The 63,632-nt window shown below is 34.4% G+C and overlaps 3 protein-coding genes and 1 pseudogene across 3 annotated transcripts in view; 3 read left to right on the plus strand and 1 right to left on the minus strand.

Moving 5' to 3' along the window:
* LOC115979129 (exosome complex component CSL4-like) overlaps positions 1 to 767 on the plus strand; it is a 9,181-nt gene extending 8,414 nt beyond the window's left edge. Inside the window, exon 6 of the mRNA XM_031101093.1 lies at positions 360 to 767. Within this exon, the coding sequence (XP_030956953.1) occupies positions 360 to 451 (92 nt within the window). The 3' untranslated portion in view covers positions 452 to 767. The remainder of the gene's footprint in view (positions 1 to 359) is intronic.
* A 9,347-nt stretch (positions 768 to 10,114) lies between these two features.
* Positions 10,115 to 40,081, plus strand: LOC115980758 (disease resistance protein At4g27190-like). Its single transcript, XM_031102978.1, has 8 exons — positions 10,115 to 10,213; positions 10,486 to 10,560; positions 29,367 to 29,445; positions 29,580 to 32,349; positions 32,856 to 33,350; positions 34,643 to 35,137; positions 39,768 to 40,000; positions 40,051 to 40,081. The coding sequence occupies exons 4-8, from the start codon at positions 29,599 to 29,601 to the stop codon at positions 40,079 to 40,081; spliced, it is 4,005 nt and encodes a 1,334-aa protein (XP_030958838.1). The 5' UTR covers positions 10,115 to 10,213; positions 10,486 to 10,560; positions 29,367 to 29,445; positions 29,580 to 29,598.
* LOC115979609 lies at positions 40,017 to 42,341 on the plus strand. The gene is made up of 2 exons (XM_031101661.1): positions 40,017 to 40,448; positions 42,050 to 42,341. The coding sequence occupies exons 1-2, from the start codon at positions 40,101 to 40,103 to the stop codon at positions 42,137 to 42,139; spliced, it is 438 nt and encodes a 145-aa protein (XP_030957521.1). The 5' UTR covers positions 40,017 to 40,100; the 3' UTR covers positions 42,140 to 42,341.
* Positions 42,342 to 51,049: 8,708 nt separating this feature from the next.
* On the minus strand, positions 51,050 to 52,397 carry LOC115980759 (annotated as a pseudogene).
* Between the last annotated feature and the right edge of the window lie 11,235 nt (positions 52,398 to 63,632).

Genomic DNA, 63,632 nt, shown 5'->3' on the forward strand with positions numbered 1-63,632 from the left:
ATAATGTTAAGTTTGAGTAGTCATCTTGTGATTCTTTTCTTAACTAATCTCTTTATGGAACTCAAAATCAATTTTTGCTTCTTTTTGTGATCTTTTCAATTATATATCTCATTTTTTTCTTGTCCAATTTAATTATCTATGAATCCTACTACAGCTCACTTGGATAAATCTTAGCTGTTGATTAACTTGCTTCTGTTTGGATGCCAAATTGTATGAGATTGCTAAGGAAGAAAATTAAGCCTGGTTCAAAAGTATTGTTTGTATTTATGCTTTGATCCATAAGATGAAATATAACACTTAATGAAACATCTATGATTATGCCTCAACTTTTGATTTTTTTTTTTTTTTTTTTGGGGTAGGTGAAACAATGGTTCCAATAAGTTGGACCGAGATGCAGTGCCCATTAACTGGTCAAATTGAGCAAAGAAAGGTTGCTAAGGTTGGAGGTTGACATGAAAATAATCAGACTAATCTACAGTGTCTCCAATCTGCATTTCGTTTCCCTAATTTCTGATGGGGAAAGTATAGGAATGTATCATTTTTGTCAGAATATGATTATATTTTGTTACAGGTTTCAGTAGTGCCTTTCTATGATTATGTTTGTTAGGCGGTATCTTACATTACTAAGTTCTCCCAAGCACTATGTACATGTAGCATAGACTTAGGGTTTACAAATTGGACATAGAAAATCTACTTCTCAGACTACAATCTGTGCATCATTTTAACTTTATAAAAGCATTTGTTCCGGATGAAAATTTTACTTTTGAGTATGATGTGCATTCATCATAGAATAATTAGGAATATGACATTATTTGGAAGCTTTGTGAAAACATTGCTAATAAAAACTACTTGTAAAACTAGATGTTCTTAAACTATTTGGGAACCTATATCACTTATAAAATCTTGCTTGGTTCTTCCATCTTTATTCTGTTGATGTTTGACGTGACCAATTTTTAAAAATTTGTTATATGTATTGAAATCCTTTAGTACTAAATTATATTTACAATAAGTTCAGAAATACGGTATTTCTTACGATTTTTTTCATGGTTGTTGATTTGACATGTGATCGATGCTAAGATGTTAGTATGTTATCCACGTTAACAATTGTAAAAAAACAAGGAAAAAAAAAGTTTTACCCTAACAAGCCCAGAAAAGTGAAAAGTATGCATTATGTAACCATGTCATTGATTGTCCATCTCTGTGAAACCCATTTTAAACCTTCATTCTACACTCTCTGGGGTTGCCTAGGAACATTGGAAGTTCAAGCTCACTGGAAACACAACTTTGGGGGTCTCAGTGACGGATGATTAATACCTTTCTCTCAGCCTTACTATCCAAAAAAGACCGTTTATATATCTTCCTTATGTAGTGTCCTAATATGAAGTTTTCTACCCCAACAATTTGCTAAGGCCCATTAACACTCTCCAAGGAAAGAAAATTATATGGTCATCAGGTATGGGCCCAATCCATTAGCCTCCTTAGGCTTAAGAGTTCAGGGCTTAGAGCCAGGTCGGGGCCCATATCAAGTCGGAGTCTAGTATAAAGTCGACATCTAGCCCATCAGTCCTCATAAGGTCACAAAGTCAGGGACCCAATGCCAAGTCGGGGCTTGAACAGAGAAGAACGATAATGCTTTGAGGGAAATCGCTTGCCGAGCACCATTTGGTGATGGGTGCAAGTTTCAAGAGAATCGTGTCAGTTACGAGAAGTGGGTCCATCTACTCAAGAATTTGTCCCATAGGGACCCACCAACATAGAAAACCACTCCCTCATCATGACAATCCCACAAGAGAAGTCTATAAATAGAGGCTAATAGTTAGAGGGAGGGGGCTGGCAATTTTTGGGAGAGATAATCGAGAGAAAAGAGAGGAACCATAAAAAAAGGGGTAGGTTCAGCACTACTAAGCTTGAGTCTTCTCGAGAAGCACACATACAAGGTAAGAAAATACAGATTGGGCTTGAAGTACCTTTTCTTGGGCCGTTGGGTTGGCTTTAAGAGGTTTTTTCATTGTAGGAAATTCTACATCCATAAAAAACAAGTAAATTGGGAGCTTAACTAAAAAATTCATCTGGAACTTTAGGCCAGGTACCACAAAATCATTGCCCCAAAATTAGATGTAGGTTAATTATTGGCAAATATTTAGGTTGTCAATTATCCTAGTATTTGTTCTATTAGGCTAATTTTTTTTTTTTTTAAATAAAAAAAATTACTTTTCTTTTTCTTTTAATTTAAGGAATCTTACTATTATGCTAATTCAAATATGATTCAAATTCGAATGGTAATTTCTGTGACTAGTACAATTTTTCTAATTCAAATTTGATTCAGATTCAACTATTACTATTTTTCTATTCGATACTATTCTATTAACAAGGATGAAGCATTGGCTGCTGCCAAGACACTCCAGTTTGCCGCGGATATAGGTATCAACCAAGTTGTTTTGGAGGGGGACTCCCAAGTTCTAATGCGAGCTTTGATAGACATTGAATCCCTATGGTTTGTCGATTGAAGATGTGAAACTTTATTCTAGGATTTTTAATCAATTACATTACTCTCATACTAAGAGAGAAAGTACCCATTTAACCAAATATGACCCAAATACCCTCTTGACCTCCAAAATTAGCAAAATACCATTAAATACCGAAAATGACGCAAATACCCCCTACACTTCCAAAATTACCAATATACCCTTGGACATCCAATATTATCTCCAAAATCTCTAAAATGAGCAAAATGCCCATGAAACCTCTAAAATAACTAAAATACTCCCGATATCTCTAAAATTACCAAATACGCTCAAAAACCACTAAAATGACCAAAATATCTCCAAAATCTCTAAAATAAGCAATATACCCATAAAACCTCTAAAATGACTAAAATACCCCCCGATATCTCTAAAATTACCATATATGCTTAAAAACCACTAAAATGACCAAAATACACCTGAAACCAAAAAAATGATTGAAATACCCTTGAAACCTAAAAATTACCAAAATACCCCCAAAACCTAAAAATGACCAAAATACCCTCGAAACTTAAAAATGATCAAAATACCCTTGAAACCTAAAAATGACCAAAGTACCCCCAAAACCCAAAAAATTATCAAAATACCCCCAAAACCTAAAAAATGACCAAAATACCCCCGAAACCTAAAAATGACCAAAATACCCTCCGAAACCCAAAAAATGACCAAAATACCCCTCGAAACTCAAAAAATGACCAAAATACCATCGAAACCTAAAAATGACCAAAATACCCCCGAAACCTAGAAAATTACCAAAATACCCCAAACCCTAAAAATTACCAAAATACTTTTGAACCCTAAAAATTTACCGAAATAACCAAAAAATCTAAAAATTATTGAAATAACCCTAAAACCTAAGAGATGATAGAAATGCCCTTGTAACCTAAAAAATGACTAAAATACCCTTAGAATCTAAAAAATGATCAAAAGAAACCCCGAGACCTAAAAAATTACCGAAATTCCCTCGAAACCTAAAATATTACTGAAATTCCCTCGAAACCTATAAAATGACTGAAATACTCTTAGAACCTTTAATTTGTCGAAAATATCTTCGAAACATCCAAAATACCCTAGACCTCTATTTTGGTAATTTTAGATGTTTCAGGTGTATCTTGGTCATCTTACATGTTTAGGGGTATTTTGGTCATAATTTAGGTTTCAGTGGTTTTTATCGATCATTTTTTTTAGATTTTGGGGTTATTTTGGTCATTTTTTAGGTTTTGGGGTATTTCGATCATTTTTAGGTTTCAGGGTATTTTGGTATTTTTTTTAGGTTTTGGGGGTATTTCAATTATTTTTCAGGTTTTGTAGGTATTTTGGTCATTTTTTAGGTTTAGGGAGTATTTTGGTAATTTTTTAGGTTTAGGGTGTATTTTGGTAATTTTTAGGTTTTGGGGGTATTTTGGTCATTTTCTAGAAATTTAGATTTTATGTTGTTTATTTAAATTTTAGATGGGTTTTAGTGGGTATTAGTGGGTTTATCCATTAAGACTCATATAACTAAATAACCTAATGGGTCTTTACCCATTTAACCCAAATATTCAAATGGGTTGGGTTAAGACTTATCCAAATTAGGTGGGTAATGGGTGGGTTTATGGATATGGATAAAAATTGCCACCCCTAGTGGCATTTATATATGGTTTACCGTTTAGCTGGCACATGTAAAGTTCCATTTTTAAAAATATATGTACTACTCAAAGTTTATGATCAACTAAAAAGCAACATGAATTACACACACACACACATATTCATTCAATTTACACCCGCATTTAGGCTATGTTTGGTTGGGGTCACATGTTGGAGAGAAAAGTGGGGTGATTGCTGATTACTTATTTGTAAGGTGAGAAAATAGTTGAGGTGTGTGTTTGGTTGGAGAGGATGATTTTGTGAAGGTTTTGTTTTCTTACCAAATTGGGGAGAAAGTGGACTTAAGATGAGAAACTATCCATTTGCCCCTCTCCACCTTCACATCAGTTTAGCCTTTTTCTCCCCCCCCCCCCTTTTTTGTCTTTTTCAAGCATAAATATTTTTTTTTCAACATTTGTTTCTTTTCCTTATAAACTAGGTAAAAATACTATTTTCGTGCCTACATCTAGAGGTTTCAATTAATTTAGTCCCTACATTTTAATAGCAGTCAAATTGGTCCCTGTTATTTTCAACTTAGAGTCAATTTTGTCCCTACCGTTAAATTATTAACAGAAAATGTCTATATGGCAAACTATGTGCATTGTTAGCACACTTAAAGCTAACGTGGCATAGAAAATAATATTAAAAAAATTAACCAACATAAAAAATACCACGTCACCTAAAAATATTTTAAAATCAGAAAAATACAAAAACAAAATTAATTAGGCTGAAAATATTCACTTCATCCCAGAAGAAATCCGTTAACACGGTCTCATAACACAACAACATCATCAATTGCAATTCGTTCGCTATATCAAAATTTATTAGTGTCTGAGGGTTGATTGGGGTCTAGATGAGTTCTTGAAGATTTTCATGGTAAGCTACTGTTTCTAAGTTGTTAGACATGCCATTTGGGTAATTTGCAAGGGGCAGAGTTTCTTGGAGCAGAGCAGTGAATGGATTGGGGGGCATAAGTGGGTCTGTTACGAACACATAATTAAGCAATAAAAATGTCATCAATCAAATCTAAGATTTAGCAATAGCATCAATCCATTAAGCCTTCTATCGGCCACCAAACCCATTTATATATATATATATATATATATATGCACAAACATGGCTAGTCATGGCAATGTCATCCCAGTTTTGCGCAATAAACACACTTAGATTTGATGAGCTTGAAACACAACCTCTCTCATTGTTGCATTGTTGGTTGCTTTGGGTCTCAAAATTTTGCTTTAAGTTGATCTGGTTTTGTTGCTATAGATGGGTTGGATTGATTTGAGGTTTCTAGCATGGGTTCATTTGGGTTTTGTTGTTGTGGTGTGACTAGGTTTTAGTGGGTGTCGATGATTAGTGGTTGTTGACAGCTGTTCTTGGGGAATTTGATATTTAGATGGGTTTCGGTGTTTGGTTACTAGGAAAGTGGAAGAAAAGAAGAGAAAATGAATTAGAGATGATTTTGTTTTGGATGTATTTGTGTGATCAATTGGCAAGAAAGTGAAAGAAAAAAAAAATTTATGCGGATTTTTTTTTCTTTTTTTGATTTAATTGAGGAATTAATTTTGTTTTGTTTTTGTGTTTTTCTAATTTATATATATATTTTTTAGGCAAGGTGGCATTTTTTTTTTTGTTTATTATAATTTTTTAATACTATTTATAAGCCACATCAGCCCTAAGTAGGGATGGTAATGGGGCGGGATGGGGCTGAAGAATGGAGTCTTCGTCCCCGCCCCGTATGGTTTTGTCTTACCCCATCCCCGCCTTGCCCTGCATGATGGAGAAATCTTTCTCACCCTATTCCCACCCCTTGGGGCCCTGCAAAACCCTGCCCCACCTCGTAAAACTCTACTTTTTGTTAATTTGCTTTACAACTAGTACAATTTTTTTAATGAAACTTATTTCATTAATAAAAATATGCTTGAAATTATAACTAAATTTATGCCATCAATTAAAAAATTTTTAGAAAAAATTGTATAATATATTCAAGCGTTTAACAAGATAATCAAAAAAAAAAAAAAAAAAATCTCATAGTATAACACATAACAAAATAAAGGCAGCAAACCACATTGAGTAGAATAAAATAAACTAATATTGATATGTTTGTTTAAATAGTAGAGTTTTAGGATATAAAAAATTTACAAATATAACCCTTAGCAACGCGGGGTGGGGAGAGGAACGGGGAGGTGTGGGGTGGGGTAGGTCTAAAAAGTCTAAACCCATCCCCGTGGTGCGGGGCTAAAATCTTACCCCAATCCTGCCTCGCCCCGTGGTGCGGGACTAAAATCTGTGCGGGGCGAAGTGGGGAGGGGCGGGTTAAGCGGGGCGGGGCAAAATTGCCATCCCTAGCCCTAAGTGTGTCAATAATACACACTTTTTGTCATGTAGACATTTTCCGTTAGTGATTTAATGGTAAAGACCACATTGACTTTATGATGAAAATAACAAGGATCAAATTAACTGCTACCAAAATATAGGAACCAAATTGACTATGGTCCCAAAATGTAAGGACCAAAATAGTATTTTGGGATGTTCTAAAATGAAATCTTCTTTCCAAAATTAATAAATAAAATTTATATTTTACCTTTACTTTATTTAAAAATTCAATGTCATTCTTTTTTCATAGTTTAAATTAAGAGAAATGCGATATCTACAATATTTTCATAATACTTTCACAATAAATCTTCAGTGGTAGGTTATTATAGGTTAATATTGGTGGGCAAAAAAGCATATCATTGGTGAATTCAAATTCGAACCAGTAACAATTTATCACTTATGATTTGTTGTGAAAATATTGTGGATGTAGTGCTTCTCTTAAATTAATGAGTGTGGTTTTGGAAATTTGCACCTTTTTAATTTGCACCTTCTCTTAAACTTATCAGTTTCTTAAATGATGTTATCTTAAAAAGTTGAATTTTCTTTATAGGACCAACATTTTGGGATGAAGAGAGTAATTTGTTTTATGTAATAGAGGCACGAGAGTAAATTTATACAAACACTATTGTAAACACTTCATTTTGTATCCATTATAACTCAAGCCCTTGTTCCCTAATGACGATATCACTTAGACGCCTAGGGCTAGTTTAGGGCCCAATCTTGTAAGTCTTTAGCTTAAAGGATGTTCTAGTGAAAGAAAAACATATAGAAACCCTAAATATGCATGCGCATGTTGTAAGCTTGCGTACGTGTACTTCGAGTTTGCTCCAACTCCCACTAAAAAATATAACTTTTCTACATATTTTGAAAATTTAATTATTGGATTACATGTTCTTTATATTCTCAACAAGCATGTCAAATTTCTTGTCAATCAGAAATCATTTATTATTTGATCCATAAATTTATTTTTAATACATAATTTTAGACTACAAAAACTTGAAATATAAATATTTGATTGATGACATAAATATTAATTTTTTACATTTTAAAAATCTTGCAAATATGGAAGATATAAGAAGAAAATATTATTCCATGATAAATTTATCAAAATTCACATCTAAATTTAAATATATTGTGTGAAATTGTAGCCACACATTGTCCATTTTGTTAGGGACAAACATTGTCCATTTTAAACACACACCGACACACGTAATACTTAAAGCATGCCTTTAATAATATATATTTCATATATAAGAAAATTTCATGAAGTCAGTTTTATATAATTCAAAATAAATATTTTATTTTATTAAGCAATGTGTAATTATCCATTAAATTACAGTAATCACAATTGTTCTTTTTGAAAACATGTTAAATGAAGTTTTTTTTTTTTGTTAAACAAATTAAGTTACATGTCTAAGAGTACTAATAGTTTTGAAAAATATAAAATGTATAAAAATCAATTAAATTTAGATAAATTAAAAAAAGTAAATGTTAACTTTATATACCTTAACCAATAATGCAATAAAGGGTGGGGAAGAATTTCAAAAGTATGGAGGGTCATAGCCCCTGCCGGCCCGCTCGTCCCTCTGCCCAATGTTATCTTGTTGTCTTGAACATCGAAGATGCTTTGTTTTTTTTTTTTTTTTTTTTTTTTATGAGACGAAGATGCTTTGTTAGTTGTTCCTTTTTTGATTTGTTGGTAAGAGATTAATTCTTTGCTTATTGCCAGAGTAATGCCTTTAATCTGTGAGTGATGTACAAGATTGCAAAAAACTTGCCTAAATGTTAAATATAATAAAGAAGAGGGAGAGACAGAAAATAGAGTTCTTACAAAACGTGTATTTGTGGTGTTGGAAATATTACCTGAAGCTTAGGCATTCTCTGGCGGCTTGTCCTAGTAGAAGGTGTTAAGGTTGTACTGCCTTGTGTGTTTTTTTATTTTTTATTTTTATCCTTGTTCTACACCAAATCAGAGAGACTAAGAGGATGATGACTGCTTGCGTTGCGTTTCCATTGGGTTGATGAGAGTTTAGCGTAGAGTGAAGGTAATGAAATAATGAGAGAGCAAGAAGAAGAGAGAGCAAAGAGAAAGAGAGAAAAGGAAGAGAGAGAAGAATCAGAGATAATATAATAATAATTTTTAATTATACAATTTTGCTACAGTACAATCCTAGAAATAGGATGGCGTTGTAGCAGTATTGTAAAATTTTTTGCAATTGGCACATTTTGCAAGTCGGACTGGAGCAACATTTGAAGGCTATGATGGTAAAATATATCAATATATACAATATACCATTTGGGCTGCGGATGCTCTTAACCAATAATGCAATAAAGGAGGGGGTAAGAATTTCAAAAGTTCGGAGGGTCATGGCCCTCCGCTGGCCCACTCGTCCCTCTGCCCAATGTTATCCTGTTGTCGTGGACATCGAAGATGCTTGGTCAGTTGTTCCTTTTTTGATTTGTTGGTAAGAGAATAATTCTTTGCTTATTGCTAGAGTAATGCCTTTTATTTGTGAGTGATATACAAGATTGCAAAAATCTTGCCTAAATGTTATATATAATAAAGAAGGAGGAGAGACAGAAAATAGAGTTCTTACCAAACGTGTATTTGTGGTGTTGGAAATATAACCTGAAGCTTAGGCATTCTCTGGCGGCTTGTCCTAGTAGAAGGTGTAAAGGTTGTACTGCCTTGCGTGTTTTTTATTTTTATTTTTTTATCTTTGTTTTTTTTAATAGTGGATTAATAGGATTGTGATTGTTTACTTTCTATTGTTTTATTTGACAAAAAAAAAAACCTATATTGATACTCTTTGAATGAATGGTGTAATTATAAGTTCTACACCAAATCCTAATGGAATTTTAATTTTGTTGAGTGATTGTTGGCGTTAATTTTATTTCTCCTGTTTTTCTGTACGAGGATACACACAGTCAGATCTGCTTCAATTCAGATCATAATCTGTTTATCGTTTTGAGCATGTGACTGTCCATTTTCATTCGCATGTGGAGATCAGTACTGCATTAATTCCTTTGACCTGTGTGAGTAATCTTTGTTTTGCAGATTAAGCGGAGGGTCAGAAATTAATACAAATTCAACATCATTTTATTCAAACTTTTGCTGCAGTTTGTGTGTTGTGTCTTCCTCTCATTTTTTTTTCTTTACTTAAAAAAAAAAAAAAACAAAAAAAAGGTCAGGTCAGATACTTGGGTCATAGTTTTTTTCTTTTCTTTTCTTTTTCTGATTAAAAGATAGATATTTACTTTCACCTTATTATATTGAAAATAAAAAGTTTTATCTTAATTTTCGTTGCAAGTTGTCGTTCCCTCAATTTGATTTTACATTAAAAAAAAAAGAAAAAGAAAAGTCAGATACGTCCAACTTTTCGTCTTATTTATAACAGAGAAAAAAAAAATCACATAAAAAAAAAAATCATTTTAGTCTTCATTGCGGGTTCCTCAATTTGGTTTTACATTTAAAAAAAAAGAAAAAAAAAAGTCATATACTTAGTACTTCCAACTTTTCATCTTAGTTTTTGTTGAGTTATCATTTTGCTCAATTTGGTCTTACGTTACTCCATTTCTAAATACAGAAAAAAAGATACTTCCTACTCTTTACCACATTTCAACTTAAAGTCTGATTCCCATTAGCGAGCAGAAAAACAACTGGCAACGTTGTGGCGCGTAGGAGACGGGTACTTTGTCTAGTTGCTCTATTCTTTCTTTTTAAGTGAGTTGTGGACGAGGGGAAAAATTCGAGCCTTGGTATAATAGTAAGTGTCTTTCACCAAGGGTGATGTGAAGACCTTACACCAAGTCGAGCCTTGTTGATGCTTTTGCATTTTCAATATGGCTATTTATTTCCTCTACTTTAAAAAGCAAGAAAACAGAGAGAAAAGATCTAGATATTATTTGCCCTTCACGTTTATTCATTTACCAAATTGACTGTCCTTGCTCAATTGCTCAGCATTCTGAAAGGAGGTATACGCAGCGGAAAGCAGCCAGTTCTTGCTTCATTGATAATTTGGTATCCTGAACAAAGGTACGTAGCTTCTATATTTCCTTCTCTCTCTTTTTTTTTTTTTTTGGTTGTTGTTGTTGTTGTTTGATTTAATTCTTGTGTACTTTGCTTGTAGCATTGTAATTGTTAAAAGCTGAAAGACTTTGAATTGAATTGTATAAAATAAAGTACAAGGTTTATCTTTTATATTAATAAACAATGTGTGTTAACCCAGGGGGTTGGCCGAGTTAGTTGGGCTCTTGGTCTCAAGGTGCTTGTATTGGGCTTGACTGGGTGTGCTCCCCAGTTTGAGTCCTGATACCTGCACTTTGAAAAGAATTTCCTGAGCTAGCGCTTTACCTCTTCGTGGGCCCACCCGACACGAACAGTTAGAAAAAACCTAGAATATTAGTGATAGAGTTGGGTGTGATAGAGGAATTGGGCTAAGGTACAGATAGAGATAGCTTAGTAGAAGGAAGGAAGAAGTGCTGACTTGTTGCTGAGATAGGTAGATCAACCCACCGTTGATAAGTGTCTAAGGTGGATGAAGTAGATTTTGTGGCTTCAAATGGAAAGGTGGACTCGTGAAAACCACATGTCGTGAAGTGTAAATTTTGGATCCAAACAATGGTATCCATTGGAAAGGGTACTAGAGCCCAAGAATATGCACGGAATTAATTTGGGGCTTAGTTAAGCATGCTAAATGTTAAATTTATAGCATTTAGTACACCAAACACCAAAAACCATTCTTCATCAAGTGTACCAAAAGCCAAAAATATTTGGCATGAGCTACAGTACTCTTCTATCAATAGAAGGGTATAGAAGAAAATACACAAATTTTTGAATTTTTTTTTATTCAACTTTCTCTCTCATAATAATAAAGTATTCATTCATTTGTCCCTCACCCATTCATTCTCTCTAATCTTCTTCTCTTCTACCTCTTCTCTTACCCACTCTTTAATCATTCGGTTTGTCTCTTCTTCTCTTCTCTGTCTCTCTCAATCAAAAGCTTGGGTATTGCTCTCTCTCTCTCTCTCTCTCTCACATTTATCTTGGGTTGTGGTCACGGTGAATGTGAAGTTTGGGTTGATTTTGGGTTTTGCTTTATTTGTTGATTGGTCTGTGTTGATCATGGTGGTGTTGGGTTACAAATTTGGTGGTTGCAGTGATGGTGATTTTTTATTTATTTATTTATTTATTTTATTTACTGGGATAGGAGCGTGAGAGAGAGGAAGTGAGACAGAGAGGAAGAGAGAGACAGAGAAACAAAGCTTTAGATTTGAGAGTTCAAACTTAGAGAGAGAAAATAAATGAGTGAGTATTTTTGTTGGGTTATTTATATTATTTTAATAGGTTGGTTATACTATTTTAATATGATGAATGTTAAAATAGAAGATGTGATGTAGGGTGTATTGTAAAGTAGTGTGTTAAAATAGATAAAGTAACTTTTTTGTGTTTCAAAATAACATAATTATAGTGTGTTAAAATAGATAAAATAACTTTTTTGTACTTCAAAATAACATATTTATAGAACAACTGATGCCAGTGCTCTTATGTGGCCCAAAATAAGGATAGCAGTTAGCAGGTACATCCGAAGGTGCTAGGGTGGTAGTAGTTTGGGCATGTATTAAACAGAATCTTGTAAGGAGATTTGAAGTTTAAAGTCAGTGTGGGTAACCCATTTAAAAGGGAAAAAGTTCAAGCTCCTTATTAACGCCGGGTACCAAAGATTTTTATCTGGTGTTAAATGGGTGTCTACAACTAGCTTCACTCTTAAGTTATCTAGTAGGTCTAGGGGTTTATTCTACTTTTTACCCTTCCAAACTTTGAGAAATTGTCTATATTTCATGGCAACAAATGCCATGTTCTCATCATTTAAAGAATTAAGGAACACTCTTCTGAACCTTCCAGTAGGCATAGTAAACTCCCTCAAGGTAAGGGGAAACACTAAGAAACTGAGATTTATTCATGCCAATAGGGGCTAGGGATCAAACTTAGGAAACTAAACCCTTACAAAGTATACCTTTGCTCAAATACAACTTAAAAAACTTGTTAAAAAACGTGAGTTTAAATGGCAAACTAACAGCTACCTCTATTTGGAAGCTGTGTGAAGTTTAAGGAGAAAATTTGCTAAAATAAAAGTTGAGGGGGGTGTCTTGGCCACTTACCCATTGTTCAAGAGGTGTATTGGTATTTTTCCCTAAAGTTATCAATGCAAATAAACAAACCAACCATAGTAATCAAGTACCATTTCTAAAAGCAACGTATTGAAAGAGAACAACCCAAGACACAAGATCTGGTATTGAATTGGACAACCAAATAAGAATATCTTCAATGGAAAATACACGTCAAAGGACCCAATTCCTTAGAAAACATCACTACAGGAAAAGTATTTACAAAAATACTTACAAAATCTTTGTACAGCTAGACTCTTTGCTATAATATCTACAAATTTCAAGCTTGCATTCTTATTGCAATAACTCCAAGACCTCTGGATTCTCTCTAATTGAATTTTTTCCATGAACTCTCCATCCACATGAATATGAACATTTGGCACTCTAAGGAACCTTCTTGAAAATTTTTATGTAGTGAACCTCATTTGGAAGCGTTAGTTAATCACTCCCATACATACATACATATATATATATATATATATATATATTGTGGGTTTTTTTTTTATTTTTTATTTTTTTTTTATAGTACCTAAGCTCATGTAGAAACAAAGATCCTGGGCCTTATACTTGTTTGGTGGACTGGGTTTGGTTCACTGCAGCTGTGTTGGGCTAATTATGAACTAAGTTGTGCACAAAACATGGATCCTACAACACATACACATTCATACATATAAAATATAAACGTATTGTACAGTAAATGGCTGGGGAATAGTAAAGGAATAAAAAAAAAGGTAAATAAGACGTCAGGGATCCTCAGAGAAATAAATGATATTTCGTTATTTTTTAATTTCGGTACACTTGGGCCTTCTTCCATTGGGATATGTTATAAGGTCCAAATAAGCTCAAAAGTCACAGATTTAGATAACTCTTTGTAGGCATCTAAGACGTGTAAGTTTTGAATTCCTTTGAATCCAAGTGTATCCTCTAGTGTTTGTCTCAGGATCTCTCACAGTGTTTTCCCTCTTTTCTCACTTTTTGAATTTTAAATATGTTTTTCAAAGGATCCTTTTGCTCTGATTCCTTTTTGTTGAATGGTTTTTGCTAATGACTTCATCCCCTTTTATAGTACATTTTTAGGGTTTTTGGTGTACCATTGATTCCTTCCGTTCACTGCCCTGAGTACCAGAACCAATGTTGTGTCAGCAACATTGGTGGCTGGTCCTTTCCTTATTCTCTCACTATGTTCTTCTTTTGAGGTTTCCCCCCAAAAAGCCCACAGCTGACCTTCATTTTTTGGGGGATCCTAAGGGCTGACTTTAATCCTCTCTTCCCAAAGCTTCTAGATGCTCCTTTTTAGACTCACATTTTGGCTGCTTCACCTTTTGTCATTTTCTCTAAATGGGTAGATTCTTCCCTATCAAGCTAAAAAATCCCTAGTCACCTTCCTTCATGGTTCACCTTCTTGCATTCTCCGAGGTACCAGACTTCTTTTCATGAAGTCTAATTCCTAAGCCATCGGCCTTTTTTTCTGAGCCATAGGTGGTTGATGGGACATGCCTATTTTTGTTCCTTGTGTCCATGAGCATGCTCCCATGAGCTGTTCAAATCCTAGTTGATTCCTTCCTGCATTTCTTGAGGATCCCATGGCTCTGGCAGTCCTAAGGTATCTTACTTAAGTCTTTTTCTGGGCTCCCTAGGAAACTCTCCTTACAAAGGCTAGGCGGAGCTTCCTTTTTTCTTTTTCTTTCTTTTTAAAGCCGCAAAGCTTGCCCATCCATTAGTTTGGGCTTCCTTTTACTCATTTTAAGTGGGCCTTAGTTGGCGGATTGGGCCTTACCTGTTTTCGAGGGCCCCTTTAGTTTTAGATTTGTACTTGTGATATTTTGGACCTTAACATATATATATATATATATATATATATTTATATATTGGTCGATAATCATAGAAATATTATTAATGAAAATAGTAAGGAAAAATATAAGTTGTTGATGATGATGAACAACAAAAAAAAGGATAAAACAAGTAACAAAAAAGAAGGAAATTAGGAAGCTGATTTAAGAGAAAACATAAACTCAAAGAGAGAGGAACAATCTGTAAAACCCCAACAACGAGACCACTCAAAAAGACTGTACCGACATAAAACCTTTAACCCTTCCAACGTCTTCTCAGTGTGTGTGTGTCTATATATATATATATATATATATATATGTAAAACTCAAGTTTTACACTCTTCAATCCCAACATGCCATATCATCCTATTACATATTAAAAAATAGGCATAACCACACCCTATCAATTCTAATACCAATTTGAAAATCCAATTCAACTATGAGTTTATTGAGATTTTTTTTTTTTTTGATAAGTAACATAAAAATTTTATTAAAAATTTTATTGAGATATAATTATGTCTAGTAAGATGTATTGAATTTAAGTAAAAAGCTGATGTGACAATCTTTTATTAGATGATATCAAACATGATTTTACATTCCATCCTTACCAAATTTGGACTCATACATACATACATATATATATATATATATATATATATATAGGGTTTGGTTAATGTATGGGTAGGAATGAATCCACAATTGGAGACTTGAACAAGGTTAAGAAATCACAAAATATTAGTTAAGAACACTCAAGAAAAATCCCTCTTTATTCCTAAAACAATTCCTTGTTGCAAGCATAAATTTCACTCTCAGTTTTTCTCTATCTTTCTCTCTTTAGATTGCCTATCCCCATTCCTACACGTCCTGCTTTCTTTTATACTCCCCTCTGCCTTCCCCCTTAAAACCCTGTCTCACCACAGAGCTGGTAAGATACTTGTCTCATCAGACACCTTCCCCCTTCTTTTCATGATGAATATGGATTTTTGGGGCTTAAAGCATTATTCAGGTTAGTCATATATATATACCAAATGGATCGAATTAATGTGGAGGTGACTATTACTTTAATTTTTTGGTCAAAGCGTGGTCAAAGTACATTAATTTTGTGGGTAATCAATGGGGAACTATCTAATCAAAAGAACTTTGAAATCCCAGACGAAAGGGAAGGAAGTTTCTTGAGAAAGCAATTGTCTCCTCCATATTAAATGCATTTCTCTAACTAGTCATGCTGCATTTATGGCTAAATGACATGCTTGAATAGTGTATCGTCAGCCTATTACACAGTTATCCCAGCCTCAAGGAAAGAAAATGGGGACAGGACAAGTATCCTACCACTAGGAGCATCTACCCTACAGGTGGATGGCTAAGATAGTTACAATTTCCCTAAAAATAGGAAAAAACCCTTCATGTGCAAGGGATCTGAAAAAGATTAAGTCTAGAGAGAAGATTGTAAGAGCCTTATAATAGTTTCACGTGTATTTGCATTCTTCACTTGTATATTTCCTTCTTGGATCCTTGGGGAAAGTTTATAAGAAAGAAGTAGTGTTATCTTCCAATTTTGCCTGGTGGTTATGTCTTTTATTTGAGTTTTTACTTTATTATCCAAGAATTAGCTTTTCAGCCCATCTCTATAAATTAGTTGTTACAGTTAAAGCCCAACCCAAACAGTTACTCAATTTTTGCCATATACAATTAGTGCTATCAGTGAGAAATTGCTATTCTAGACTAAAGAGCTCATTTGAAAAGTAACCAATGGCAAATTGAGATATAGCTAGGAATTTAGACCATAGTAAGGGAGTAGGGTGCATAGGCTTAGGGCCTAGGGAGTGATGGGTGAATATAGAACCTAGGAGAGAAGTGCGATCTCCCACCTAATCACATAAAAGTAGTAAAGGATCCTTAATATCCTCTAAGTAGAGAGGGAGAGAACATCAGGTTTCTTCATGAGCTAGCACCAAGGATGATGAATTGGAGGAACTTAAGGCGTAGGTCCAAACCCTGTAAAGCCAAGTTCGAAGAGGGGCTAATATGAAGGATTAGAGGAGACGTCCTTCAACTAGCTTAAGTTTTGAGAGAGAGGCAAATTGGATGGGAAGGAGATCAAGGAGTCCTTTTGGAAATCATAGAGAGGATTTTTCAAGCTCTATTAGTGGAGGCACATAAGACGAAAGAAGAGAGCAAACCCCTCCACATAACTTAATGGCTGATGCAATGAGCCAAGCTCTTTACCAAACATCTCACTCACCTTTCTTTCAGCAGATTGAGTGTTCGAACCTACCTCACCACTTTATCCAACTTGCATTTGTTATATACAATGGGAAGATAGACCCAATAGAGCATGACAGTCATTTCAACCAGAGCATGACCATCTATTCGAGAAATAAGGCTTTTATGTGTAAAGTATTCCCATCTAGCCTCGGATTGATAGTAATGAGATGGTTCAATGGGTTGGATAAAGGATCTATCCGGTAGTATGAGGAACTCATGACAGCGTTTGGAGCTAGATTTGTGACAAGCAATAGAGTACCGAAGCTCATTGACTCATTGTTAACCATGACGATGGGAGATGGGGAAACACTAAGGCAATACTCAGACCGTTATTAGAAGTTATATAATGAGATCAGAGGAAATCATGAAAATGTGGCTGCTAGAATGTTCAAGGTGGGCCTTTCTATGGGCTCTGAGTTAAGAAAGTCCCTTACCAAGAACCTTATAGGGGATATGTAGAAGTTGAGGAGTTCAAGAGGTTGGAGGATGATCATGTTCAAAATAAGCGAAAAGCAAAAGAAATTATCCACGATAGGAAGGACACCAAAGTAGATTGATATATGCCTCCTTGGTCTAGGAGAGATTTCTTCAACTTGCCACTGATAGGCCAAAAACGAATTGACCCCTTGTGATGAATTAATTGATTAGTTAATCAAGTTTATTAATTAATCAAATTAACTTGCAAATACGTGGTAGCACAAACAAATTACCAATAATCTAATTATGCAGCAGAAAATAAATAATACGGTGATTTGTTTACGAATGGGGAAAATCTAACTGCAAAAATCCCACGGACTGATTTTCAGGTCATCACTCCCAAAATTCCACTATTATGAAAACAAGCGGTTACAAGTAAAGGAATCTCAGTACCTTATACCAATCGACAGTTAAGCCCTTACCCCAATACCCAATTGGACTTATTTTGTAGTGACAATTTTTCCTTTTGATGCACGGCTCCAGAGTATGTGACTAACCAATGCGCGGATCCTAGTACGCCACTTCAGTCACCAATTAGAGTAAGTTGTTGGCTACAAAGTTCTTCAGTTCATCCCAACGATGAAGATCAAGAAGATACTTGGTCAGAAAACCCTACGGTGCACATACACAACAACTTCTTCACAAGAATGATGAACTAGGGCAAAACTTTGTCTCTGGTTACAAATTGCTTAAACAAACTTTGCTCAACACTTGTGTAACTTGTGTACACTTTGATGACCCTTAAAATAATCCTTTTATATGTCTAGGGTTAGAAAAAAAGAAAGACCAAACACATAATCCCGGATTTAAGTCAACTGGAATTCTATTTTTCATAAAGCTAGATAGATAACTGTCTGTCGAGATATTGTAGAGCAACTGTTGAGCCACGGGGCTGGAAAGCTTTATAAGCTCAATGGATAGCTAGCTGTCGAGTTTTAATGAACAACATTTTTTCAGCTTGAATCTTGGACAGACTTGCATGTCTTCAACACTTGATCTTGAAAAATAGTTTCTTGAAGTATTAAACACATCCTAGATCTACCCAAATACAAGTAAAGTGTGTTTTGTCAAAGGATAAGCCAATTACATAAAATAGTGACATATGTTCCTAACAAGTGAATCATATATGTCCTAACAATCTCCCCGTTTGGCAATCCATTACAAAATCACAACAAACAAATGAACATATGAGAAAGTCATAAATCACTCAACTCATATTCACTTGTTGAATACAATAAAATCTATCCTAACACAAACTCTTAAAAAACTTTGCAAGAAAAGAGTTTATGACAAGTAGACTTTGACAACCTGTATTTCTAAAACACTTTAAACAAAACTCATCAAAGCATCTTTGTGTGAAACATAAATAATAGATTGCATACACGTAATAAGAAACATGTGCATAAAGAGAGAAAAGAAACAACACATGTAAGGGTAGGTGAAAGAAACATACATCAACATATATAAAGAAGATAAGTACAATATATGTAAAAACTGGTCACAAGACCCATGTACAAGAAAAATGTATTTAAAATAGAGAAAAGAAAAAGATACAAGTAATCCTCATTACATTCAGATATCAACACTCCCCCTAACTAAATGTCCTATACTAACTCTCCTCTTAAGAATGACTACTCTCATATCCAAAACTACTTCCCCTTTTTGTCACGAGTGACAAAGGGTAAGAGTGTCAAGTAGACATCTCATCGGTATAGCTAGCATCTCCATCATCATCATCTGAAGCATCATCGTCATCACCATCATCATCATTATCATCCTCAGACTCAGAAGCCACTGGAGTAGGTGGTGGAAGAGATGGTGCAGGAGAAGCCTCAGAAGTATGACCACCCATGGTCGCCTGTTGCTGTGTAATACGACTGACATGAACGTTCACTTGATACAACTCCGTAGAAAGTGTATCAAGGCGAGCATCCATGCGCTGCAGCTGCGCCACGATGTCTCCTAGAGTCACATCGCCCAAAGAAGAGGAGGGAGCGGATGTGGATGGAGCAGAATGAGACGGAGAAGAATGGGAGGGAGGAGTTGTTAAATCTAATTGTCGAGACCTAAACTGCACCTCGCTACGTTTAATGGTAGCGTAGTCTATGGCACACATGACAAAAAAATGATCGGAAGAGGGAAAAGGAACAAAAAAATGGCATAGAATCCTTGTGATAGCCGAAGGGAAAATGAGCTTATCACGGGTAACCGTATCCCTATATACATATGAGATAGAAAGAATGAAATGTAAAGGAAAATCTATAGTAAGGTGCTTTAATAAAGAAAGCAAAAATCAAGCACGAGGCTTTGTGATAGAGTTATAGTGAGAGAGTGGGTGCAAAACAAACGTTATCATCATGTTCATGAATCTAGGACCTTTAGCAAAAGGCCTACATGGTGTGAACTGACGATCACCCCAATCTGCGGGACGCTCACAGAAAGCGAAAATCATCTCGTCTTTAGAGACAGTCCACAAACGCTCACAACCGAAGTAATCAGGATGCTCTACCCTCAGAACATGAAGCACATCCGCAACATGCTGCGGTGTGACTACAATGCGTGTACCTTGAACGCTAGTACAAAAGAGAGGTACTGAAAAATCAAAACCATGCATGATGGAGTAAAACTCCTGGATCAGCACGGTCGGACAAGTGACCAGGACGTCACACAGTGACTCCCATCCTCAACTGTGAATGACAGTAGGAAGGTTAGTGTTGGCGAAGTCCGCTAAAATGACTCGGCGTTCTGAATGAACACCTAGTTGAGAAAAGTTCTCCGAGAAGTCCTTTCGGGCATCCTTATCACGGAACCAAATATGAAAAGGAGTAGGATCAGAAGAAGACGATGTCTTAGAATGCAAAGGGTTCTAGGACGGAGCTGACTTACGCTTAGGTGCCATAAACACGACTAACGTAAACAGAAAGAGAGGGAGAGAAAGAAAGACAATCAGAAAAGTCCCAAAGCTGTTCAAATATAACAAACATATTGAAAAGATAGTACGTATGCATGGGGAATGCATGAACGTGTGATATGCAAAAGAAATTGCATCATGGGCTCAGCCCAATCCAATCCTACCAACACACAATCAATTTGCACACATCTAAATGCATGATAATACTGTTATTATGCTAATGTGATGCAATGCATGAGATTTTAAACTCATTTAAGTAAAAGCCCATCCCAAAATTTCAACAATAACTCATCAATTTTGAAAAACCCCAAAATTTTTCAAAAGACCCCAAAACCTAGGTTTCAAAACATGAAATGCGTGTAAATGAAGGAGATTAGAAGCTTACCAAGTGAAGGAAAACTTGAAAAAGCTTGAAAAAAACACTTAGGAAGAGGTTTGGAGTGAGAGAGATAGTGTTTGGGAGATGAACAGGTGCGGACAGGTCTAGAGAGATTGAAGAAATGAGAACCAGATTGGGAAGAAAGAATATATAGATCGTTAGTAATTCTTGACAAATAGAGGTGTCGAGCCATCTGTCGAGTAAGGTGTCGAGAAAATCAACGTCGACAGATGCAGCTGTTGAGAAGGTGTCGAGAAACAAAGTAAAGACACAAGAAGAGAAGCTTAATCAATCCACTAGCTATCGAGAAGCAATCGAGGGTCCAGGAACTTTCTCATTCAATCCACCAACTGTCAAAGATCTGTTGAGATTGAGATAAGAAAAGACCTTAAGTGCTTGACAGATAGCCAGGTGTCAAGGAGGTAACGAGGAGGTGTCGAGATTGCTTCAAAACTGTTTTTCAAGAAGGGAAAAACACAGATATGAATGTAATCAAGCATGCAACTCAACCAAAGATCCAATCAACATTTTAAGCTCTCAAAATCATCTCTCATCAAAAATTTTAAGCACAGAGATCCCAAAAACACATATACACACACACATCAAACAAGTCTAACCAATTTTATATTTCAAAAACAAGTAAAGACAGTTTAGTGAGCATACATTAACACATGTAAAACTTTGTGATGGTCAAATCACATTGTACCTGCACATGTATCAAAAGTAGCAAAGAATATTGCGTGTTGTGTGTGAAAAATATCACAAGATTGCATAAGTGTATACATGCTATGATGATTTGAGATATGAGAAAATCACTTTAACTCACACACAATCATAACTATTTGATGGGGACTATTACCTTCGAGGTACATCTTATAACTCCCACATCTCCTAGAATACACACTTGTAATCATATTTAAAACATTTTGATCTTTTTGCTTTTCATTTTCTTTGCATATTTTATTTAAGCAAATCATGCATGGGCATATAAGAGAAAGAAAAGAAATATCCAATGATGGTAAGCATTTGATATTCTAATTTTGCTATGCCGAAGCACACAAATGTCATTGACACTACACTTTTACTATGTCGAAGCATATAGGTGTCATATTATGATTGGCGGGCAACAGTGGTGAGATGGTTATTTATGCCTTTCTCTTAGGATTTTCTAGTCATTCCTGTCAAAAAGAGTGATACGAGTATTAAATACAAGAGATAACTCAATTCTACCCATCACAAACAAAAGCCACAAAACTCACTTGCTTAGTTGTGCATAGAGATGGTCATCTAAGTTACAAGAGATACAAAGTTTGGAAAACTTTGTTTCAATGGCCATCCAAGGTACACAAGTACCAATGTACACATATCACACACTGTTTTTGTATTTTTTTGATTTTTCAATTTATTTTTTTATTTTTATATTAAATAAAACAAAATAATCAAAACTGAAAACCAACAAAAAACATGTTAAACAATGCAAAGTATAAAAATTAGACTGACTCAAAACTTGAAAGCAAAACACACAAGTAATGCACACATAAAAACAAGAAGAGAGAAAGAGAAAGAGAAAAGTGATAGAATCACTTGGAGCCCTTTTCCTTCCACACCCTGGAAGAACCTTTCCTTTGATTAAACCCTTGAACTGTTAGAGAAGGGGAAGAATTAAAACCGTTCAAGTTTGAAAGAAACATGAGGGCTTTGAGAAGATCTCCAAGGGGAGCAAGAGAGGATTGAAGCTGATTCTGGTTTCCAGATGCTATCATGCCGTTACTCTGTTAAGTGGCAAGCCACTTATAGCAATTTGGTCAAGTATGACCGGCAACTCCACAATGATGACAGAGATGCTGTTTCTTTTGTTTAGGTTTTTGAGAGTTAGCCTTCTTAGTCCTAGGGCTCTTAGCTTCCTTCTTATCTTGCTTAGGGGGTGCTCCTAAGATAGATTTTCCTTTATCTAAGTTCTTACTAGCTAAATCAATTTTAATATCATTGTTCTCAATTTCAATATTATTGCTAGGAGGAATAAAAACAGTAGTACTAGTAGAAACAGTATTAGAGGAAGAGAATCATACCCTAAACCTGTTTGATCAGAAGCGGATTTCTGAAGACTAAGCATCTCATCAAGCTTTGCACTTGAAGTCCTCTCCAATTAAGCTCTAACTTGAAACAGCTTCGCTTCAAGCTTCTTAGTCTTCTCAGCCAAGAAATTGTTCTCGAACCTTAATACTCTGACAGTTTTTAGACCCCTTAAACAATTGATTAAACCTAAGTAATTAGCCAAGTTGTTACTTAGTCCAATTATGTAAGTCTAGGTTATCACAATTATAAAGATCAAATCATGCAAAGCAGCGGAAAATAAATAACACAAGATATGATCACCTAGGAAACCAAACCGGTAAAAACCTGGGGAGGATTTGACCTAGCTATCCTCAAGGTAAACTTGAATCCACTATCTTGAAAGAATTGAAGTTCATACAATAAGACTTACAAGCTCCCATGCTCGACTTCTTATTGCTACCAACTAGTAGAACTTACTGACACGACCACGTGCAAACTCCGAATCCACGGACTCCTTCTTTCTTGGATTCACCACCAAAAACAAGCACACCCGCTTGTATTTTCTTTAAACTTCAATGGCAGCAACTGAATTGATCATCAAGGTGTAGATAAATCTTTTCCTTGAAAACTCTAAGTTTGTGTAAAGGAAAGCTCCTTTAGATCTCACAAGAGATTTACACAAACTGCAATTATGAGCAACACTAAAAACGTGGCTAGGGTTTGCCTTTTATACTTAGGACAAATAAGAAACCCTAAAAACGTTTTAAAACACTTAGGGCTGAGTTCAACGAATCTGCAGAAAAAACATTCTGCCCGAGCTTCGATCGATCGAGCCTGTCTTTCGATCAATCGAGCCAGGCCGAAAGGCACAATGCTTCTTGCTTTAACTCGATTCCAACTTTACATAAAATCACAACTTTGAGCTAGACTAAAACACTTCTAAAATATTGTTTTGATCATGGTTTGCCAACAATACAAATTAGAGTTCTAAATACATAAAATCCTAAGACTTTAGAACCTAACATACTCCAATAGTTTGATTAGCCTCATCAAACTTTGTGGAAAACTCTTCACGATCAAGTTCCACATCACTGAGCTTCTTGGTGGTTAGCCTGTAAAGTTTCTCATGTTTCTCAGAAAGCTTGTATAATTTCTCATAAGTTGTATGAATATCATCTTGATCATCTATCTTCTCAAACTTGGATTCCACCAATTCCTCTTCTTTAACCACATCTTTAAAAATCCCATCAGTAGGATTGACAGTGGCAGTGAAGGTATTCAAGATTCCGTCATCCTCATTGTCGGAATCATCCTCAGGCTCAGTGTCGCTCAAGGTAGCAATAAGTGCCTTGCTCTTCCCAATGCTCTTGAGATATGTAGGACACTCTTGTTTCATGTGATCGAAACCTTGACATCCAAAGCACTTAGGTCTTGCGGGAACAGTGTACTGACCGCCAGCCTTTGCATCCCTCTTCCCTTTGTCTGGGATCTTGAACTAAGAAGAACTGGATTGCCTACGGTCCTTGTCAAAGCCCTTTCCATTGGCATTCTTCATAAACTTCTTGAACTACCTGGTGATGTTGGACTTCATCTTAGAATCTTCATCATATGAAGACTCATCTGTCTCACTGCTCTTGACCTTCAATGCCATGCTCTTGCCTTTACCCGTCTTGTTAATCCTAGTCAAACCTAGCTCGTAAGTTTGCAGATTTCCAACCAACTTTGTCAAAGGAATCTTGTCAATGTCCTTTGATTCCTCGATTGCCATAATCTTGGCATGGAATCTCTCAGGTAAAGATCTAAGCACCTTTCTCATAATCTTGGGTTCAGGAATGATTTCCCCAAGATTGAAAGCTGAGTTCACTATGTCCTTGATCTTGGCATAAAACTCATCAAATGACTCATCCTCCTCCATCTTAATCTCTTCAAAGCTTGTAGTGAGCCTCTAAAGTTTTGAATCCTTAATAGCCTTTGTTCCCTCAAAGGTTGTCTGGAGGATGGTCCATGCTTCCTTAGCAGTTTCAGTGGACGATATCTTCTTGAACTCCTCATTAGTGACTGCACTGAATAAGGCATTCAACGCTCTGTTGTTGAAGTTTGCTGCCTTGATCTTGGCATCATCCCAGTCGACCGGCGCTTCCTTCGGCTTGGTCTAGTCTATCTCAACAGTTTGCCACACTTTCTCAACAAAAGACTGCAAGAAAGCTCTCATGCATACTTTCCAGTATGCATAGTTAGTGCCATTAAATAAAGGAGGTATGATTAACGACTGTCCTCTATCCATGACAAACAAGGGTCAATGGATCAACACAGCAAAGATTAAACCCTAATCAGAGTGTGCCTGCTCTGATGCCACATGATAAGCCAAAAACAAATTTACCCCTTGTGATGAATTAATTTATTAGTTAGTCAAGTTTATTAATTAATCAAATTAACTTGCAAATACGTGGTAGCACAAAAAAATCACCAATAAACTAATTATGCAGCAGAAAATAAATAACACGGTAATTTGTTTACGAATGGGGAAAACTTAACGGCAAAAACCCCATCGGTTGATTTTCTAGTCACCACTCCCGAAATTCCACTATTATCAAAACAAGCTGTTATAAGTAAAGGAATCCCAGTACCTTATATCAACCTATAGTTGAACCCTTACCCTAATACCCAATTGGACTTGTTCTGTAGTGACAATTTCCCCTTTCGATGCACGCTTATCCCAACAATGAAGATCAAGAAGATGCTTGGTCACAAAACCTTACGGTGCACATACACAGCAACTTCTTCACAAGAATGATGAACTAGGGCAAAACTTTGTCTTTGGTTACAAATTGCTTGAAAAAACTTTGCTCAACACTTGTGCAACTTGTGTACACTTTGATGGCCTTTAAAATAATCCTTTTATATGTCTAAGGTTTGAAGAAAAGAAAGTCCAAACACATAATCCCGAATTAGAGTAAAAACAGAACTGAAATTTTGTTTTTCATAAAGCTCGACAGATACCTGTCTATCGAGATGCTGTCAAGCAACTATCGAGCCATGGGGCTGGAAAGCTTCTTAAGCTCGATGGATAGCTAGCTGTCGAGCTAGCTGTCAAGTTTTAATGAATAGCACTTCTTCAGCTTGAATCTGGGATAGACTTGCATGTCTTCAACACTTGATCTTGAAACACAGTTTCTTGAAGTATTAAACATATTTTAGATTTACCTAAATACAAATAAAGTGTGTTTTGTCAAAGGATAAGCCAATTACATAAAATAGAGACATATGTTCCTAACAAGTGAATCACATATGTCCTAACAGCCACTAAGGAAGACAACTAAAATAGTGAATACGGTGTTTAAGGAACCAATTTACTTTATAGTAGATATGATTAAGGATGATCCCTATTTGCGGTGGCCAAACAAGATGAGAAGTAACCCCACCTGAAGGAACTAGAGCCTCTACTACCAATACCACCAAGATTAGGGACACACGACCAAGGAGTGTCGAACTCTCTAAGACTTTTTGAATCAACTAGTGCATCTGAAATGGTTCCTAGATCAGAGAAATGCCCTATAGAATTGGCCTAACACCTCAACCACCTTTGGGAGTTATAGAAGTCATCCATGTCACCCATTTTAGAGGTGAGGCAAGTACAAGCGCACCTCGTGTGATGGCATTTGCTCCTCAATCTGAGGAAGGGCAAATATCAAGGCTAGAGAAAAGGTTGAGATTGGAAGAGAAGCATGTGCTAGGATTTTTGGAGTAGGATAAAGAGGGAACTATTTAGCCCCATGATAATGCCCTAATTCTTACCCTCTAAATAGGGGGATTTGAAGTTAAATGAGTGATGGTGGATATAGGAAGTTGGACAAAAATAATGTACCCAGATTTGTATTAAGGTCTCAAGTTAACCCTAAGCGACCTTATGAGATATGATTCGCCTAGTGGACCTGGAGTCAACAGCAGACCAAAAGAGACCAAATAGCCATTTTTTTCATTCATCAAAATATCAACTAACTCCTTAAGGAGTACGATAGGTTGCTTATAAAGGATTGCTAAACTCTAGTTCTAGTTGACTAGAAAACTTGAATTGCCTTATTACAAAAATAACCTTACTTCTGAATTCTAGGACCTAAAATATAAAAATACAATTGACTTGTAAACATAAATAATACTAAATAATAATTTTCTTGTGTCTCCTGCATCATTAACTCTCTCTCTCTCTCTCTCTCTCTCTCTCTCTCTCTCTCTCTCTCTCTCTCTATATATATATATATATATATAATAAAAAAAAATTTCATGAAATCAATTTTATATAACTCAAAAAAATATTTTATTTCATTTAGTAATTTGTAATTATCCTTTAAATTATAGTAATGACAATTGATCTTTTTGCAAACACGTTAAATGAAGTATCTTTTTTTTTTGGCTAAAAAAATTAAATTACATGTCTAAGTATATTAATAGTTTTGAAAAATATAAAATGTATACGAATTAATTAATTTTAGATAAATGCATACAATCCTAGAAACATGCATTAGAAGTAGTCTAAATGCATTTAGAATGCAATGCATTTATTGTGCTTGTATGGCCTCAAATAAGGATAGCAGGTACATCCGAAGGTGCGAGGGTGGTAATAGTCTGTGCATGTATTAGAGAGAACCTTGTAAGGAGATTTAGAGTTCAAAACAAGTGTGAGTAACCCATTTATCAAATACAAAAGTTATGAAAAAGGTGTCGATGCTTCACAGCTATACTACTTTGCTGTTGAGTGTGAGAAGATGAGATTCAAGCAATAATGCCACAATCATCCAAGATAGATTTAAATAAACTTCTTGTTAATTATAATGCCCCATCACTTTGAAAGTACTTGATCTTGGTAGATAATGATTTTCTATCATCTTCTTAAATGAAGAAAGCATACAACACTATTACTTTGGAGTTTTGAGTTTCATAGGATAGAGCCATACAAGGTGACCAAAATCGTCTATGAAAACAAAATAATATTAGAAATGTTATGTCTACAATATTTCTTATAAGATATGTTATGTCCAGAATCCATGCGCCACCATGCAGGGCCTAAGGCTACGACATCGACCCACGTGTAGCTCATCTATCGGCTGCATGCAGTACACCATCCTCTTTAGCGTCCTCCGATTTGTAGAACCCTAGAATCTGGCCTCCAACATAAGCCAAACGTGCCACCATGCCCCATCTGGCAATTTTGCCCTTTATCCATGCACTGTTGCCGTTCAGCCACTTGACTCACGGGCCACACGGCATCTGCTGATGTTGTTTGATGACATCATCATGCCACATCATCTAAGCCATGTCATTAGCCATTTGTCGAATCAATGCCATGTAATCATCATGTCAATAGTGTTTCCACATCAACACCTTGTCAATGCCATGTCATCTGACTAAGCTTACCCAAACTGACACGACTTAGATAACCCGAATCTGACTTGTGACTTCACCACTTTGGCTCAACTTATTGACTGACCATTGACTTTGACTTTGACTTGTGACTAAAAGTCAAAATTTTCCCAAAATGGGCCTAACTTGCTCAGTTTTTTCACATAGATTCTGATTTTGGACTTGTTTCTGTACTTAAAACTCTGAATTCGCTCAATTGACCCATTTCATCTTTAAGGTTTCTTTAGGGAATCTTATCATGCTTATCCAACCTCAAACTTCCATCTTGAGTTTAAGTGGGGATGTTAGAGATATAATAGACATATATTAGCCAATATAATAAGCCCAAGCGCATCCTACTTTGTGTGGAAGACAAGTGTCCTACTTGTACTAGAAGTCTAGTGTTTAGCCTCCTATATATACCCATGTTATGTTCATTGTAATACATGATTTATACTACACTCTCTTATAATAGAGAAAATTGCACTTTATCATTCTAAACTATACCTCAACCTTAAACTTTTCGAATGCATGTTTTGCACCTTAAGCTATGATCATTGTTACACTCCGTACTCTGACATCAAGTTTGTTGTTAACTTAGATAAAAAAATATAACACCACATGAAAAGACCTAATTACTCATCTTCTCAATCCCTTAAAAACAAAAGAGAAATTACACTTTACCATTTTAAACTATACTTCTGTTTACACTTAGCATTCTAAACTTTAAATTTCCATCTAAGTTAACAGCAAATTTAATGTCGATGTGCAAAGTGTAACAAGGGTCATAGTTTAGGATGCAAAACGTTCATTCAAAAAGTTTATAGTGCAAAGTATAATATGAGGTATAATTTATTGTGATAAAACATAATTTCTCTCATATAATTAAGATGCAACCCTTGAGAGTTGCCTTCATATATGTATGCTATTAGGTTGAACCACATAACTTCATGTTCTCTATTTTATACTTCCGCTTCCGCATCTATTTTAGCATACTCAACATGATATATCAACGTTAATATTTAAAACATTTTAAGTGGGTACTGGGTTACTTGAAAATTATATGGTAATTTACTAAATTATGGATTTTGTAAATATATTTTTATTTGAAAATTTTAGTTTGATGTTTGTTAACATTATTACATTAATGGTGATGAAATTGGACATTACTTGATTATCCATTGTTTATTCTTATATCTTTCACGTGTGTATCTATAACTTTTGTTTTTTAATTTGACAGAATGTTCGTATATTTGTTTTACTCATCAATTATATACGATTTTCATACAAATCATAAATCAATTCACAAAAAGATGCTCATTTTGCAAAACTGAGTCCTTTTTTCTTTTTCTTTTTTTCAGGTTTTTAATAGCATCTCGGTCCACCATCCCCGTGAAGACGGTAGCACACTGTCCGTCTATCCATTAATATCCAAAGAAGGTTTTTTTTTTTTTTTTTTTTTTTTTTTTTTTTTTTTTTTTTTTTTTTTGGGTTCCTTTAATTTGATTGAACTGTTGTTTTTGTCACTATTTTCTTATTGGGTTTTTCTTTCGTATATACCATATATCTCCTAGACAGCAGCCAGTTGCAAGAATGAATTTTCTAGAGAAAATCGGCGACAAAATTTTTGATTGCGTATTTGCAGCACTTGGACGTAAATTGGATTATCTGATTCACTACAAAAGTAATTTTGATAATCTCGAACCCCAAGTTAAGGACCTACAGGAGGCCAGAGGTAGAGTGCGACGTGATTGTGACGTGGCTAAAAATAATGTACAGACAATTGAAGCTGGTGTTCAGACATGGCTTACCCGTTCTGATGGGATCATAGCAGAGGCAGAGGAATTCATTAGAAATAGCGGGCAGGCAAAGATGACGTGCTGCAATGGGTGGTGTCCTAACTTGAAGTCCCGTTATCAAGTGAGCAAGAAAGCAATTGAGATGGGATTGAAAGTCAAGGAAATCAAGGACGAGGGAAAGTTCGATAGAGTTGGCTATCATGAGCCTACACAAGTGGTAGGGACTGCTACATCGAATACAGGGTATGAGGCCTTTGAATCAAGAATGCAAACATTAACTGGAGTTCTTGAAGCGCTCAAAGATCCTAAGATCAATAGGATTGGGGTTTACGGTATGGGAGGTGTGGGCAAAACCATGCTAGCCAAAGAAGTTGTAAAAGAAGCTCAGAAAGACCAGTTGTTTGACAAGTACCCTTTTTTAGTTGTATCCAAAGATCCAGTCTTGAAAAATATTCAAAGGGAAATGGCGGAGCAATTAGATCTAAAGCTTGAGGTGGAGAGTGAATCTGTAAGAGGAGATCAACTATGTAAGCGATTGAAACAAGAGAAGAAGACCCTTATAATTATAGATGACATTTGGAAGCCCTTGAAATTGGAAGATCTTGGGATTTCCTTTGGAGATGATCAGAAGGGGTGCAAATTATTGTTGACGTCAAGATTTTATAATGTTCTGTGCAATGATATGGATACCCAAAAGCAGTTCCAAGTTGGAGTTTTATCTGAGAATGAAGCGAGAAACTTGTTTGAGAACATAGTTGGTGATTTAGCTAAAACGCCTGAAATCCAACCAAATATGCTTAAAATTGTCAAAGAATGTTCTGGATTACCAATTGCCATAACAACAGTTGCAAATACCTTGAAAAATGAGAAAGATAAACATGTTTGGGAGGATGCAGTCAACTTGTTCAAAATGTCTGACTCAATAAAGATCGATGAAATGGATGAAAAGGTGTACAAGAGTATAAAGTGGAGTTACGAGTTTTTGAAAAGTAATGAAGCAAAGTCATTGTGGTTGCTTTGTAGTCTACATAGAGAGGATTACAACATAAAAGTAGAAGACTTGTTAAAACATGGTGTGGGTTTGAGCTTGTTTGGTAACCTCGATAAAATAGAGGATGCAAGACATAGGGTGCACACATTGGTTAAAAAACTCAAAGATTCTAGCTTGTTGTTGGAAGGTGATTACAATGGTACAGTCAAAATGCATGATGTAATTCGTGATGTTGCAATTAATATTGCAGCTGAAGAAAGGCAGATGTTTATGATAAGAAATACTACTGACTTGCAAGAACGTTTAAATCGTAAAGATTCATGTGCAATTTCATTGCCTCACATTGATGATTGTGACTTTCCTAAAAGGTTTGAATGTCCAAAACTTCATTTATTTTTTATGTTCGATCAAGAAGAGGCTTTGCAAATTCCAATCTCATTTTTTGAAGGGTTGAAAGAGCTCAGAGTTTTAAGCATATCTCAAATATGGTTTTCTCAAACATGGGAGACACTTCCTTCATCACTTTTGGTACTTGAAAAACTCCAAACATTGTGTGTAGTCGGTAACGTGAAAGATGTAACAATAATTGGGGAACTGAAGAATTTGAAAATTCTTAGCCTTTCATTGAAAAATTTTGATCAATTACCAAAAGAAATAGGGCATTTAACTCACCTTCAATTGCTAGATTTGGAAGAATGTTCCGATCTTAAAGTCATTCCACCCAGTGTGTTATCTAATATGAAGATTTTACAAGAATTATACCTACCGAGCACCGTTGAATGGGAGGTTGAAGAACAAAGCACAGAAAGAAGTAATGCTATGGTCTCAGAATTGGACAATTTGTATCACCTGATCATGTTACACATACGTATTCAGAATTACCAGGTTTTACCAAAAGCCATGGTTTTTGAAAGGTTGGTAAGCTATAGAATAGCCATAGGCAGTTACCTGTACAGAAAAGAAATGTTAGAAGCTTCAAGAATTTTAAAGCTCAATATAAGCCTTCAATCTGACGATGGGTATAAAGTATTATTGAGGAAATGTGAAGCTCTCTTTTTGGGTGAAATGAAGGGTGTCAAAAATATTCTTTACGAATTAGATTCGGAAGGTTTTCAAAGTTTGAAGCATCTCACAGTTGAAGACAATGACGAGATTCAGTATATTATCAAGTCTACGGGGGTTCTCGGTTCTGTCTTTCCTATCTTGGAGTCAATTAATCTAAGCAATGTGATCAATTTGGAACGGATATGCTACACTCAACTTCCAGCGGAGTCTTTTTGTAACTTGCGAGTGGTAAAAGTGAGTGAATGTCGTAATTTGGAATTTGTCTTTTCCTCATCTATGGTTGGATGCTTTTCACACCTCCAAGAAATGGAGATAGATGATTGTGAGAAAATGAGCGAAATAATTGCGATAGAAAGAAAAGAAGAAATAGAGGTCAATCGTGACGACAACATTATGTTCGCACAACTTCGTTCTCTCACTATGAGCAAATTACTAAAGTTGAAGGGCTTCTTTTCTGATGATGAATATCTTGTGCTTTTCAACAGAAAGGTATGTTTAAGATTTGATTATAAATTTTACTCCTTGAATGATGATAAGTTTCCCACAACTTATAACTAAAAACCCAAAAAAAGAGTAGGTCTTCTTGCTAGCCACTCGCTACCAACAACATTACTGTCTTTTAAATGGGACTGTTCTACACAATATCTGTTATAGAAGTGTACAAAGTAATTTGGATACATTTTTAATTCCTGTATTTTTGGAAGTTTCGCAATATACTATGATTGAATTTAAGTAAAATTCGTTAGAGAGAGAGAGAGAGAATCCACTTAGGAAATTCAATTGAATTCATCTCCAATTCTTTAGTACGGACATGATAATTGATTAAAATGTTGAAGAAATGAGAATCTGCATTGTCAGATAATACCTCTGTATTGAAGAAAGGGATTATTACTCTTCTTCCTTCATCTTTCTCAAATTAGTCTCCTCTTTGTTATTAAGAATATAATTTAATTAATTTTTCGTTTATTGACTCATTGTGTACCTGTGAATTGTAGGTTGTCTTTCCAAACTTGGAGGAATTGGAAATAGAGGGGATGGATAGCATGAAGATGATTTGGCCTGACCAACTCATTTTAGATCCTCAAGGAATAATCACCTTTGGGAAATTACGTACCATAAAAATTGAGGGTTGTTCCAGTCTAAAAAGTGTTTTTCCAACATCTGTGGTGAAGGCCCTTATGCAACTTGAGAAGCTAGAGATAAGGGATTGTGCAACAGTGGAGGAAATCATAGCAAAAGAAGAAGGAATAGAGACAACCACTTTGTTTGTATTCCCACGGTTATTCTCTCTAATTCTTGAAAGTTTGCCTGAGCTCAAGAGTTTTTATCCAGGAAAGCATACTTCAGAGTGGCCGTTGTTGAAACGGTTGGACATTTATGAATGCGACAAATTGAAAATATTTGGTTCCAATAAGGAAAGCGTCGAAGAAACAAATGGGCTGGACCATGATGTTAGTGTAATTCAACAACGCTTCTTTTTCAGTGAAAAGGTAACAACTTCCCTTGCATGTCTTTACATTTTGTTAATACAGATAAAATATATACTCATTGGATTATATGTCGGTGTAGTAGGCTGAGGGACAGTCCCTAGTAGTTGCATTCTAGTTGCACATACTAATTGTTTAAGAATTCTCTCTCAAATAAATTCATTATATGTGAATTGCAATCAAAATAGAAAATTATTGAGGTCTTGAAAATTGAAATGCCCTTCAATGAATAAAATAAGGATTCTCAAATTAACCAAAAAAATAAAAAACTAATTTGGATTTTTTATTTTTGTTTGACATAGAGGATCTGTTAATTTTACTTGGCAGTTAATAATTCCGTAATTTATATGAGTTGGTTACCTCATGCTTACTCACGAAAGAGTTTTATCTCAACAACGTATTTTGTGGAATTTTTCAGTTATTTATAACTCTTATGCATAATAGCTTAAACATTTATATTTTGACACGAGTTCACTTTTTTTTTTTTTCATTATACTTTGACATCCAAAATTATTTGCCTACTATTTCTATTAAGTTAAAAATTAGAATGGTTAACTTTCCCATGTTTTTCTTCATGTCTAAATGTCAATATGAACAGAATTAGAATGATAATAAGTAGGAAAGGGTCTTGCAAATTTGTTGCAATTCAATTGTCACCTGTTAATGTCTCTAATAGAGACACCTAAGGTTTCAAATCATCTCACTCTTTTTTCTCACAATCCAACACAATGACGAGATTCAGTATATTATCAAGTCTATGGGGGTTCTCGATTCTGTCTTTCCTATTTTGGAGTAAATTAATCTAAGCAATATGATCAATTTGGAACGGATATGCAACTAAAGTAATCTGATACCTTATCATAGATTAGGGTGTAATGAGTTTGCCTAGTGGAGTGGCACCTTACCATTTACTGTCTTTTAAATGGGACTGTTCTACACAATATCTGTTATAGAAGTGTACAAAGTAATTTGGATACATTTTTAATTCCTGTATTTTTGGAAGTTTCACAATATACTATGATTGAATTTAAGTAAAATTCGTTAGAAAGAGAGAGAGAGAGTCCACTTAGAAAATTCAATTAAATTTCATCTCCAATTCTTTTGTACGGACATGATAATTGATTAAAATGTTGAAGAAATGAGAATCTGCATTGTCAGATAATACCTCTGTATTGAAGAAAGGGATTATTACTCTTCTTCCTTCATCTTTCTCAAATTAGTCTCCTCTTTGTTATTAAGAATATAATTTAATTAATTTTTCGTTTATTGACTCATTGTGTACCTGTGAATTGTAGGTTGTCTTTCCAAACTTGGAGGAATTGGGAATAGGGGGGATGGATAGCATGAAGATGATTTGGCCTGACCAACTCATTTTAGATCCTCAAGGAATAATCACCTTTGGGAAATTACGTACCATAAAAATTGAGGGTTGTTCCAGTCTAAAAAGTGTTTTTCCAACATCTGTGGTGAAGGCCCTTATGCAACTTGAGAAGCTAGAGATAACGGATTGTGCAACAGTGGAGGAAATCATAGCAAAAGAAGAAGGAATAGAGACAACCACTTTGTTTGTATTCCCACGGTTATTCTTTCTAGAACTTGGAAGATTGCCTGAGCTCAAGAGTTTTTATCCAGGAAAGTATACTTCAGAGTGGCCGTTGTTGAGACAGTTGGACATTTATGAATGCGACAAATTGAAAATATTTGGTTCCAATAAGGAAAGCGTCGAAGAAACAAATGGGCTGGACCATGATGTTAGTGTAATTCAACAACGCTTCCTTTTCAGTGAAAAGGTAACAACTTCCCTTGCATGTCTTTACATTTTGTTAATACAGATAAAATATATACTCATTGGATTATATGTCGGTGTAGTAGGCTGAGGGACAGTCCCTAGTAGTTGCATTCTAGTTGCACATACTAATTGTTTAAGAATTCTCTCTCAAATAAATTCATTTTATGTGAATTGCAATCAAAATAGAAAATTATTGAGGTCTTGAAAATTGAAATGCCCTTCAATGTATAAAATAAGGATTCTCAAATTAACCCAAAAAAAAAAAAAAACTAATTTGGATTTTTTATTTTTGTTTGACATAGAGGATCTGTTAATATTACTTGGCAGTTAATAATTCCGTAATTAATATGAGTTGGTTAGCTCACGCTTACTCACGAAAGAGTTTTATCTCAACAACGTATTTTGTGGAATTTTTCAGTTATTTATAACTCTTATGCATAATAGCTTAAACATTTATATTTTGACACGAGTTCACTTCTTTTTTTTTTTCATTATACTTTGACATCCAAAATTATTTGCCTACTATTTCTATTAAGTTAAAAATTAGAATGGTTAACTTTCCCATGTTTTTCTTCATGTCTAAATGTCAATATGAACAGAATTAGAATGATAATAAGTAGGAAAGGGTCTTGCAAATTTGTTGCAATTCAATTGTCACCTGTTAATGTCTCTAATAGAGACACTAAGGTTTCAAATCATCTCGCTCTTTTTTTGTTATTAGGGCAAATTACAACTTATCTACCCATAGTTTGGCCGAAATTTAAGTTGCTTACTTGTAGTTTAAAATTTGATACTTTATCCACCTAAGGTTAGCTCTATTAGAGTTCTGTAACCCACCTATTACTCTTCACTTAGAGAACAATTTTAACATTAAAACATAACATAAAACTGATCAAAAAGCAGGGGTATTTGATGTGAAACTTAATTTGTACAGTTAAAAAGATGGAAAGTAGATGTAAGAGTTTCAATTGCTTGAGTACATGCACTTACTGAAGGTCAAAAACTCAATTTAGAAAACTTATGTGGCTCAGCATGAACGAGTCATATTGCAGCTTATGACTCTAGCCTATACCCTCTCATTCTTGGATAGATCAGTCACTAAAATCTAAACTTATATGAACCCACTTATTCAAGATTGACATTCTTGTTCATCTCTAAGCCAACGTCGGTCACAAATATTAGGCACAAATTAACATAAAACCAAATTAGAATGATCAATTAAAAAGTCCCTACGTAAGTAAAGACATTAAGCATCAAGTATAGAAAAACTTATGCAAAAATCTGTTGCATTTATAATATTATCAAATGCAATGTCCATTTGGGAACAGCATATTTAATTGAAACTAAAAACTTTTTATTAAAAGTACTATATATAAAGGTAAAAGTTAGCTGAATAATGCAATGAGACCCATGAATAGTGGCAAAAATAAGCTGAAAGTGAAAATAAGTTAAAAAATTAAACTCATCCCAAACGCACGCGAAATGTGAATAACCAACATTAATTTTCAGTGTATATTCCACAGAGGCTTATAGAAACTGGCCCAAATGTCATCTTGGGAAACTCATAATCCATAGATTGAGAACAAAAGAAACCATTTAAAAAAGTTTTGACCATGAGTTCCTTGGATAAGATAGAGAGGAGATAGGAAGTTATCTTCAAACCCTAACTTTTTTGTCTGTTTTATATTATATTTGGGTGGGTTACGAAACTCTAGCAGTGTCAAACTCAGATGGGTAAAATGCCAAATTTTAAATCACATATAGGTAATTTAAATTTCGGTCAAACCACAAGTGGGTAAGTTGTAATTTACCCTTATCATTGAGAATTTTGGTAAGTAGATATCAATTACTGCTCCTTCGTTAAAGTTCAAAGCCCATTTTTTTTTTTTTTTTTTTTTTTTTCATGTAATTAACTAGTGTTAACCAAAAGTTTAATTTCTCAGCCCAAAAAAAAAAAAAAAAACCGAAAGTATAATAATTAGGATTGGTTTTTAGTTGAACAGTTAAATATTGAATGCACAAAATAGTTAATTGGATATGTAGTTATGAGTTTGTTAAAAGACTCTTCAAAGACAGTTAGATATTAGCTCTAATAAGAACTTTCTCTTTTTGATTATTTTCTAATTCCTTCTTCCATTTAAAATTTCTAGTTCTTTATGAACATTCTTTCTAATTTTTTATTTTGTTGGGAAGGGAAAGGGTGAGGCAGGTTTGAACCTGCAACATGGGAATTGAAATATAAATGAAATGGGGAAGGAGTCATTCAGGCTAAAAGCCAGTGAACAATAATTGGTCATCAGATTCCTTTCAAATATTTTTACTTTTTTATATCAGTATATGTTGTTTAACATCTCACTAATTTCTTTAAATTTGCCTCTCTTAAATTAGAAAAATTTTATCCTAGGTGGCCTCTAATTTGCTATTCTAGATTCCATTGAAGCAAAATTTTGCATTCCACCACCATAATGGAAAAATTATGTAGTATCCTTTAAGCCCATGTGCGATGGATAGACTCATGCAACAATGACATGACAGAATGTGTTTATTTAAGCATAATTTCATTTCTTTATAAAATGAACTAAAGGAAATGGTTAACATTTTAGAGAAAATGGTGGTTAAATTGGTCATTAGTTATAAATTTTTGTAATAAGTTTTTGTTAAATTTTTTGGGTTGATGATTTGTGCACTATGGTTTTAAGGGCTAATATGTGGTTCTTTGGACAAATTTGTAATATTGTTTGGGTTAATTTATGGAGTTGTTTGCACTAATCTATAAAGGGGGGGGGGATTTTGGGGGGAAGAGGGTCAAGTTTTATTCCCTAAGTCCAATTCAAATTAGTCTCTAATATATACATCAAAAAAGAAAAAGAAAAAAAACCACCCCCTTGGCCCTAGTCCCTATCTAGTGGAAGAAAGATAAAAGATTGATATTCACTAAGTATCCCTTTGGAAATAGCTTATTTAGCTGAAACTGAAAATTATTTGTTGAAAATACTGTAGATAAAGGTAAAAGTTAGCTAAATAATACAGTGAGATCCATGAATAATAGGAAAAATAAGTTGAAATTGCAAATAAGCTAAAATTTTTAGATTTTCCCAAATGTACACTAAATAAGATATGTCATTGGCTGAATGGAAAGAAATATGTTTAGTTATGAAAAATGTTAAAGTAGTAACCAATTTAACAACAAAAGGTTTATAAACTAATGTGGTAATGAAGTTGTTTGCACTAATCTATGGGGGGGGATTTTGGGGGAAGAGGGTCAAGTTTTATTCCCTAAGTCCAATTCAAATTAGTCCCTAATATATACATCAAAAAAGAAAAAGAAAAAGAAAAAAAACACCCCCTTGGCCCTAGTCTCTATCTAGTGGAAGAAAGATAAAAGATTGATATTCACTAAGTATTCCTTTGGGAATAGTTTATTTAGCTGAAACTGAATACAATTTGTTGAAAATACTGTAGATAAAGGTAAAAGTTAGCTGAATAGTACAGTGAGATCCATGAATAATAGGAAAAATAAGTTGAAATTGCAAATGAGCTAAAATTTTTTAGATTTTCCCAAATGCACACTAAATAAGATATGTCATTGCTTGAATGGAAAGAAATATGTTTAGTTATGAAAAATGTTAAAGTAGTAACCAATTTAACAACAAAAGGTTTATAAACTAATGTGGTAATGAAAGTGATTAATATAAAAAATATTATATATATACATATACATATATATATATATATATAAAATAAACAAATTAATTGATTATATTTTAGCTGTGTTAAAAAACTAACACACTAGTTATTTTATAATAAAAAAACATTAGTTATTTTGTAAAATTTATAATATCCTAGTATTTTGCCATTAGTTAATTTTAAATCATGAGCTCTCATGAATTTAAATTTGTAGAAATAACAAATTTTAACAAAAAATGTAATTGTATTGGCAAATTCATGTTTAGGTCTTTACTTCAAAAATACAATTGATTTAATTGCTTAAGTCAAATAGGATATGAGTGGTTTGTTTTCCCCATTTCTTCATGTTTAGTTCTGAATAACATCATGATTGAACCAATGTGCATTGGTTAGCTATTCAAATATTTTTCTTTTTTTTCTTGGTTATTATTTTTGATATGCTAGATCGTATTTGTCTTGTCCTAATTTAAATTAAACAAAACTTGGTTCAATTAGTTTAGTATGTAATTTAATATTTTATTGCTTATCTCTAGCTTTAATATTGAAATTTTCTAATTGGACATCAATTTGCATCACATTTTAAACCATGAGTTGCTACCTCCTAGTGGGACTCAGTTCATTCATGTTAATGGAAGCTCCGAAGTATTAAATAATTTTCCTTGAATCAGTCCTTTTATCTATGTTGCTTGGGCTATTTCATTCTTTTTAATTTTTTAATTAATGTGCTGATACTTTTTTTGTGCTTGAGTGAGCTTGTTAGGAACCATATCCCTTGAATTTATTCATTTTAAATTAGTGCATGCCATGGATTAAATGTCTAGATGATTTAGATACATCTAGTCCCTGTTCAAATTTGTTGCAATATAATATAATCCCAAACTTGTTTTAGAGGATGTTAAACTCATTATTTCCTTAATTTGTTCATTACTTTGGCATTTTCCCAGGATAAATTCCCGAACTTGGAAATATTGTTATTGGATGAGGGCGATGCCATGAATGAGACATGTGGCGGACCGTCAGCAGAATTCTGTTGCAACCTAAAAGAGCTGTGGTTGTACGGAAACGGTGAAATTCCAAATGTAGAGGCTCCAATTGCAAGAGCAGGAGTATCAGATATTCGCATATTAAAGATTATTGCGCCATTCTCATCCACATCTTTCCACAACTTAAAGAAATTGTATGTATGGAGATCTGATGTATTGATTAGTTTATTAACTCCCTCAACAGCCAGAACTCTCGTGCAACTCCAAACTATTGAAATTGAGAATTGCGAAAGAATGACAGAAATAGTTGCAAATGAGGGAAGTGAAGCAGAAGCAGGAGATGAGATCGCCTTCAATAATTTGACATCTTTGCAATTTAAAAACTTGCCGAGTCTCACAGCCTTCCATTTGGGGAATCGCACCATCAAATTCCCATCATTGCATGAAGTAAGGGTGGAGAATTGTCCTAAATTGAAGATTTTCTGTAGTGGAGTCTTAAGCACGCCAAAGCTAACATGGGTTTGGATGGAAGGAAATCGAAGAGTCAAAAAGGAGGGGGATGGAGATGGAGATCTTAACGCTACAATAAAAGAATATTGGGAGGCTAAATTGGAGACTTGCGACCAAAAGTTCGCTGAAAAGGTGAGTTACCAAGTCATTGAGGTTATTAAAAAATAAAAATAAAAAATTAGTTTTTTTTTTTCCCACTGCCATGTGTCATCATGATGATATCTCAACTAGCTGAATTCAAAATATATAAGGGGTGTTTGGTACATGTTTTCAAACAACAATTTTCAATTTTTAAACAATATTACACGTATTTTCATACACTTTTTTCACTCACGTATTTTTACACATGTTTTCAAATAAAAATTTTCAATTTTTAAGTGCATGTACCAAACATCCCCTAAAGTTATTAACTATTAGTATTTAGGTTGCCTTTAATTAAAAAGGTCATGCTAATAAGTGCTTTAAGGGCATTGATTAATAATTCATTTTAGGAAAATTTTGACATCATTTTTAAGGAAAATGAAAAAAAAAAACTGTTAAAATATTAATTTTTTTCTCTAAAAACTTTTTTTAAATGGATTATTAACCAATATCCTAAGAACATTCGTTAGCATTTCCCTAAATAAAAAGCATCAAAATTTTCTATTCAAGCAGATGTCATTCAATTGCACCCACATTAAAACACAAATGTGGGCCTTCATTCATGCATATTGCCTTCTTCAAATTACTTAACACACACACCAAAAAAAAAAAATTTGGGCCTTTAGAGAGCCTTTTAATTTATAAGCATCTTAGTAACAATATTATATATAATTTCAACCCCCTGAATTGGCAAATATATATATATATATATATATATATTTTTTTATATTTATATATTATATAGTTTTGTTTTTAATTTTTTTTGACCCTCTAAAATAAAATTTTGAACACCATGACCTTAAATATTTTTTAAGTCCAACTAAAATAAATTTGAATATGATCATGTTATCAATATCTTGGCCCTTAAAAAATAAAATAATAAAACTCAATAACAAACCAATTTGAGCTAAAATTTGGAAAAATAAAATAAAAATTAATAAGCTCAACAATGAAAGTAGAAATTTTGTTAATTAAAAAACCTTAAAAAAAAAGCCCATTTAGATCTTAGCAAATTTGAAATAAATCAATCAAATGAGAGATTAATGGATGAATGATTGTTTGGCTATGTACTTTAGAAGAGATGTAACTCGTAGGATTAATAATAAAAATATTATACAATGGTTTCAAAATATGAAACCTCATAAAAGGCAATTGTAAAACCCTTTTTGTTTTTTTTTGGCAATGTGATATATTCAAGTTCTCTTTTGTTTTAGATTTTGTATCATTTATGTTTCTTATTAACTCCTAGAAAATAAATATGGAGCCACAACTGCTTCCAAATTATGTAATTAAAAAAGGAAAAAAAGAAAAAGATAAACTCCCATATTGGTGTTGTAATTATTGTTGTTATTTGAAATGTAGTATCTTACAATGGTGCGGAATGTGAGAAATCTAATTTGAATAGAGCTGACATTGGTTTTTGTGATTGTTGGATCTTGTCACTTTTGGTTTTAGTTGATCTGCATATTTGGTGGATGAGATTGGAACATTGTTCATAATATGTTAACATCGTGCTATTTCATATCATGTTGTTTTTGGATTACTTTATATCTCTTTTTTATTTTTTTTATTTCGAAATACTTTTATTGTAGACTGATGCTAGTGACGGTGAGGAGAGTGAACATGACGCTAATGATGACTTGGAGAGAGAAACTACTAGTGAAGTTGGGGACACAATGTGATGGAGAATGATGACGAGGGAGCAACTCAAAAGAAGATGGATCTTCCCTTTTATTGATTGTTTTATTTTTGAGTGTTGTCTTTATGTGATTTATTTATTTTTGAAACCTATGTGATTGTTACAATATATTATTTATTTTCGAAACCTATGTTATTGTTACACTATATAACTTTGTTGTAATTCTAGACTACTTAGTACTCCTTTTGTATTTGTACCCATGAATTTGTAAACTATTAACCTACGTTGGACTAATTTTCACCAATTGTGACACTGTTATAGTTGGAGTCATATTAATATGTAAGTGGTATGGTTGGCCAATAGTCATGATAGACCTTATTTATGAATTTGTATAGTATTCGCTTATGATAGACATTATTTAATGTTAATATGATGTGTTACAGCTAAAGATGTGTTATAATATTCACATGTAAGTGGTGTAGTTGGTTAAATAGTGAAGTTTCACATTAGATAATGAGTTGTTTCTTCTCCAACAAAAGAAAAAGAAAAAAGAAATGAGTAGTTAGTAGAACATAACTGGGCCAAACTCATAAACTTAAACTTTTGGATTCAATGGTGTTCCTATCAAGAAAGTCAATACCAGCCATACTAGCGACATATACCATATTGGTCATTAAATTGATACCAGTATTTTTTTAAAATGTACTAGACAAAATGTAGAATTGTGTCATGTTGTACTGGCTATATTGTAGATTTTTTGGGTATTTTGGGCATTATTGATGTTTCAGCCGATATAATAAAATGATTACATTGGGTTAATGTACTTAGGATAATACTTAGGCTTATAAAATAAGTGCAATTTAAATTATATTTTGATAAATATAAAAATAAATAAATCTTTGTATCGAAAAACGATAAAGGTACTACAAATTTTACTGCATAATGTTTACAAACTGATATGGCAATGGTATGCTTTAACCACCTCATAAAATAAATATTTGAATTGTCATTTTGTGATTGGTAACACACTAGTTTGTTAGCTCAATGTCATCAAACTTATATCACTACTCATATATTTAACCTCAAAATGGTACACCGGTATCAAAATATTTCATTTCTTTGGCCAAACCAAAATGACATGAAATTTACTCTCTTGGTCCCTATATGTTATATGAATTACTCAATTCGAATCTCCTTAAAGTGTTCTTGCAATTGGAACCCATGCGGAGATTGCAGATGGTCATGTTTTGCCATTGATTCTTCAAAACCAATTTAAGAGAAAAAAAAAAATTGTCCAAAACAAGAAAGTATCTCTCACAACAATTGTAGCATATCAACAACCTTGCAGGTGTTACAACTCAATGAACAAGTGACATCTACAAAATAGCCATATTTGCAAAAAGTTGAATAAAAAAGTTACAAATTTAATCCAAATGTGATTTCTTAAAAATTCAAATTCCAAAATTTTTTTTTGTTAGGTTCTAAGTAATTAGGAACTAATGTATTAAAACTCTATTTTGTAATGTAGGCAAACCATGATCAAAACAGGTTTTAGTCTTGATTAGACTTGCTTAAAGTGTATGCGTTTTATGTAAAGTTGGAATTGAGTTACTGTAGAATTTATTGTGCAATTTTGTCTAGCTCGATCGATCAAGAATTAGACTCGATCGATCGAAAGTCGAGCAGAATGTTTCTATCTGCAGAATTTTCAACTCAGCCCAAGCCTATTAAGGATTAGGGTTTCAGATCTACTTCTCCCAGTATATAAAGGAAACCCTAAGCACGTTTTTAGGGGTGTTGTTTAGAGAGATTTGAGTGCCTCTTGTGCCTTTTTTGTATCTAGGGTTTTGTACCCAAAACCTCTCTAAGGTTGCTCTATTTTTGCTGTGTGTGTGGATCTCTTGTAAGATCTAGAGATGGTTGCCTTCACATATGCTTAGGATTATCAAGAAGGAGATTCTATTGAGAGCTTGATGATCATTTAGTTGCTGCACTAAAGAGCTTAAAGAAACACAAGCAGATGTGCTTGTACTTGTTGGAGAATCCAAGAAAGAAAGAGTCCGTGGTCTCGAAGCTTGCACGTGGTCGGGTCAGTAAGTTTTCTACTAGTGGGTAGCAATAGAATGTTAGTGGTCGAAGTTCTATTGTACAAACTTCGATTCTTTCTATAGTGGATTCAAGTTTACCTTGAAGATAACTAGGTTAAATCTTTCCCAGGTTTTTACTGGTGTGGTTTCCTAGGTCATCATATTATTGTGTTATTTATATTTCTGCTGCTATACATGATATGATTTTTTGATTGTGATAACCTAGATTTGGAATTTGAACTAAGTAATAACTTGGCTAACTTACTAGGTTAATCCATCTGTGTTTTAAGGGGTCTAAAAACAAACATTTTTAATCAAATTCATTTCAGATAAAGAGCCACATTGGTCACACAAATAAAATTTATCTTGAATGGTTTTTTTCTTACGATGAATAATTGGGACCCCAATCAAAGGAAGGCATTGAGATCTATCTTGTGACATAGAGATCTCATCTAACTTGGCCTCCCTCCTAGGATTGTATCATGAAATTGAAAGCCAACTAGGGACCTTGTCCATATTGAGTGTTTTTTCTAATTCTTTGACAAATCCAAGGTATTGTAAATTGAAAATTGATTTGTGTTTATATAATTTAGATTTGTGGAATATTGAGCTGAGCTGAGTTTTGATTAGAAAAAAATAATAATAAATTTCAATTGTAAAGGTAGACCAAATTATGGAGGAAATCTGTTGGTAACCATAAATTACTTACAATGTGAGTGTGTTTGAGTAAAAATCAATTTTTAATTAACCTTGGTCCCTTGATTATGCTTTCAAGTTACTTGAAGTGAATATCTAACTTCGAAAACTAAGACATAGGGTTTGGAAATGTTTTACTTAATAGGACTTGTTTTGAAATGCATGAGTTCGCATGAGATTATGAGAATGAGAAAATCATAATTGTCAAAGTTCCTAAATGACTAAGTTATGAACCTAATTTGCCTAAGTTATCTCAAAGTAAACTAATGCACAGTAAATTAATCCTAAGAAAATCATCTCAAATTAAAGTAAATTGTAGGAAATGTAAAGGATTCAAACCTAAATGATTATTCTACCAATAAATTGATTTGAAGTAAATAGTAAATTATATAAAACTTCAATAAACAACTAAATATTGCATCAATCTACTTGAATACTTGAATAAATGATAACAAGAGTACAAGGAAATGAACCTACAAGCAATGCTTTAAAAAACAAACAGTTCAAAGAATCGAAATGGGAGGGTTCAAGATTTTCAAAATAGGGTTGAATTGTGATGATTTTATAATTATTTAAAATACAAATGAAGGTAATAAATTTGTAAAAAATAGCAAAAGTTAGTAAAAATATCTAAAGTAATTTAAACTACTTTCAAAATAATTTTTTTTTCATTTTTTTTATAAAATTAATAGACAATAATAAAGCATAAATAAGTATATATGTCTTTACTAATCTTTCAAATTAAAAGCTTTTTGATTTAAAATAAAACCATTTTCAACATGAATTGATAAATTTCACATTCACACATAAAAACATAATTCTTGAATGACTAATAAATTTAACAAATAATAATAGATTGCAAGATTTTCTATCTTTTAATCCAAGAAAATAGAGAGAGAAGAAGTAAAAAAAATAAAAACTATTAATATCTAAAAGAAAAATAAATATATAATATAAAATCAAGAGAAGACATAACAATAACAGCTACCTAATGGTTAGCGTGCTTGTCATTTAGTTTGCAAGAGTTGATACTTTGGGTTAAGTAATGTGTTTTAGCTTGGTCAAAGAGTGTAATTAAGTATGTGTGTGTTTAATAGTTAGTTTGTTTCTATATAAAAAAAAAGGTTTGCAAGAGTTGGGGGTCATAGGTTAAAACTTAAAAGTTAAAACCCTCACCTCTCTTCTTTGGAATTTTTCGTTAAAAAATGGCATCCCTTGAACTAGCTAAATCATGACCAGTTCAACAGTTCACTGGTTAGACCAAAAATTCAAACGCTTCAAGACTTTAATTTAAAGTTGGCCAATTTTCTTAATTAAAAATTTGATTTGGGCTTGGCCAGTTTCCAATTAACCCAATCAGATTGAACGGTCTAGTACGATTTTAAAAACTATGCTTACAAGCATAAAGGTTTTAAGGAAGTTTTTCAAAACTGAAAAACGGTTTCTATTTCATTCTAATTTCCCGCTCTCGACTCTCTCTTGTCCCTAATCCCCCAAACTTGAGATTTTTGGCCTCGAATCACTCATATCACATTTCTAGCATCTATTTTTAAGGTATTTTTAATTTCTCTTTCTCATATTTAATTCACGAGTTTCATTTTATAGAATTGAAGTTCAAAACTGGGAATATTGGAGTTTTTGAGCCTAAAACTTTTTTCTATCAAACCTTTTGCTTTGGTTGAGATTTGATGTAATTGAGTGGTTTTTGGCCCCTAAGGCATAATTCTCATGTATTTCTAGCAACTTTTTGAGGTGATCCCTCACTCTTTGAGTGTTGGAAATAGGACTGCATGCCATGTGTTCGGTGAAATGTCCAAAGAAATTTTCATCGTCATTTGAACTCCGATGAGTCTCAAATTTTGACATTGTGTTATGTATGAGTCTATGACATTACTTATGCATCATGACATCCTTTTTATCATAGAAATTGGTTTGTGCCAATTTTCTCATTTTTTCCATGTCATTGTCTTATATGCTTACTTGTGCTTATTTAAGCATTGTCTGTATGCACACATACTTTGCATTTCTTGTAAGTTTGTTTATACATATCATACATTCATTCCCCAAATGGTATTTGTTGTTATTCTTCTTGATCCCTTTGTCATTCATGACAAAAAATGGGAGAAATTTTTGGACTTCAGTGCACATGCATAGGAGGAGATATATTGATAGGGGGAGACTCACATAGATATTGACACTTTGTTGTTTTCTTTTAAGATGTTTTTTTTTTGTTTTTTTTGTTTGATGTTATGGTTTATCTTTTAGTACTTAGATACTATGTGCTTATACAAATCATTACATTATGCTTTAAGTTTTTTATTTTTTATTATAATATTGGACATGCTATTAACTTATTATATTTGTGCTTAATTGCTTATATGTTTGGATGATCATTGTAGTTAATGGTTTTCATTTGTTTGATCAAGTTGCATTCATATAGATCATATCATATTTATTTGATAGCATTGTATTCGATACTTTTCACTGTCCTCAACTGTTAGGTCTAACGTCTAATTCATCTTATTCATCTTGTGAGAATGTTTCAAGAATCAGGTTTAATTTCAAGTTTGTAACACAGGTTTAGATTAGGTGTGAATGAGTTGTTTCCATCACATTTAAGTCTAGAGACTGTATTAGGGATGTTTCATCACGGAATAGCCAAAGTGGAAAATTGTTAAGCCCTTTTTTTTTCTTAGCTTAATTAATTTTTTACCAAATTTACTTATAATTATGTTTACTTTTCATGTATTATGGGATTATAATCTAATTAGGTACATGTACTTGAGCCCTAGTCAAAGTTGCAATGAAGAAGAAGTCGTGAACTAGTCGCACCAATGAGATACTTGCCTTGCCCGTGAACTGGATGTGGTAGATAAAGGAGAGACCTTTTTACTGAGCTAGTCACGACCTGCTCGCGAGCAATTCACGATTGCAACTTGCTCAAGGACGAAGTCCAGCAAGTCATTCTTATCACTTGACCAACTTATAAGTCCAAAAGAGACAACTCATTTCATTGGCATGTGTACATGAGAAAAACAAAGATAGCATTTGCATTGCTTATTGATTGAATCCCTCCCATTCTCTCTTCTCTTTATCTCTCATTATAGACATATCTTTGAGAGGAGATTGTTTCCATCATCTTCATCACCATACTTGAGTGTTAAGAGTTGGCTTGGAGTTGGAAATATTTTGGAGCAAACCACATTTCCAAGGGGACATGGTGGCTTATTGTTGGCTGCTCAATGCATGGACTCTAGAGACTACGTGAAGAACAGACTTGGTGTAGTCGGTTGATACCTGGAGCTTGTAGGGCTCAAATTCTGGGATAGCTTTAGTCTAGAGGGCTTATTTGTCTATCTTGAACTGCAGTTATTCACTAGTGGAGTTTCAATAGAGGTGCCATAGAGAGGGTGTTTCGCCCAGGTGCTTGGGTTTTCGTCTTTGACAACATATTTGGGGCTTTTATGTGGTTTGCATTTTTAATCCTTATTTTATATTTTGACAATTTGCATGAGAATGCACCATGGACCATTTTTACTAAATAATACTTTAAAAAAATATATTTGTCAAAATAGCAATGTTTGATAGCTATTTGGCAAAATATCCTTTGAAAAATGGAACTTGTCTTTCTAGAAGACAATCTTCACTTGGACATGATGTCTAGTACAAATGTGGAACTTGTCTCTAAAAGATACGAGATATCAAAATTTTTATTTTTTCAAAGAACATTCAAACATTACTATTTTGGCAAATGTCTTTTTCAATGTATTATTTAGCAAAAATGCTCATACACCATATTATGGTGTGATCACCCCATTTACTTACACTCATTTTATTTCCCAATCAAAACTCATTCATATTATTCTAAATAATAAAAGTTTTCTAGTATCATCTCATTTGTTAATATATAAGAATTATTTTGGTATTATAGAAAGTATGCAAAATAATTCATAAAAAATTAAAAAAATAATATATATATATATATATATATATATATATATATATAAGGTCAAAAATTGACATGATGGTACAAAATGAAGTGGGAGAGACTTGTCACTCTCCTCTATCAATCCCTATTTTTAAAATTAGGTTCTATTTTTGTTCTCTTGTCAAGGTATTTGTAACCAATGCAAAATGAAGTGAATTGAATTTTCACTTGATAGACCTCATCACTAATCTTATATTTGAAAAATAGGAAGACGAATTCCCCTCCTCTTCTCTTTTCTCATTCCATTTCAAATGTTTTTTTTTTTAAAGAAAAGTAATAGGTTAAATTATTGATTACATTTATTTGCAAAAATAACTATTGTGCCACACAAACCTTCTCAACTAAACTATAATATGAGAGAGAGAGAGAGAGAGAGAGAGAGAGAGAGAGAGGGTTTTGTACAAAGACCCATTAATAATTTGTTAGGTTTATATGTATGAATGAAATCTCATATTGAATAATGGTGAGAAGAATGAGTAATTAATATAACACAATTGAGTTCATACCAGTTGAACTTAGGCCTTTTGGGTTAAGTGTGTCTCTATATGTTATATTAACCCAGTGGCGACTCCAGGAATTTTGTTTAGGGGGGTCATTAAAAAATTTTAATAAAAAAGAACTTGAATATATTGAATTAACAACAAAATAAAATTAATACATGAAGTTTAATAATTTTCTTCTACAAGTTTTCAAATTTTAAATTGTTATATGATAGTTCATTATGAGTATCTATGCCCAATGTGGGTAGCTATGACTATGAGGCTATGACTATTTTATTTTGTTAAGTCTATCTAACATTTTTATTTTTATGCAGTTGTTATTATCTATTTGTTATTGTTTTTATTAAATATTTTAAACTAAATGACTAAACTAAACTCATTAGCTTTGTATTAATTATTGAGACACACAACCACACTCATTCATATATAAACTTATACATTTTGCGTCTACTTAACTAGCCAAATGCTTGGATAATCACTAACTTTATAATTTTTTTCTTAAATTTTACTAATTTTATATAAAAAAAAGTTATTATAACATGATAACAATACACACACATGTAACAAATTATCTCTATTTCCTAATTATTAAATTATATAAATTTATATTGTACACACAAATGTCCACACACATCATAATTCACACAAATAGCATTATAACAAAGAGTAATATACACTATCAATATTAGACATACTCACACACATGATATAAATTTATAAAAAAGAGTAATACTTACAATTCACAAACACTTACTCTTTACTCTTAGAGTTAGAAATACTTATAATAAGGGTGTGCAAAATTTAAGTCAAGGTGTGCAAAAATATTTTTAAAAATAAATTAAAGTATTAAACTAACAAAAATAAAGAAATATTTTATATATATAATTTTTTTTTGGAAGTCAGGGGGTTCAAATAGAATAGTGCTGCCCCTGTATTAACCACTCAAGGAGTCTCCCCAAGATGTTTATCTCCCTAACATAATTTCTTTTGAGTGCTTTCACAGTTACCCCATGTAACAATTTATATCACAAACTTTTTAGTTACTAAATTTGACCCTCATAAGATTTAGAATAAAATGAAATCATTGAAATTTTATATCAATGCACATTAATAATTTCTTTTCAATCCAAATTTTTGGACGTCAAATTATAACAATTGAAAATTTTGTAAAACTAAATTGTGCAAATTGAAAATTGTCCACAAAATGCAATATCCATTAATTTGAATAGAACATTAACGATTTTATATTAATTCAAATTTTAAGAGGTAAAAACATAACAGTTGGAAGTTTATGAATTAAATTAGAATTTTTGCATCAAACAAATAAAAATTAAAAGAAAACTAAAGGAGACAAACTCAACTTATTAACTTAAATTTAAAATTAAACTCTAACACTTCTTTTTTTTTTTTTTTGTGAATGGAAAACTTTTATTAATGCATTACACCAATGCTGAATGTTTAGCCTCGTTACAAATTATATTATCAAGATTCAAAAGGTTTAGGACCATAAAAAACATCAAAAGAACATACTACGTAGACTTGTTCTTACAATAACCAATAGCATGCTCTCCCACTTCTTAAATTTCATACATATGGTACCCACATATATATATATATATATATATATTCTAGTTTACTTTTTTTTCCCTCTAATTATTTTGTTACAAACAAAGAAAGCCTGATCACACATCCGTTGATGGAAAACTAAGATTAGCTGGTGGGTTCTCAATGTTAGGCTCAATCTTCCCCGTCATATATGCATGCTTAATAGATTGATCATCTTCATCATGGTAAGCATAAGCAAAACCACCAAGCCTTGTCATATCCATGCCTGCCAACTCGTCATCCCTTGACACTCTTAACAACTTCATTTTATTAAGCAAAAAAAAAAGTGGTCCCATTGTGGCCATGACCCACCCTGACACCACCAATATTTGTACAATTGGTGCTGCCAATAGCTACCCTCCACCTCCCATAAACAACCTGTATGGTCTACCGGGTTGACTTGGATACACCTCATTCACATACGATGTTGTTGCAAACAATCCTATGAATAAAACCCCCACGCTCCACCACACACCCACCATGTAATTGTGCTGCCTCTAGTGGGTCATCATATTTTAACTTCTCTGCAAGCTTGTTGCACCCAATCAAAACCCAAGAAGCCACAAAGCCACATATGATTGCTGCCCAAGGTTCTAGTACACTGAACACCCTGAGGTGATTACAGCAAATCCCACTAGCAGACCATTACAAATGTCTAGCACATTATTCCAATGTCCCATCAATAAGCATTTGCTAAACAAGGTTGTAAGGGCACCTGTGCAACCGACTAATGTTGTGTTGACAGCTGTCCTCCCAATGACATTCCATTGTAGTAAGACCACTATCACTGTAGGATCTCGCTATCGTGAGAAATGAACTAGGTTGAACTCATACCAACCAAACCATAACAAGAATGAACCGAGCATGACTAGAGACGCGCTATGACCACGTAAAGTCATGGACCTGCCTGCTTGGTCGAATTGGCCAACTCGTGGGCCTTCAATAAATGCACCCCACAAGCCTATTATGCCACCAACCATGTGAACCACTCTTGAACCAGCAAAGTCAATGACACCTGAACTGAATAAAAGATCATCGGTCTGAGTTGGGCTGGCCCAATTGTCACTAGGCTGAAACCAATGTGAAACTATAGGGTAAACAAAACTGGTTAAAAATGAAGAGTAGATAAGATAACCTCAAATTGGGTTCTCTCAATAATGGACCCACTAGTAATTCCAGCGTTCTCTGTAGTCTCTAGTGGGCTTAGGATAATCTGTTAGACCAAAGAAGTGGTAGCCAATAAAAGGGATAGAGAAGACTTAAAATACAAGGTGAAAAGATGGTTTTTCTTATATTCTCATATTCATTTTCTATTATAAAAGAAAGGAATCTACAGTCTAATCCATGGTTTTAAAAATGGACTGAATAGACCGGTTTGACCAGTTGAACAGGGAATTGGCCACCAATCCAGTCAAATACCCCCATAACTGGTCAATATCGGTAAAAATCGGTCAAAAATCGAGTTAAACCAAGAACTAAAGGTAAATCTGATTTTACCCCTAGTTCGGTTTTTAAAACCATGGTCTAAACTCTACACCAAGATAAATTAGGTCATCGAAAAAAGAAAAATCTTTTTCTTCAATAATCTTTAATTTTATTTGATGTTTTATTCACTTTTATTTTTCTTACTTTTTAAAACTTTTACAAATTAAAGAGCCATTATTTTTCTACTACTACAACACATTATTATTCCTCAATGCAAGTCTCTGTCTAGTTGTTCCCTTGATGCTTGACACCAGAGCTCGCTTTCAATCGTTTTAGGCACTTGTGGGTTTGAAAAGTATATATGATAAAGAGATGGGTTTTCAGTAAGCTCTCTCAGATTATAACTTCTTGGTGAGTGTCCTTTTATTTTTTTGGTCCTTAGCTGTGTTGGGGGTTTCTTAGATCCGGTGACTTTTTCTTTATTTGGGTTGAAATTTAGTTTTAACGGACAATACACCTCACCCTCAACTCCTTATTTTTAGAGGGGATGAGGTGAAATTTTCCAAAGACCACTGGAAGTCATTTTCGACTTGCTTTTGAAATGTTATTTATTAATCTGGTTGCATATCAGTTTATTAATTCTAATCTGGCTCTGCTGCAGTTGATTGCTACTGCTACTCTTTTTCTAGCTTCAAAGTCTGGGGAGCCCTACGCCCTTAATTTGAACAATGTACTGAGAGCTTCTTGTGAAATTTTTCATAAGCAGGTTATTGCTTTCTTGTCCTATCTGTTTCCCACTGTAAGTTCTTCATAGCTTCACCCCCCACCCCCTCCAAAAAAAAAAAATAATAATAATAATAAGAATATGAAAAAAGAAATTCGGCAAGTTAAGTTTGAATGTAAAAGGGACTGAGATGTCTATGATATCCCATAAGAATTTTTACAAAATTTGTCAAAATGTAAAAACCATATTATGTATGTATGACTTTACTTAAAATAAATTAAATAGTCATTTCCTATTTTACTTTTAATTTAAAATTTTTGTTCTGTTTACAGACTTGATGTTGTGGTATTTCTTTAGTTTTGTTGGTAGTAGTACACACTGCTTGTTAGTTTTGGGGCAGAGATTTAAACACCAATTGTAGTTGGGAAAATGGATTGCTTCTGAATTTGTAAACTTTTGCAAAATAAACATGTTTTTGACAATGGTAGATAGTTGATGAGGAATTTGAGTTCTGGTAACCGTATGTTGCTCAATGTCAACAACTTACTTAAAAGATTTGAGTGAAATTTTCAAAAAGTTTCTTTTCAAGTGCTGAACTTAAATGGGAAGGTTGTAAATTTGGGTCATTTTAAAGCATATCAACGAAAGTATCAAACCTATCTCATTAAAATGTGAAAGAAGACAAAATTTTGTTAATATTCTATTACACTTTGTTTGTTTCAATGAAAAACCTTGTGTATAGATAGTTTTTAATGTTTTCTAATGTTTAGTAGTATCAGAAGAAATGAGTAAAAAAAGAAAACAATCTTTGGTTAACATAAAAAGTATGACTCATTTAAAATTCTAACATTTTCAATTATATTGGACATTGTGTGTTTGCACACATTGCAAATAATAAACATGTTCTTAAAAAATATAGTGATTGAGTTATTTATTTATTTTTAAAAAATAATAATAGTAATAAAAATGACAAATAATAACCTGAATAATGAAACAAGTCCTCACAAAAACCAAGATTGATGCCTTATTAGATTATCATAGAGAATTATTGGTCAATCATAAACCAAGATTGGTGCCTAGAACATGCAGCACAACATAACTAACTAATTAAATTAAGCCATATCATCATCAAAGTTTATCTTTAGAATCTTTCTCTATCATTTTCCAGTCTGCCATTTCTCTATTTTTTAAACCCACCTTAAAATCATATCCCACTTTCACAGCTTTGCTCCACCTTCACCTTCCATATTCCACCATTGCTAACCACCATGGAACCAAGTTCAAACAATCTTGAATCAGAAGCGTCGGACGATGGAAGCAACATGTGACTTTCATGTTGCTACTAGAGATTCTTCAAGGTGCGCAAGAAGTAACATGGCCATATGGGACATTTGAGAACCCAACGTCAGATGGACCTAGCAGATGTGTAAGAATTAATATTCATGACCAAATGTTTGGACTTAGCCTCAGCTTCCAAATTCGGGTCGGATATGCACTTTGAAATTTGAGCTTTCCACCGCAACCCAAGCAGAAGAACGGAGGGTCCGATGTGAACCAAGCACCCACCAAAGCCCAGTTAGGCCAACCCAAACCCATGGGAATGATGCAAGAAAGAAGAAACTCAGCAAGCCACACTAGGAACCAAGAGGATACCACTTCGAACACCCAAGCAATCCGAATACAATAAGGGAACACTGTGTCCTAGTGACCCTTTCAAACCATGTCTTTATTTTGTGCCTAAATGCTCGACCTCATCATTGAAGCTCAATTGGTGCTAAGTGCTAACCCACTTTTTTATCCCAAATCCAAGATTCTATTAAGTCCAAGGAAACTTATGACCATGATCCAAATTTTAGCACAAGACCTGGTTCTTGCTAATGGGCCTACCATACCCAAAGCAGTAAGGGTGGACCTCACCTCAGTTTTGTGCATTCTACTGTCTTTGAACCAGTTTCTCAACCAGATACATAACACAACTTACCAAAGGTAACTGTAAAAACTAAAGAACTGTCTCTCTAAATAGAACTCAAAAAAGACTTCTATTGATTGCAAAAATGATTAGAGAGAACTGAGAATAGACTATTATTATTATTATTGATAAGAAGAAATGAGAATAGATACAACCACTAATTTATTTATATAGAACCCTTATATGAGGGAGAAAGGAAAAACTAACTAAAGTATCAAAGGATTCAAAATTAATTCCCAAATTAAGCAGGAAAAACTGTCATTAACATCTACCAATAAGAGATATACACCTGATATTAGTTAGCCAAGAACTAATAAACTCAGGGATAAGGAGTCTAAGTGCTACAACGTCGTTTCCATAAAACAGTTACTCCCTTCGTCTCAATTTATTTGTCATGTTTCAAAAATTCAACTTTTTAAGAGAACATCATTTTATTGTCTTGTTTGCTCTATAACAATGTATTAGTTTCCAAAACTATCTTTAAATAAATTTATCAAAAATAGTTTTGGAAATAAAATAAGTTTATAATAGGAACATTAGTAAATTAATAGTTTTTAATTTTAGAAACAAGATAATATTTTGTGACATCCCAAAATAAAATAGAGGGCAAACAAATTAGAACGGAGAGAATATTAAATTGACTGCAAAACAGTGCCGTATTTATGAAACTCATAAGTTCTTTGTTTATGCTAAACGACATCGTGTCATTGCTGTCCTTTAAAGAATGTGTAAACGACTGCATTTTAGCCTCCTACTAATTTTTTGTCTTCAACAGTAACAAGGCAACCGGTGACCACAAGAATAGCAGGAGCCAAATTAAATAATAAGACAACACTGAAAGAGTGCAATCATCCATTGAACAGTTGAAGATATGATTACAACTTTTTTTTTTTTTTTTTAATTATAGATATTGGATAGTGTAAGGACACGATTCGTGGCGGACCGTAACAGTATCGGGTTCGCGCCTAAAAAGGCCCAAACAATATCATTTGTAGAGCGTGGGTTTGGAAGGCTAGGCCTTGATCGACAGGCGGTGGGTTTTTCGTGGTGTTCATACAAGGTTAAGTTTTCCCTCACCCCTGGAGTCTTTCTCTTGGAGGTGGGTTGGGAGGCTCTGGTTTTTGGCCCTCTTTTCCTAGCCTCCTCTATAGATTACTCACTTTTCCTTTTATACTAGCTCGCGTCCACTGTCCTTCATCCACGCGTAGGGTTAAACTTTCCAAGATTGATACTTGTCCCATCAGTCCATACTCAAAGTCGTTAGGGGTGGTTGTAAAAGCCAAAGAATGCGGCTCTGTCAGGTTCAGAGCATTGAATGGCAGTAAGGGCAACTTTCCCCGGATATTTTAGATTTCCTTTCAAACTTAGTCCTATGCCGTTTTTGCCCCTCTCTTTGGTGGGGCTTTGGGTTTGCCGAGGACAGAACTGTCCTCGGTTGAATCTCAAGGCTATCCCGCCGAACTTGGGCCACAGCCTTTCCTTGGCTTGGGCCTCTGGCCCCCTTCACGGGTAAACGGGCCCGGCCCATAAATTATTTGAGCCCCACAATAGCCCCTTAAAACCCTGCTGTCCAACCTCTTGGTTGGAAATGGGGGTTTTGGTAACACCGAGTCTTTATTATGGCCCAGTCAATTCGGCCTGTCAACAATGCTGGCGGCTCTTCATCTGCCCAGGAAATGCACCGGTCTACGAGACAGTCTTTTGATTTTACGCTTGATGCGTTCTTATCGTTTGGGTGTCCAAAACACGCTTTTAATGACCTCTATTTACGAGACTACTTTAATTCGACGGTTTGTTTTGATGAGGTGGAGAAATGGAACCGGCATGTTTGTGTTTGCAGATTCCTTTGGAGATCTGAACCTATTAAGTGCCTCCCGCTCCACCCTCTGTATAAGAAGGAAGATAGGAGGTTATTGTTTTTGTAAAGAGTCCCTTTTCATCCTTCTGAGTTTTGAAATACTTGGCCTTCCCTAGAGTCTATTTTACCCACCAGTTTATACACTAAATCGTGATACACTTTACCATAACAACGAGTGATGAAGGAGCCATACCCCTCCCGTAAACGCCACGTTCCAATAAAGCTCGTAATGGCTCGGTCAGGACAGGGATGGCGAAGACTCAAAATCAACCTCACCTTTCTTTCAGCCAAAATCCGAAGCAGGGACTCGTCACGTCAAACCTTCGGCGTGACTGAGTCGAGGACACCCATCATCGGTACCATCCGCTCTCTCATGAGCATACCTAATATGGCACCAGTGTGTTAGGAGTCAGGACTGAAGCAGGGTCCAAGCGCCCCTGCTTCTTCCCCTCTTCGTTCACTGGCGCCTCCCTCCGCCTCTCTTTCTTAGTCTTCCCAGCACCAGATCCATCCTGGTGCTTTTCCTTCTCCCTCTTTTACTCCTTTTTCTTTCTTTTCATCTCTTCTCTCTTCTTCTCCTCCTTCTTTTCATTCATCTCCTCCATCTTCTTCATTCATCTCCTCCATCTTCTTCTTCCTTCTCCTTCATCTTTTTTCAAAGAAGGTTCTTCTCTCAATATGAGTAATACTGAGGCAGAGATTGGAGAGACTTCGAAGACGAGTTTAAAAGACACCTGACTGTTTACTTATCTGTACTGCGGATGTTATCGTTGTTTCGGCAGTTTACCTTTTGTATAGGCTTGTTTGAGCCCCTCTTTGTACGTTGTAATAATTTTTCATATTAAAAATTGTTGTTATTTTACTTCGCATGTTCTGTCTCTATGTTTTTACAAATTTGCAAGCGCTGCTCGGCATAATAATATAGCATTTGAATCAATGACAACTAAAGCCAAAATAGTTGCTAACAAAAAGATGTCACCATAGCTTTGATAGAATTGTTTGATATAGCAATGCGTACCTGTGAATAACGATACTTGCCCGAAATAATGCCGAGATTAGAACTGGATGCTCTATGCGGTGTAGGAAGTAATCATTCGAAGACATATCACCCGCAAAAATGAACAGCCCCCTTAGGCCACCGAATAGTGGAGCGTCCCGCCATCATCCTAACACTCTTATTGGCCTTAACATTTCACAGTGTTTGGGCAGAGGACCTTAGTTCAGTTTCTCTCTTTCCTCAGGTATTTCACAAGGTGCCGAGCAGGAGGTTGCCCTCGGCAACGGTTATTCCTCGGCAAGGGCTGTAGTCCCTGGGCCCCCATGCAGAACGGGCCTGGGCCGCGAATTTACTAGGCCCACAAATTTAAGAGGTATTTCCGTAATCTTTGGTTACGCGGTACTTTTTGGCGTCCCAGTGTTCGAGGTGAGCCTTCGCGAGACTTCTTTAATCTCATGGTTGCAGATGGCGTTGGAAATTGAGCCGGAGATATTTTGTCTGTAGCATTCCTTGGGACGCTGCGTGAATTAAATGCCACCACCTTATCTTTTTAAATAAATAGGAGAGACAGTTGTTTTACTTACACACAAATCCTTCAGTTTCCTCCCTTAGTATATCATGTTTGAGGCGAGGGTTGGAGAAAAGGAACTCTCTCCGCCACAGAGGCGCCGAGTCCTCCTGAGACTCAAAATAGTGAGGTACGGGCAAAGGAGGCATAAATTCAAGGGAACATTCCGTTTCGACAGAGGGGAAAGGGTGTTTCTCCCTCTTTTAGTCAAAATCCGAAGCAGGTTCTGTTCATGCCAGAACCTTGGTGTGTCAGAAGAAAGATTCTCCGCCATCATCACCTCTGCCTTGTTGCAGGCAAATTTTTGGTGAAGGCTCCTCAACTCCCGGCTCCCTGCACCTTTCCTTCAGCGGTGTGAGGCTCAAGTTGGGTTCTTTTGCTGCCTGAGTTATGGGCATGCAAAAGCATTGAGGAAGAACAAGGTCTTGAAGCAGTAGCCAACTTCTCCTCTGTGCTACCTCCTCGGCTTTATCTCATTCTCTTGTATCTTTCTTTTCAATTATGTAGTGAGTTTTGACATAAGCTGACTCCAGCTTTTCATTGTACGCTGTACTATTTCTTTGTTTTAGTAAAAAGGGAAATTTATTTACTTGTTTTGAATACTATTCTTTTTGCAACACTACTTTGTGAAAGGGTGTGCTCCATGTGTGTGTTTCTTCAATGATACTTAGAGCGGGAAACCTTGAAACATAACCCAACTAATTCTGATTTACCAATACTACCAGGCATTACGACGATAATTCATAGTAAGTTAAACTTAGGAAACTAACCGAGGTGACAATTGAATATTCTGTGATAAATGCGAGAATACCGTCCGAGGAGTTGACTGAGCAGTAGAGAACTCAGATTGTTTTTCAGGCGATATATTGCTCTATATTGCATCGATCCCTTTGGTGCTGCAGACCCGAAAGCAGACTTGAGAATCCTCGCAATTTAGGAACTAACCCAATTGTTAGTGGATAGTTTTCCTCGGATAAATCCTAAAGTCCATGTAATGTAGTTTTCCTCATTCAAGTAGTTGGTTTCCCCATAGGCTTGAGTCCGAGGACTATGCAATGCCTTGATTCTGTCCAAAACCTAGTTTTCCTCATCCAAGTAGTTGGTTTCCCCATAGGCTTGAGTCCGAGGACTATGCAATGCCTTGGTTCTGTCCAAAACCTAGTTTTCCTCATCCAAGTAGTTGGTTTCCCCATAGGCTTGAGTCCGAGGACTATGCAATGCCTTGATTCTGTCCAAAACCTAGTTTTCTTTTAGCGCTGGAACTTGGCTTTAAGGGAGTTAGCTCTTCGGCCAAGCCCCTAGAGTTATCCGCGCGATTAACGCTGACAAATGTAGCCCCTAATCAAGAAGCATAGCCCCTAGCAGAACTTTACGCTAAAATTCTATAACCAATTGTTAGAAATGACAAAGGAACTATTTCGACCTACCGCCTATGCCAACACACAAGCCTTCCCCACAGACGGCGCCAATTGTAAGGACACGATTCGTGGCGGACCGTAACAGTATCGGGTTCGTGCCTAAAAAGGCCCAAACAATATCATTTGTAGAGCGTGGGTTTGGAAGGCTAGGCCTTGATCGACAGGCGGTGGGTTTTTCGTGGTGTTCATACAAGGTTAAGTTTTCCCTCACCCCTGGAGTCTTTCTCCTGGAGGTGGGCTGGGAGGCTCTGGTTTTTGGCCCTCTTTTCCCAGCCTCCTCTATAGATTACTCACTTTTCCTTTTATACTAGCTCGCGTCCACTGTCCTTCGTCCACGCGTAGGGTTAAACTTTCCAAGATTGATACTTGTCCCATCAGTCCATACTCAAAGTCGTTAGGGGTGGTTGTAAAAGCCAAAGAATGCGGCTCTGTCAGGTTCAGAGCATTGAATGGCAGTAAGGGCAACTTTCCCCGGATATTTTAGATTTCCTTTCAAACTTAGTCCTATGCCGTTTTTGCCCCTCTCTTTGGTGGGGCTTTGGGTTTGCCGAGGACAAAACTGTCCTCAGCTGAATCTCAAGGCTATCCCGCCGAACTTGGGCCACAGCCTTTCCTTGGCTTGGGCCTCTGGCCCCCTTCACGGGTAAACGGGCCCGGCCCATAAATTATTTGGGCCCCACAGATAATAATAGTATTCTATTTTGTGTTTCAAAATTATTACATTTGTTCTTCATTTTTTTAAATATATATTAATAATTTTGCAATAGTATCTTACATAATTGCATTATCAGTGTCATCTATTATTTATTAGTATTTCATACAATTATGCTAATTAGCTGGAATAGAAATCATCCGTTGTCCCTTTGAGAATCATTTTTTTTTTTTTTGGGAAAAAAAAAAAAAAGGAAAGGCTTTTGCTGTGCAAATAATTTACTTCTGCTGCCATATGTCATCCTGTTGGTATCTCTGCTGGCTGAATCCAAATATAGGGTACTGATTAATGATTAGGATTGGCATTTATATACGGTTTACCGTTTAGCTAGCACATGTAAAGTTCCATTTTTAAAAATGAGTAAATTGCAAATTGTACCTCTATAATTTGACGGTAATTAGATTTTACATCTTAAAGTTTGAAAATTTGGATTTTATTCCCTGACGTTTGGAGGTGTTTGGATTTTACACTCTTACGTTTTAGAATTTGGATTTTAGCTCATATATTTTAGGGGTGTTTGGATTTTATTCCCTAAAGTTTGGGGTATTTAGATTTTACACCCTAAAGTTTCATAAATTTTTAGTGTAAAATTCAAACACTAGCAAACTTTAAGAGGTAAAATCAAAATTCTGAAACATTAGAGTGTAAAATCCAAACACCCCAAACTTCAGGGAGTAAAATTCAAATTTTGAAACTTCAAGTGTAAAATCCAATTACCCTCAAACTTTAAGGGTGTAATTTGCAATTTACTCTTCAAAAATATATGTACTACTCAAAGTTTATGATCAACTAAAAAGCAACATGAATTACACACACGCATATTCATTCAATTTACACCCACATTTAGGCTATGTTTGGTGGGGTCACAAGTTGGAGAGAAAAGTGGGGTGATTGCTGATTACTAATTTGTAAGGTGAGAAAATAGTTGAGGTGCGTGTTTGGTTGGAGGGGATGATTTTGTGAAGGTTTTGTTTTCTTCCTAGATTAGGGAGAAAGTGGGCTTAGGATGGAATGGAATGATCATAAGGGAATGAAAATAAATGGAATGTAAGTAATCTTATTTGGGAGTAACATGGAGGGAATGTAATGAAATTATTTTATAACAATATTACTATTAGAACCCTATTTTAAAATAAAGGATTGAATATATAGGGGTATTTTAGGAGTTTAATAAAAAAAACATTAAATCTAATTTCATTCCCTCCTATTCCTCCCAATTTTTGAGGAATGGAAATTTGAGATTTTAAGGGAATAGAGAGGAATGAGTGTTCCCTCTTATCCATTCCATTCCCTCCCACTGAAACTCCCAAAAAAGGGAATGGAAGAATATTCTAAAATTATTTTTTTCATTCATTTCCTTTCCATCCCATTCCCTTATCCTAAATGAGGCATAAACGTTCATTTTTTTTCAAACATTAGTTTTTTTTTCTCTCCCTTATAAACTAGGCGGAAATATTATTTTGGTCCCTACATTTTGGAATTGCAGTCAATTTAGTCCTTACATTTTAGTAGCAGTCAATTTAGTTCCTGTTATTTTCAACTTGGAGTCAATTTGGTTCCTACTTTTAAGTTATTAATGGAAAATGTTTATATGCAAACTATGTGCATTGTTGGTATACTTAAAGCTGACGTGGCTTAGAAAATAATATTAAAAAAATTTAACCAACATAAAAAAATGCCACATCACCTAAAAAAAATATTAGAATTAGAAAAATACAAAAACAAAATTAATTAGGCTGAAAATATTCACTACATCCCAAAAGAAATCTGTTAACACGGTCTCATAACATAGCATCATCACCCACTGCAATTTGTTCGCAATATCAAAATTTATTGGTGTTTGAGGGTTGATTGGGGTCTAGATGAGTTCATGAAGGTTTTCACGGTGATCTACCATTTCTAAGTTGTTAGACATGCTATTTTGGGTAATTTGCAAAGGGCAGAGTTTCTTGGAGTAGAGCAGTGAATGGATTGGGGGGCATAACCGCATAAGTGGGTCTGTTATGAACACATAGTTAAGCAATAAAAATATCAACAATCAAATCTAAGATTTAGCAATAGCATCAATCCATTAAGCCTTCTATCGGCCATCAAACTCATATATATATACACACACACAAACATGGCTAGACATGGCAATGTCATCCCAGTTTTGCACAATAAACAACCCGAGATTTGATGAGCTTGTAACACAACCTCTTTCACTGTTGCATAGTTGGTTGCTTTGGGTCTCAAAATTTTGCTTTAAGTTGATCTGGTTTTGTTGCTACGGATGGGTTGGATTGATTTGAGATTTCTAGCACGGGTTCATTTGGGTTTTGTTGCTGCGGTGTGACTGGATTTTAGTGGGTGTGGATGATTAGTGATGGTTGACGGCTGTTCTTGGGGAATTTTATATCCAGGTGGGTGTCGGTGTTTGGTTACGAGGAAAGTGGAAGAAAAGAAGAGAAAATGAATTAGAGATGATTTTGTTTTGGATGTATTTTGTGATAAGTTGGCAAGAAAGTGAAAGAAAAAAAATTTTCATGTGGATTTTTTTTTCTTTTTTTGATTTAATTGAGGAATTAATTTTGTTTTGTTTTTGTGTTTTTCTAATTTTTATATATTTTTAGGCAAGGCAGCATTTTTTTTTTGTTCATTATAATTTTTTAATATACAAGCCACATCGGCCCTAAGTGTGTCAATAATACACACTGTTTACCACATAGGCATTTTCCGTTAATGATTTAACAGTAAAGACCAAATTGACTCTATGATAAAAATAGCAATGATCAAATTGACTACTACCAAACTGTAAAGACCAAATTGAGTATAGTCCCAAAATGTAAGGACCAGAATGAGATCTTCTTTCCAAAATTAATAAATAAAATTTATATTTTACTCTTACTTTATTTAAAAATTCAATGTCATTCTTTTTTTTATAGTTTAAGTTAAGAGAAATGCTATATCTACAATATTTTCACAATACTTTGACAGCAATTCTTCAATG

The sequence above is a fragment of the Quercus lobata genome, chromosome 3 (genome assembly GCF_001633185.2).
Source record: "Quercus lobata isolate SW786 chromosome 3, ValleyOak3.0 Primary Assembly, whole genome shotgun sequence".
Classification (NCBI taxonomy): domain Eukaryota; kingdom Viridiplantae; phylum Streptophyta; class Magnoliopsida; order Fagales; family Fagaceae; genus Quercus; species Quercus lobata.

Bases quoted from the DNA above. Each gene is read 5' to 3' on its own strand.
- LOC115979609 (XM_031101661.1), top strand. From the start codon at position 40,101: ATGACAGAAATAGTTGCAAATGAGGGAAGTGAAGCAGAAGCAGGAGAT. The intron at 40,449-42,049 runs GTGAGTTACCAA...CTTTTATTGTAG, and splicing joins ACCAAAAGTTCGCTGAAAAG to ACTGATGCTAGTGACGGTGA.
- LOC115980758 (XM_031102978.1), top strand. From the start codon at position 29,599: ATGAATTTTCTAGAGAAAATCGGCGACAAAATTTTTGATTGCGTATTT. The intron at 33,351-34,642 runs GTAACAACTTCC...TGTGAATTGTAG, and splicing joins GCTTCTTTTTCAGTGAAAAG to GTTGTCTTTCCAAACTTGGA. The intron at 35,138-39,767 runs GTAACAACTTCC...GCATTTTCCCAG, and splicing joins GCTTCCTTTTCAGTGAAAAG to GATAAATTCCCGAACTTGGA.